The sequence below is a fragment of the Crocuta crocuta genome, unplaced genomic scaffold (assembly GCF_008692635.1).
Source record: "Crocuta crocuta isolate KB4526 unplaced genomic scaffold, BGI_CrCroc_1.0 scaffold131, whole genome shotgun sequence".
In the NCBI taxonomy this organism is placed as follows: Eukaryota; Metazoa; Chordata; class Mammalia; order Carnivora; family Hyaenidae; genus Crocuta; species Crocuta crocuta.
The window spans coordinates 12,966,284-13,036,347 of record NW_027528977.1 but is presented as its reverse complement, the minus strand read 5'-3'; the positions used below and the strand labels follow the sequence as shown (position 1 = coordinate 13,036,347).

The 70,064-nt window shown below is 45.6% G+C and overlaps 3 protein-coding genes across 8 annotated transcripts in view; all 3 read left to right on the top strand.

Moving 5' to 3' along the window:
- ERGIC1 (endoplasmic reticulum-golgi intermediate compartment 1) overlaps positions 1-12,081 on the top strand; it is a 101,280-nt gene extending 89,199 nt beyond the window's left edge. For all 3 annotated transcript variants that reach the window (XM_077757312.1, XM_077757311.1, XM_077757310.1), the window contains one exon: positions 10,165-12,081. In XM_077757312.1, coding sequence (XP_077613438.1) covers positions 10,165-10,272 — 108 coding nt within the window. In that variant the 3' untranslated portion in view covers positions 10,273-12,081. The remainder of the gene's footprint in view (positions 1-10,164) is intronic.
- Positions 12,082-17,552: 5,471 nt separating this feature from the next.
- RPL26L1 (ribosomal protein L26 like 1) lies at positions 17,553-26,894 on the top strand. 4 transcript variants are annotated; one of them, XM_077757307.1, is made up of 4 exons: positions 17,553-17,595; positions 17,966-18,142; positions 25,697-25,837; positions 26,530-26,894. In XM_077757307.1, the coding sequence occupies exons 2-4, from the start codon at positions 17,975-17,977 to the stop codon at positions 26,656-26,658; spliced, it is 438 nt and encodes a 145-aa protein (XP_077613433.1). In that variant the 5' UTR covers positions 17,553-17,595; positions 17,966-17,974; the 3' UTR covers positions 26,659-26,894. The 4 variants fall into 4 exon arrangements, with proteins under 4 accessions (XP_077613433.1, XP_077613432.1, XP_077613434.1 ...); XM_077757306.1 differs by lacking the exon at positions 17,553-17,595 and adding an exon at positions 17,602-17,685; XM_077757308.1 differs by lacking the exon at positions 17,553-17,595 and adding an exon at positions 17,602-17,689.
- Positions 26,895-35,079: 8,185 nt separating this feature from the next.
- ATP6V0E1 (ATPase H+ transporting V0 subunit e1) lies at positions 35,080-65,865 on the top strand. The gene is made up of 4 exons (XM_077757305.1): positions 35,080-35,256; positions 41,207-41,254; positions 57,522-57,652; positions 65,369-65,865. The coding sequence occupies exons 1-3, from the start codon at positions 35,153-35,155 to the stop codon at positions 57,613-57,615; spliced, it is 246 nt and encodes an 81-aa protein (XP_077613431.1). The 5' UTR covers positions 35,080-35,152; the 3' UTR covers positions 57,616-57,652; positions 65,369-65,865.
- Positions 65,866-70,064: the final 4,199 nt, after the last annotated feature.

Genomic DNA, 70,064 nt, shown 5'->3' with positions numbered 1-70,064 from the left:
GTGAGTTTCTCCAGTGTTTTTTTTTTTTTTTAATAGGTTTAGCAGGGTTTATCCTTTTCTGTGGAAATTCTACAGTGACGGTTCGACTCATTTTTTTCCCATGCCTGTTTTCCAACTATAGCTGCTAATATTGTCAGGTTTTTTCTTTTCTTTCCTGCTTGTGTTCTCTTTATTTTCTCTCTTTCATTCTCCCTTTATCTCTCTCTATTTCTTTTCTTTCTTGCCATTGTCTCTGTCAAGTCCAGTTTTCTGTAAAGCAGCTTCAAGTCGATGTCATTGTTCTTTGATACTGAGTATTTCTGTGTGCTCTTTTCTGGCCTTCCATTCAGAGTGTCCTTGGGGACAGAAAAGCAGGCTCATAGCACCCTGCTTCAGCCAGGTGGCCCAGAGATGTTTGGTAAGACAGAGCCGGCTGAGGTGGAAGAGATGGTGTGATTATTCCTACCTCACAGATTTGGAAACTGAGACTTAGAGGCCCTTCTGTTTTTTACCTCTTGGTACTTTTAGTAATGAGTCAAGAGCAGGGGTCTTACTCCTGGGTCTTTCATCTCTGGCTCTCACTAGATTTGTATTAGTCAGGCCTCAATTACAGAAAAGACAGCCCCACCTCCAGCTGGCTTGAGGGCTCAGTAAGCCTCAGGCATGGCTAGATCCAGGCACAAATAGTGTCTAGAATAGGCCTTTTTTAAAATCCTGCTTCCCTCTGTCCTGGCTTCATTTTCAAATAGAATTCACTCGTGGAAAATGCCTCTTTCCCAGTAATTCGACCTGAGCCCTGGATAAAATAGTGCTGTCACTGGCCCCAGCCAGATGAACATTATGAAGGGGTGGGCATCCCCAAATCAGGGGTCAGTTGCTAGAAAATAGAGGGGTGGATGCTAAGAGGACAAAAGGTCAGACGTCCACAACAATGTCTCCATCTTAGGATCCCCTAAATAGGAGCCTCCCAGACCTCACGGGGCTCAAACGAGGTCATCAAAGGGAAGTTCTTTGCCTTCTAGAAAGCCATGTGGGTACCAGGGGTGGCAGAACCTAGTGCTTTTAGGAGCCTCCCAACATTCTCTGACTTCATAAAATGCAAACTTTCCAGTCAGCAGAGGGCACCCATCAGAAAGCTAAGACCCCCGTCTGACACAGATTGGGAAAAGGTATTTGTCACACGTATGAGACAGGAGTAATCTTCAGAACGTATATATAAAGAATTCCTGCCAAGCAGAAAGAAAAAGCTAAGCGACCATGAAGAAAAATGGGTGAGGACTTGACCGTTTGTAGAAGAGGCCTTACTGGCTGTGAAAAGATGCCCGAGTTCCCTGGAAACTGGAGGAATTTGATTAAAAATACGAGACCCAATTTGGTCCTATCAGATGAGCAGAAATTAAAGACCCCCCACAATAGCGATCGGGGGTGGGGGGGGCACACCAAGGGGACCCGCATACACTGTCTGGTACACAGGTAGATTGGGCCAGCTGCTGGGAGGGCGATGCACAGACCCTTTGGCCCAAAAGCCAGGGAGCTTCTGAGCAAGTGGTTTTACCCACGGTCCCACGGGCTAGCACCCCAAGTTGTTTTCTTTACCCCAGTGCACTTACTGCATACCCAGAGTAAGAAACTAAGACACAGGTAGGTACGTTTGTGCAGGTGTGGTCTGCTTCTCAGAGGCCCTGGGTCTACGGTATGGACAGTGGCAGAGAAACCCTGTGCCCGTGTGTCATTGTAGGGTTTAGAAGGATCTCCGTGTCCCCTTCTCATTTGCTCCTATGCGCCAGATGGCCGAGGCCTGGAGTGTGAACACCCCTTGGCAAGGGGCTGAGAAATGAAGCAACTTCATGTATTTGCTAAACTTTCGCTAGACTTCACCACCCGCCAGGCCCTGTGCCGGGCAACGGGGATAGCTGAATTTGACTTTACCCCTGCCCTCAAGCCGCTCCCCGCTGGTGGGGAAGAGAGGCTCCCACTCAAGAATGGAAGCCCATCCAGCAGGGGCGGCTACACGGGAGCTATGCACTGCAGCTATGCACTGCGGTAGCAGAAACTCTCGTCTGTTTGAAAGTTTGGAGGAGTAGCCCCAGGGCGAAGAATGCAGAGGCGTTCTCCAGACTAGTGAGGGAGGGAGAGAGGGTGTTAGCACAGGGAGTAGTCTGTGCAGAGGTGCCCAGCGTAGCATGTTTTGTGAAGGCCGTGTGGCCTTTTTTGATGGGGGTGGGCTTCTGAGAGCTGGAGGTCCCAAGAAGTGACAGGGGAAAAGCCTGTCCATCCGGACCTAGAGGCCAGATACTGCCACGACCCTGTTTCCTTCTCCTTCTGCCTTTGGCCATCAGCGTCTCCTCTGCCCAAGCATGGACCGTGCTGTGGAGGGATCCTGACACCGTTAGCCCGGTGGTTTCTCTGGAAGCCCCACGCCGCCACCATCGTGGTCGCCCTGGCAACCATGGGGTCAGCCCACAGTGAGCCAACCGGCTGTCCCTGGCAGATGGCGTCATTGTGGAGCTTCAAAGCCCCTTGTCACGAGGCGGCAGATGTGGGGATGACGCCCACAGCACAAAGACCCCCGGGAGCCCTAGTAGGGTGGGGTGGGGCCGGGATGGAAGTGGAAACACCTGCTGTGACTTCTCTTTCTCTCTTTTGAAAATCAAACACTTGTGTGCAAAGCCCCCCAAGCCCCAAATGGGGGCCTCTGCAAATAGCTCCTCACGGGGTCTGCTTAAGAGAGGGCTTAGGCCAGGGTGTCGTCATGTGGCGGCTGCGGGACCGCAGGGGCAGCTGTGGGTGGGCTGGAATGAGGTGGGGTGTGGGTGTGGAGGGGAGAGGCGGGCGGGGCCTCCCTGATGCATTGCCAGTACCTGGCTCATTCGAGGTTGCTCCTCCAGGGTCTCGTGGTCTGTAAAGGACCCGGACATCCTGAGCCTGAACGGAGGAGGGTGCCCTCTCCTGGGAGTCGCCATCGGGCTGCCTGGGGCCCCTCTATCTGGGCACCCAGGGCACCTCGCCCAAACTCCTGCTTGGTGCCATTCCAAAAACCGTCACCACTAAGGGAAGAAACAGATGTTTTTTAACAACACGCAAGTGATCCCCTCCAGAGTGCCCCCTCCCACACATGCACATTTGTCCCCTGACACTGCCACTTGCCGAAGCCCGTTTTTTGGGAGTGCCTTCAAGTGGGTTGTGGTGACAGACTGGATGACTTCAGAAGTGTCACGTCGCTTTCCCTGCGTGTTTTATTCTATCAGGGAGGAACAGCCACAAATCAAAAAGTATCCGATTGGGCCCAAACTTTAGATGGTACTTTGTAATCGCCGGGCCTGATTATGATGAGCCGCAAGTCTGTTTCCCCTCAGCGTCCCCTGCATCCGGCACTGGGGTTCATAGCCTGGATGTCCATACTCAGAAATACACAAGGGACGGCTACTTGAGGAAGCGATTATATAGCTACACTTACTAAGCTTCTACTGTTACTGGGTGCTTTTATAATTGTCTTCTTTAACGTTCCCAGGAGCCTTCCAAGGTAGAGCTCATTCTTGTTTTACGTATGAATTCACTGAGGCCCAGAGAGTTAAGGAAACTCATCTGAGATCACACTGCCATTTGAGATCACACTGCCAGTAAATGGCGAGGCTGGGACCTGACTCCATAGCCTGCTTCCACCACATCGCCCGCCCCACCCCCACCACCGCCGTCCAGCTTGGGAGCCTCCGTCTCCCAAAACAAAGGCTCCTAAGGATGTCCCCACTACAGAAGCCCCAGAAACCATGAAGCCCTTGGTAGGACACCAGGACCTTTTGATATGGTGGCTCCATCCATACTGGGAATCAGGAAGACACGTTATAGCAGGAAACAAGTTGACATCATGAGCATGAGTGATAGAATCACAGTCATATGCACAAACCATCACCACAACGCGTAAACCGTCCCTCCCAGACTGGTTGGCTGGTGGTTTGCAAATTTTCCTGCCCAGTTCTGATTACCTTTCACTCATCTGTTTGGGCACCCGTGAGGATTTGCCGTAGACAGAAGGCATTAGATACTCGGGTGTGGGGCGAGGGAGGCAGTAAAAATAATTGAGAAGAGACCAACTTAAAGCCGCAGAGGTTTTACCCACCAAGGCAATAGGAGTTGGGAAGAGACCAGCTTTGTAGCTGGATCTGAATCTCACCTCCTCAGACTTCCCTTGAAGTGTCTCTCTGACCTGGACCATGAGCCCCAGGAAGGCAGGGCAGGGCCTTAGCCTTGTCTGGTGTCCAGACCTGGGACAGTGCAGGCAGGTGATAATAGGTGTCAAACCATGAGCAAACCAATGGAGGGGCTGCACACCTTGGTCCGTGCCCACAGCACAAGGTTCCATTATTTGAGGAATGGAACAGAATCTACATTAGCAGCTCTGTTACTCAGGGCTGGAAATGTGTAAAACAAAAACAAAAACAAAAAAACTTTGGTTCAAATCCTTCCAGACGTTTTGAGCAGAGCTAGATCTTCCAGAAGGTTATGTACCAGGGACAGATTGCTCCAACTGGGTCTGAACGCAGATAATCTCCATTGCAACGGAAGTTCCTGGTGCTTGGCTTTTTGAAGGCAGATTCTGAGACATAAAAGGAATATAGGAATGGAGCGAGCTCCCTCTTTTAGAAACTGTACTTGCTCTTACAGCTTCCTTCATGCACTTTATTGATGGGGTCCCCTTACTTCGGGACATTTGATTAAACTTTGCAAGATTGAGAGAGTAAATACACAGAAGCCATTAGGGACTGAGGAACCTTCAGGTTGAGGGGTCAAGTACGGTAGTCTATCAGAAAAAAGCAGACCCTTTGCAGCCTTCCTGACCTGGATTCTCCTCACCCTCGCCCTAGTTTGGTAGTTGTGTGACCTTGAACAAGCCAGTCCCTCTCTGAGCCTTCTCTTCCCCATCTGGGAAATGGGGGTCTCCCTGTTTCCCCGAGTAGTTACAAAGATGGAATGAGAAGGCAAAAGAAAATGTCATCTCAGGCCTGACACATAGTAGGTGCTCAACCAACGTGGGTGGGTTTCTTCGGGGGGGTAGGTGGGCATTTTTGCAGCTGCAGCCACTGTAAGAACGGTAGGGGGGAGGGCTCTGTTCCCCCACCAGGCGCCTGTACTGGAGGGTGGGAGTGGAGGGTCTGGCAGGCGTGACCCCACAAGATGGAGCCCACCACGCCCTGTCCTCCCCCACTCGTCCAGCGCCCAGTCATCAGCTTCCCTCCCGCGACAGCCCCCGCCCCTGCGTAGCCCCAGCCTCGGTGTTCTCATCCGCGGCTCCAGCCTGTCTGCCGCCACCGGCATCTGATGGGACTCCAATTCATTATTTATTTCCTTATACCGTGCCTTTTCCACAGGCTTTTCAAGCAGTGCTGGCTGCATGGGGGAAGTGAATGAGCAGTTCGCAAGGCACTTGTGGTACAGGCTGGCCAGCCAGCCAGAGGCCATCCTGGTCCTCACTGGGGGACCCCATTTTACAGATGAGAGAAACTGAGGCTCGTGGCGCGGTGGGGAGGGCGTAATCTGGCTTCCCCGGCCAGAGTGGCAGAGCCGGCATCTGACCGCAGGAATGTTTCCTCCAGAGCCCACAGTCTCCACCGCCACCCCCGCGTTGCCATGTGTGTTGTGTTCCTCCATTGCCCACTGTGGAAAAGTCAATGCGGGGGAGGGGCGAGGGATCCGGGAAAGCATTCGTGCTTGTGGAACAAGTCTCCGATTCAGCTCTCCAGCCAGTGCGGTTAGAACGCGTCCTCTCCGTATTACAAGGAATTAAGAGCCATAATTAAAATGTAAGGGAAACACACACACACACACACACGCACCCTTCTTTTCAAGGTAGAAACGCTGACTTCATTCTAGCCAGAGCAGGAGGTTGGGAAGCCGGGGGAAACCACAGGAAGCCTCTGCTGAAGAACAAAGGGGCATATTATTGAGGACTTCTGATGAAAACAAAGTTAACGTGCTCCTCTCAGACTCACTGGGGCCTGGGTATCGAATTGTCCTTGTTTCCAAGTCTGGAGCCAGGGCTGCTGACCAGCGTGGGGTCCCATGTGGTGGCTTGGGTGGCCCTTCCGGGCTCAGTGGCCCTGCTCCTTCACCACCGTCCCCTGAGGTGGTCCCCCCTGCCTCACGGCCTGGTCAGGAAGTACAGGAACATGGTGAGGGACCAAGGGAACATTCACGGCTGTGTGTGTTACACACTCATTCAGTCTGACAGCTGACCCAAGGGGCGAGGATTAGCCTTCCCGTTTTTTTTTTTTTTTTAAAGTAAGGAAACTGAAGTACGGGAAGTAAGGATGATGCAAGGGCACAGGACAGGAGGGGTCCCAACCAGAAGTACCTCTGTATCAGGTACCTCTGATACCTTCTTGGTGCTTGGGGCTGAGGTAGAGTCCTGCGCAGATGTGAAGAGCTCCCTGACTGACCAGAGAATGGAAATAACCTCCAGCTTAGGTAGGTACTCTGCCCCTAGGGATATGCTTCATCACAGACTCTTCTGGGCATGCACTTGAGGGAATATCCTGTCAAGGTCTCAGCTACCCCATCTGTAGAATGGGCCCTTGGAGTGCTTAGGACCTGGGCAACTGCCAGAGAATGCATGTGGTGCCTGGGACACCTTTGCTGTCCTGTCTTCCCACAAATTTGCTTGTTCTTTTACTAAAAGAGGCAGTTAGAAAAAAAGGAAATTGAGACCCAGTTTTGAGCGTGTCAGAGTCTTGCTCTGGGGAGTAAGTGGTATTTTACCCATCGCTGTTCTTAGAGTGGGTCTCAGGTTTAGAAAATCTCAGATCTTAGCAACAAGGTTGGAGTCTTCCAGTCAGTTGAATGATGAAGTGTTGTTTACTGAGCAACTACTAAGTGGCACTTCCCGCAGTATGACAAGTGGCGGGGTAGGGGTGGTTTTCCCTTGTCGTAAATGAAGAAAACAGGCCCGGAAAGGCTCTCCCGTGGCTAGACTGGGTGACGGCCACAGCTCAGCTTCCTGAGACTGAGCCCTTTCACGGCAGGAGAGGCCGCGGACACTCCCCGGGACCCACGTCACCCCACCCCAGTCTGCTCAGGGCCCCCTGCACCATGTACAGTGGGGACGCATGTGACTGGCTTTATCTTCACCCTCTCTCACGTGTGTTCATCACGGCACATGTCCCGTCATGGGTCGGCGAGATGCTGGGCCACCGTCCACCCTTTCAACAGCCCTCTCCTGGGTCTGTCCTTGAGATATTGCGCCGCCCATACAGAGAAGCCTGTCATCCTGTCTCCACCAATGCACGGCCCGCGTCCTAAGGCAGACACACTATCTGCTGCAGCCTCATGGCTTTGTTTATTTCCATGTGGCAGACGGAGGACCTGGGGCCTTCTCGGAGTGCAGGATGGCTACGATTGGTCACCTCCTGGTGTTGAGTGTTTCCGTGGCCACCCACACGTCAGAATCCAGGGAGCACCACAGCCCGAGAGCACCCCAGGACCCCTCCCCGCATGACCCCTGCTTCACTGCATACGGGGCACCCCCTATGAATAGGAGCGTGTCAGGAAGGCCGGAGCGGGCTCATGGCAAAATCATGGAGGCAGGGGCCGTACCAGCGTCAACCAGGCTGCTGGATTTTTCCTTCTGCTTTTGAGGTGCTTCCCCCTTGCCCAGAATGTACTAGACCTCCCCCTCGTCACTTGGCCAGTGGATAAAGGCAGGTGTGCTGCTGTGCTGGGAAGTATTAGGGGATACACAGGGGCCCCCCCACAGCTGTGATGGGCCGGTTGCCTAGTAGTTTGCATGCCCCAGGACCTCAGCTTCCCCACAGCTGTGTGTTTTCTCATACCTCGATGCCTGTGCCATCTCCTGCTCCCGGAGACTTCAGACCGGGTGCCAGGTGTATGTGAATCATAGGCATGCTCGGGTCCCAAAGTGTGTGTGCAGATGTAAGGGGTGTGTGTGTGTGTGTGTGTGTGTGTGTTTTGTTTTTATTATTTGCTCCATTGCACTTAGGTCACATTTTCCTCTTCTCTAATCCAAGCTCTAAAAGCATTTTGTGGTGTAAAATCTGCATCATCTGATCCAGCCGACCGAAATAAACCAGCCCCTCTGCCGTCATCTTCCTTGAAAAGTGGCCCTGCGTCATGCTCTGAGGCTGGCGGGGAGAGGTCTCGCCTGCCCCAAACACTTCATAATAATCCCCCCAGCGCCCCCCATCCCCTTCACTCCCTGGGGGGCTGTTATTACTGGAACGCCAGCTGCTCCACTTACAGCCCATCCGTACAGACCCGCTCTGTCCGCCTTGGGCCTCACAGGCTCCTGCTTAGCTCATCTTGTGGAAATGTCGTTTTAAAAATAAACACCGGTTCGATCCGCACTTCCCCATCACCTCTGCTGTGTCTCCTGGCCCCCTCTACTTGGCACCAGAGGGCCCATTAAGGCACCGCCGTCTCTCAGAGCCCCCCAGCAGTGGAGTGTCAGCGGCCAGCCGCACACCCGGCCCTGCCTCCAGGGCAGTCTCAGGGGTCCTCCAGGACTGTTCCACTGGGCTTCTGGGTCCCATGGTCATCTGAGTGCTTCTTGAGTGTGGCGTGGGGGAAAGAGAGCGAGCTCCAGAGGCCGGCAGCCCTCGCTCCACCACACGCTCGCTGTGTGACCTTGGAAAAAACTACTCCCTTGTCTGGGCGCCTGGGTCTGCGACCGAACAGCGGCACGCTGGGTGATGGGTGGCAGTGGTTCTCATGAACGACATAAAGTGTGTGCTCAAGAGGAAAACTACGGTTAAAGTCACCCTGCGAATCTCCTCTGAACTTCTTTTCTCTTCCATCATCCGTACTTTCGTTCTTTTATGGAACCAGCAAACACCCGGTAGGCAGGCCAGGACGTTTTGAGCAAAACATAGCATTGTTCTGTTATGTCCCCAGTGCTTTGACGGCTTCAAAGCAAAGTTAGTAATTCAGTTAGGTGTGAAGTTTCGTGCCTGAGAAGCCGCAGAGTGTCCTGGTAAGGGCGCAGACTCCAGAGTTCGACCCACTAATTACTGTGGTATTGACAAGTGATTCACTGTCTCGGTGCCTCAGTTTCCTTGGCGGCAATGTTTGTGTAAGAGTAGTACTTCCTAGGGTTGGCCTGGGGATTCAAGGAGGAAAGGGAGGCACGAAGTACTCAAGCCACGCCTGGCACAGAGAAAGTGCTACATAAGCTGTTTTGTCCTGGTTATTGTATGTGATTGTGCGGCAGGAAGTTAGGAAGTACAGACATCCAGGTGGCATTCATTAGCATCCCCTGTACTACAGCGGTTCTTAACTGGGGGCCGTTTTACCCCCCAGAGACACTTGACAGTGTTTGGGGACATTTTGGTTGTCACGACAGGAAGGAAAGGGCACTACTGGCATCTCATGAGGCTGTGAATAAACATCCTTCATTGCACAGGACGGCCCTCCCATAACAAAGAATTTTCTGGTCCCCAAAGTTAATAGTACCATAAGAAACTTGGCCTTAATACGAGCTTTCCGGTAGTGCCAGAGGCTCCTCTCCGCTGTAGCACTTGCCTTGCTTGTTATTTTGCATTTGTTGGTATGACTATTTGATTACTACCCACCCCACTGACATACTACAAGCTTCAGAGAGAGAGAGATTTCTTTCTCATTCCAGTGCATCCAGGCCAATGCTGCCTACTCAGCCCACCCCAGATCTCAGTCACAGGCAGCACTGGGCCCGGACCTGCCAGAGCTGGATTCAAGTCCCAGGATTTCCACTTCCTGGCTGTGTGACCTTGGACCAGTGGCACTGCTTTTCTGAACCTCCATTCCTTCATCTGCAAATGGGATTGTAAAAATCTGATACATTTCAAGTGGAAGTTAAAGACCACAAGCTCCAGGGTCAAGACATATCTGAGTTCAAGTCACAGCTGTGCTACTTCCTGTGTGAATTTAGTTACCTCACTGAACCTTGGTTTTCTCACTGATGAAATGAGTCTACTAATCCCCTTCCTCGTTCAGAAGGTTAATATGGGATTTAAAGGAGCTGCTGCTGCTTACTTTTATTATTATTACTAAATTCGTCGTCTAGTAAGTGGGTTTTGTCAAACCTTGCATATGTGCCAGACCCCATTAGTTACGGGACAGAGCTCATCATCTCGCGATTTGGGAGGGGTGTGGCCTGGCGCTCCATCCCGCGTTGACCTCTGACCTCCCCCCCACTTTCAGATCTGTGCCATTATCGGTGGGACCTTCACTGTTGCCGGCATTCTGGACTCCTGTATCTTCACGGCCTCGGAGGCGTGGAAAAAGATCCAGCTGGGCAAGATGCATTGACACCCCGCCGGCCCCGTGGCTGAGGACCCAGGGAGGCCGCCAGTCCTGCTCCCAGCGCCCCATCTCCTCCTGCCCTCTTACCTGGCCCAGGATCTGGCTGCATCCCAAAGTGGGGGTGGGGGGAGGTGGAGGGTGGCTCACCGTTTAGCAGCTACCTCTTTTCCCCATCTTTAATTTTACACGAATTACACTGCCTGAAGTTGTGGTGCCCCTTTTCCTGGGGAACCCCAAAACCACAGTCAGGCAAGGGGGGGGATTCGGGGATATTAGGGACCACTCCTGGGAGGGCTGCAGTTCCTTCCCTCTCAGGGGAACAGCTCAGAATCCACCGTCGACCAGCTCACAGCCAGGCTTTGACAATCTCGGAGCTCCCACCATTTGGACGCACGAATCACTTGGTTTCTCCCCTGGGGAACCAGCCTGCAGACTGGGGCTCTCGGCTTTGGACCACGCTGCCCCCAGGTACCTCCACTCTGCGCCTTCAATAAGGGTGGTACTTCCCAGGCGAGTCCCTGGGATGTGGCGCTACAGGTGGAAGCCTCGCTTTTGCCCCATCCCTTCTTGCCCGTCTCAGAGCTCAGGCTCAAGTCCCTTACCCCCACCCACTTCTTTTTGTCCTGAGAAGCAGATGCCCCCTTGTTGGGTAGCAGCGGTGGAAACTCAGGTCCGCCCACTGGAAACCGGGCGGGTGGCAAGTTCTCCTTCCTCTCTTCACCTTGTTTCTCTGCACCCCCCCCCCCCCCACCAACGTGCCTCGGCCCCTGTGCTGTGTGGCAACAGCATCTCTTGGTGGAGGGGCTGGTTGTAACTGGGGAATCATCCTTCGAAAACCAGACACGATTTGTGCACTTAATGTCCAGTTGGAAGGCATCCTTCTCTGCAGCCCTGACATAATCATGTCTCACCCTCTCCTGGACAGGTGCCATCGGTCCCAGGGACTTAGGTGGGGGAAGCAAAGTAGATCGGCCCTTCTCCTGTCTTTGGACATCTATCTTTCAGGCTCCCAACAGGTGCACAGCGCTCACACTTCTCTGCATCCCCGTTGTGGCCCTCTTGCCACTGAGTTCCCCCCCATCAGGGGCCATATAGGTTCTCGGTCCCTGGGGCAGCCCCATCGTCTCTCCGTTTGCTCCTGAGGTGGGTCCCTACCCTGCTGCTCACCCACATCCTTCCCCTTCAGTCCTGAAAGGGAGCGGCAACAATCCAGGGGTGAATTCCAAATTCTGCCCGGGGAATTTTAGGTATGCCGTTGTGTCCCAGGGAGAGAGCCTGGCCTGCCTGTTTTCCATTTATATCAAGATTGTTTGCATACTTTTGTAATTAAGAGGAGTGTCTGGTGGAAGTTTTTGAATGATCTCTATGGATAGCTCAAGTCTCTGCCATTTGTAATTTTGGGCTCCGGATTCCAATTAGAAAAGTGTCTCCTTTTGCGTATGAGTTGACTGATGTTGTGAGTGTAAACTGCATTTGGTTCTCTCTGGTATCTGTGGCCAACTTGGATGGATTTTTTTTTTTCACCTTCTGTTCCCCAGTTACAGAAAGGAGCCTCTTTGGTGTGTGGGTACCTGCACCTTTAGAGGGTGGGCAGGGTGGGGCAGGGAAATGTGTGGCATGCACATGAGTTGAAATTCCACTTTTATGCTTTTTTTAAGAAAAAAAAATAACTCTTGAGGACATGGGGGATGTCAGTTTCCTATGGAAGAGACACCTCTGACCTGTTATTCTTATAAACATTCTCAAGGGCAAAAAATGGTTTAGTTCTTTCCCCACTCGTTGGGTTCAAATAGATTAAAAGGCTGATTTTCAGAACTGTTGTTGTGTGTTTCTTTCTACTGGATGGTGGCTGGGCTCACAGTCAAAATAGGACTTACTTCTAGAGGGGAAACACTGGGAAATGTGGAAAGGGTCCGTGAGGATGATCGGAAAGTCAAGATCCCTTGAAACCAGCCCTTCCCTTATTGAATCCCTACAGAATATTCCTGGAACTGCCGTTTTCTAGCTGTGTAATCTCAGGTCGGGTTCTTAACCACTCAGCATCTCAGTTTCCTCGGGTGAAAACGGGGAGAGTAATAAAACAGTCTCATAGGGCTGTTATGGAAATTAGATCTACAGTATGCACAAGGAAGTCCCACTGGATGAGAAGGAGCTCATGTACGCGGCAAAGGGGTGTGTGGTAAATTTTCAAAAACGGGAGCTGTTTCGTAGAGGTATTCCAAAATAGAATATAATCTCTTTGAGAACAGGGCTAACTAACGTGTTTATCCTCAGCTTTGAACCAAGGGCTGCAATAAATTAAAGCTGCTTCATAAATTCTCCTTGATTTCCAAGGAAGGACCTGGCAGTCCTTGGTCAGCCTTAAGCTCAGCAAAGGGGGACCAGCCCAGCTCCAAGAAGATTTTTTTCCATGGCTGTTTACCATCCCGCTGTCCCCTTCTTCAAGGCCCTCACCTGGAATGGCACGAACGTGGATCACTCATCAGGGATGAATATGGCAGAGAACCACGCTGCAAGAAACTTCACAGATTCTCTCTTTAACATCCGGATACTAGAGTTATTGTGACACTCAAAGCTGAAGGTCCAGAGTAATCTGCCCGCTGGTGGTCAATTACGTGTGCCCAAACCTTTGTATGCCAGCTGTCATGATTTATGCTGTCATGATGTGATTAACCAGTGAAAGAGGATTAACAAATGAAAGAGTCAGGGCGCCTGGGTGGCTCAGTCCCTTACACATCCGACTTTGGCTCAGGTTATGATCTCGCAGTTCATGAGTTTGGGGCCACGTGGGGCTCTGTGCTGACAGCTCAGAGGCTGGAACCTGCTTTGGATTCTGTGTCTCCCTCTCTTTCTGCCCCTCCTCTGCTTGTGCTCTGTCTCCCTCCCTCTAAAATAAACATTTAGAAAAAATGAATCTTGTACAACTAACTTGTACACTTTGCAGAGACCTGCTAAAGGTGAGTAGCCACCCCTTCCTCAAAATACTCCGGAATTAAATATGAGCCACACCTCTTACTGAAAAGACTTGGGGGAAGGGGTTGGGGTGGTGGTGGTGAGGTGTCTTTGAGGATTCTGCATTCGCATGGAAAGGGTCTAAGTTCTCCACATGAACCCAAAATTGGAACTCTCTCAAGTGGGTTTATGTAAGAACACAGTTTATGTGAAGAAAGTGACCTCAGACGGGAGGTTTCTCAATGAAAAAACCTCGCTTCAGGGTCCAAAGATTGGCAAATGTTTTTTCAGCAGACATAAAACATTTAAGGTATGTGTCATTTTTATGATTTCTCTCCTAAACCAATTCTCTCAACTATGTTTTCACATAAGAGGATTTCTCAGTCAGGGATTACAGTGCAGCCTCCTAGAGGGGAGGTGAGAGGTTGGGGGCTGTGGTGGCTCAGGTAGGAATGGCTTCTTGTGGGGCGAGGCGGGGGGGGGGCTTGCAGTTGCATGAGGGGCGAGGTTACAGAGGTGCATCAGGCAAGAGAGAAGCTCAAGTCCCGCAGCCCGTGTGCCTGGGGTGGGCAGGTATCAGAGGGGGTGTGAAGCTTGGGGAGAAGTGTCGTGTAGCAGTGGGGCTTGGAAGTGGCAGCTCCAATGGATTCTTACTACTGTATGTCACAAATTCATTTTCGATTGTTGCCAGGGACAAAGATACACGTTTTCTCAAGTCCTAATCCCTTCCTAAGAAATTGGTTCATTAAGGACCTTTTTCCCTCCCCAGCAGTTGTCTTTGGTCAGTCATGTAGTGATGAAGCTATGCACTTTATTCTGACCGAAATAAGTTATTTTTATCTTAACTCATGTAGAAATAGCTACCCGTGGGTGGGCATTCTCCGCGTGCCAGCAAGGAGTGATTGTTCAGGCCTTGTCTTTCTCTATCCTCACAGCAGTCCTGCATGGTGGATGTTACCTCCTTTCTACAAAGGAGAAGACAAATTTAGTAACTTTCCTCTGTCCCATAGCTGGCAGGTGGCAAAGTTGGAATTCAAACCCCTGTCCGCTTGACGCAGGGGTATGGGTTGCCTCAGTCCCCAAGATCATCTTGTCCATGTCAAAAGAGAAAAATGACCCCTGACCCCCCCCCCCCACCAAAAGGGAGGGAATTGAAAGTAGTGAAGGTACTTTGTTTTTTGTTTTCTTTTCTGAACAGCCTGCAAAGGAAGCTAAATTGAATGTTGGAAATCTTAAAAATTTAAGGCCCTGAAAACATGGTTTTAATTACACAAATAAGACATGCTCATGGCCCCAGTGGAGGAAAATCAGAAGAGCAAAAAGGAAAAAAGGAAAAATTAAAGGGAGTCCTGATTGCACTAACCAAGATAATCATTGTTAACATTTTAGTGATATCCTCCCACAAACAAAAGGGGATCATGCTGTTAATATTATTTTGTAGTTTACTCTTTTCCACAATAGACCTCTTCCTATGTTACTGACTGTGGACCTCGTCATGCACTGGCTACAAGATAACAATAAGCATGTTGAGGATGTCATGGTGAATCACATTCACTTTCTGTTCCCATCTCATTCAGGACCTGTTTTCTCACCTGTAAAAAGGACCAATTCAGAGGACTGTTTATCAGATTAAGTCAGGTAGTATTTGTAAAACTTAGCACAATGCCTGACATTGAATGCTCAGCCAAATAAGATTAGCCTGCTATCCATTCATTAAATAAACAGTAATTTCTACCATTTATTAAGTGCTTTTTTGTAAAGCCAAGGTTTGTGCTAAGGGTTCATTTAATCCTGACACCAAACCAATGATGTAACTAGTATCATTATTCTCATTTCTCAGATGAGGAAAGTGAATGACCTCTAAGGGGCTAAGTATCTTACCCAGACCTACACAGCCAGGAAGTGATGGAGATCCCAACCCAGGCAGTCAGAATCAGGGCTCAGATATTTCCCCAGCATACCCCCTTCTGCCTCTGAGACATAAAAATATTTCCCAGGCGTTTCCTCTGCGCTGTCACTGTACTAGGTCCTGGGGCAGTTCCCGTGCAGTTTCCAAGAGTCGATGTGAGGCAAGAAGTCCTCATTAGAGTGACAAAGCCTCAGGCTCTCGTGATCTTAACTGGTGATGTCATTGCACCTGTCTTAATTTTACTGAGCCATGGGAGAAGCGGTGTAAAGTATTGCCTCCCACTCTGGTTGATCATGAATATCCCTCGATTATCCAGGGCTGTGAGGGTCTGTCCTCATGGTTGTCCGGCACCAGTGAGGTTCTGGGCTCCTTGTAATCAGGGACTAGATAGAACTTCCTCCTCCCCAGAGCTCCTTGATGGAGGCCTGTGCTATGGGCTAAATTACTAGCACCTACCGATAAGTTAATGAACAAGTGGATGAATGTTGGAATAAATGAGTAGGCAAATAAGCTATGCCAGTGAGAGACTGAATGAACTTATGGGTGGGTGCGGGGCTAGGGGACCTTGGGTCTGATGAACACTGTAAGGGCTGCTTGAGGAGAACCCTCTGACTTTCTATGAGCAGTCAGTCATAACAGCTTTTATTCCTGCCTTGCCCGTGGGGAGTGACATCCTTTTTTCTTTTTTGGTCCCACCTTTGAGCTATAACGGACCTACAGCTTTACGAGTTTGAGCTGGTATCGCAAAATGATGACCATGATAGCTTAGCTGACACTTCATCACCTCACGTAAAAGTCTTCCTTTCTTGTGCTTCTCCCTCCAACCTCCTGACTCTTGGAGTCTGGGGCACACACAATGGGTAGCTTTTCAATTGCTATTGCCTCAAGTTTGGCACCGCTCACCCTGCTGCCCTGGCTTCTAAAAACAGGCCAGATGTTGGCCATCAAGGCCAGAAGTCTCCAACACGCACTGCAACGGTTCTGGAATGAAACCTAAAATAGGACCCATCAGGTTCAGGGATCAAGGCAGATGTCCTGGTTGATCGTGAGTAAGAGTAAATGCTGGTGTTTAACAATTGCATCACCATATACCCGGGGACACTAAAACGGAGAAAGCAGGGGACCTGCCCGAATCTGGCAAGACATCCCTCTCTCTGAATTTCGGGCCGCCTGTTAATTGAGCACCACAAAGGCTTCTGCTATGTGCCATAAAGTAGGTGCTTAATACATATGAACTATGCAAAATCTAGGAACAGAAAAACCTTTCATTCCCAGCTGCCAAGCGTGCGCGGTGTCTGAGCCTGACTAGCCGCAGGGTGGCGCCCGCGGCTCCGGGCGGCCTTCCAGGGAGGGGAGGCGGGGCTAGGACACTACTGGGCGGGGCGAGGTGGGAACGNGGGGGGTGAGCCAGGCAGAGCAGCTGCCCTCAACCTCCAGAGGAGCTGGAACGGCAGAGGCCCAGCTGGCTTTTCCCCAGGGTGCATTGAATGTGTTTCCTTCAAACACAGAAAACTTTACAGTCTGCGTCATCGAGTAGTTAATGGTGAAAGTCTGAATGTGAGGACTCAAGGATGTGAGGCCGGCTTCTGGGCTGCCTGGAGGAAGCCCACACGTAGGCCTCTGCTTTCATTAGGAGTAACAGCCTACTGTAACTGAGAGCCATGCGCCAGACATAAACATTCCCAATGGATTAGCTCATTTGGTCCTCATAACTTTTCTGGGAGGCACATATAAGATTATCCCCATTTCACAGATGAGAAAACAGACTCAGAAACAAGAAGCCATCTCCCCGAGGTCCAGCCACATGAAAAGGCACTTGGGTCCAGGTCTGCCTCTACAACCCCAGCTCTCCGCAACAGGGCTAAGACACTGGGGTAAAGTTTTTGCAAGACCAAGTGGTTGGTTCTCAACGCCCCTGAAATACTGTCGCACCTTAAAATCTTTGGGTGGGCGGGAGGAGGGGAGTGCTTGCTTTAAAACCCCGACTTACCACTGCGTGGTTTCGTACGACTGTGATGGAGCACAAAAATCTTCAATTTGAACAAGCTTCTCGCTGATTCTAAAGAAGCAAGTCAGCCGACTGCATTTGGATCATCATGAAGCCTCAACATGCCTAGATCCCCTCGGCAGAGGGTAACACAGGCAAAGAAAGTTTGGAAGGAGAAAGAGACTACTGGTGTACCGATTTTTAAAACACCAGTAGGCCTCTATGGCAGGCCCTACAGAAGTATGCCCCTTCTCCCCGGCGGTGCCAACTCTTCCTGGTTTCAGGCTTGACCCCCGAAAGCGGCACAGCCCTGGGATGGCTCCCTTAGAAGGAGGCATTGCGATCCCACCCCAAGTCGTAGGGGGCGCCATTCAGTCTCGTTCTCACGGGACAGGGGCTCCGCTTCCTCTCTACGCTTGCGCGGCAAGGAAGCCTCACTTCCGGTCTTGCGCGCGCACCGTCTGAGCCTAACTGGTGCAAGGTGAGTAGAGAGGCAGGTGTTCTGTCCGAGCGAGAAGCGCTCCGCCCCACTGGGATCTACGCCCAGCGTGCCGCGGGGCCGCCCATCTCCGTAGGTATCTCTGCGTGACCTCCGACCGTGCATTCTTCCCCAGCCGCCCACACCTTGCTCTGGCGGTGAGCCTCGAGGCCCCGCTGCCGCCTTGTTCCCACGACCCCTCTGGTCAGGCAAGCGCTCCCAACTCATACCTGTGTCACAGCCAGACCCCTCCTTCGCCCCATTCTCTTCCCGCAGGGCACTTGCACGGGGATGAGAGGAGTGTCCTGGATGGAGAGCGGGCCGTGGTTCCCGACTGAGCATCCATCACTCTTTCCCCCGCCTCTTTTTGCAGACGGCCAGCATGAAGTTCAACCCCTTCGTGACCTCGGACCGCAGCAAAAACCGCAAACGCCACTTCAACGCCCCCTCGCACGTGCGCAGGAAGATCATGTCTTCCCCGCTCTCCAAGGAGCTGCGGCAGAAGTACAACGTCCGCTCCATGCCCATCCGCAAGGACGACGAGGTCCAGGTTCGCCTCCCGCGGGCTCTAGGCGTCCGGACGCGTGTCACTCTGGTGCCGGCTTTGCCTAAGAAGGCCATGTGTGTTTGGTCGTGGGGGAGCCGTGCCCTCAGGACTGGCAGGTCACCTTGCAGCTGGGTCCACCGCCACCAGAGTGTGCCCACCCAGCTTAATGGAGAGCACTCAGACACAGTTCTTTAGTAGTCATGGTTGTTTAGGGTAACAGTACACCAGCCAAGCAAACCTTGCCTTTTCGACTTAGTCCGTTGGCTTCATGTTTGCCAAGCATTGCTCAGGGTGGCTCTTTGAACCAGATTCTCCAGGGGAAAGTGCTACCAGTATCACTGGGTTTCGTGGAGGCGGGGCGTTTGGTGGTACTGGGTTTGGCAGAGAGAATAGAGAAGCAGCGAGTCAGAAGCGTGAAATTCTGCAAGAGAATGACCCGTGTGAGAACGTAGAAGCCTTCTCTTCTTCCTAGAGCTTAGGATGTGTGGTTAAGAAAAGGAGAGTGAGAGATGAATGAAATAAAAATATTTCCAGATGTTATCAAATGTCCCTGGGAGGAGGGGGAGGCAAAATCCACTCCCTTCCCTCCCCTAATTGAGAACAGTTGTTTTAGAGAATCTAACGGGATAGCTAAGGAATTTGGTGTAACTTCTAAGGCACTGGGACTCCCTGAAGGTTTGAGGAACATTTTGCGGAGAGGATTGAAACCAGAGGATAGGTTAGCCCGAGCAAATGACAGGAATAGAGTGGGAAGAAAAGTCAGTTTGATCAGAGGTTCTAGATCCTTCCCGTCACCCATGTTCTAGAACAGGGGGATTGCAAATGTGTATAGGGGCTGGACAGGCAGATTTAAAAATAGAACTTGGGTGATGGCAAGAAGATGATAACTAGAAAGCTCATGATTCATTTGAAGGAGACAGTGGTGTCCCTTCAGCCCATTGCTGCCACAGGGAATGCAGGCTCCTTGCTGTCAGTCTTGATTTTGCAAGAGAACTGGAAAATTTAGGTTTTCTCCCAGCACCACATTTCCTTCCAGTTTCTACTCTCTGTTCCACATGTATGGCCAGCCTCCTCAAAAGAGTTGCCTATGCTTCCTCACCTCGTGTTTACGTGTAGAGCCTCTCGCATCTGATCTCTTTGTCACTACTATACAGAAACTGCTTTTGGCTGAGGTCAGTAATGTGTTTATGACTCAATCCAGTGGACGCTTCTTGGCCTCATCATCCTTAACTTTGTCAGCAGCATTTCGCATAGGTAGCACTGCCTCACTTCTCGAAATAGTCTGTCTTTTTGGCTTCTGCAACCATTCGGGCTCAGTTTACTTCTGACTTCTCAGACTCCCTTGCTGGCTGTTTTTCCTCTGATCTCTAAATGCTGGAGTTAGTCAGGGCTTGCACCTGGTCTGACACCTCATCTACCTAGGTGATCATACCTGCTCTGAGAGCTTTAAATGTCTGTCTTGTGCTAACAATGCCCTCTTTTATATCCCAGCCCAACCACTTTCCTGAGCTTAGTCTTGTAGATCTGACTATCTGCTGAGCATCTTTATTTAAAAATCTCATAGTCATCCCAGGGGCGCCTGGGTGGCTCAGTCGGTTAGTATCCAACCTCACGGTTCATGAGTTCAAGCCCTGCATGGGGCTCTCTGCTGTCAGTGCAGAGCCCACTTTGGATCCTCTCCTCCTCTGTTGCTGCACATACACACACACAACACACACCCCGCACGCCTGTGTGCGCTCTCAAAAATAAACATTTTAAAAAGCTCATAGTCTCAAGCTTCTAACTTGCGAGTACTCTTGATCAAAAAACTGCTACTGCCTTTATAATCTGATTCTTCCATCTTTCACACTTCAGTAAACAATGCTTCTTTTTTTCACTTGCCTATGCCATAAACCTTTAAATTCTAACATCTCTCTCTTCCTAACCCGTTTCTAATCTGTTATTTAATCTTACTGATTCTGTCTCTGTAATATGTCTTGAATCTGACCCCTTCTTTTCCATTTCAGATCAATATCTCTCCAGCTTCTGCTCTTAACCCTGGTCAGGCATTCTTCACAGAGTGGTACTTTTTGCAAATCAGGTTTTACTTAAACCCTATCAGTGGTGCTTGCTTGCTTGCTTACTATAAACCTAAAATCATTGACAAGGCCAGTCCTGGTTTTCTCCGACCTCATCTTACCCTATTATGCCCACCTGCCCTGTACTTCAAACACACTGGCCTTTTACATCCTTAAGTGCATCTTGGTCTTTCCTCCCTCATTGTCTTTGCCTGGAATATTCTCCGTGCCTGGAATGTTCTTCCTTCTCCCCTTTACCTGACTAACCCCTCATTTGTCAATAGTATCTTAAATGTGAGTTCCTCAGAAAAGCCTTTCCAGATACTTTAATCAATATTCTACCATAACATCCTTTATTTACATTTCTTTCGTAGCAGTGAACAAAATTTGATTTTATTTCTCTTTAAACTGAGGCATGCCAGGCCCATCTGCAGCCCCCAAAGGCATGGCTGCCCCGTCGGCATCCCATCCCAGGGCTGCGAGCACGCGTCCTTCAGCCTGGAGCAGCTGGCGCTCATCTTCCTCGGGACCTCATTCCTCCACAGCCGCCTGTGCCAATGCCTGTGTGCGCTCGTCCCTGAGCCCAGGGTCCAGGTGTGGTTCTAGAAGAGGCGGCCGAGTCACGCTGTCACAGCGGGGATCCTTTCCGCCTTCAGCCAGGCTGGACCTTTTGCTGTACCACTCTGCTCATGGAGCCGGAATGAAATGACTGAAGCCTGGGCTGCCTCCTGAGATGGATGTGAACTGCCGGCCACATGCCAGCAGGGTTGGAGAGGGCAGTCTCTGGCCCTAACTCTCAAGGTCAGAATTTTGAAACCTATTCTCTCCCTGAAGACACTGATTCAAAGCCGGACTCATGGGAGGAACCCATCTTTTCTGCCTTTGATAACTCTTGAGGACTCGAGGCAAGTTCAGGTTAAGCTCAGAGGAGCCATGACTGACAGCCAAGGAGACACTCATCAGAATACTGTCCTTCCTGGCTTCAGGGCCACAACCGTGTTCTCCTCATGAGGGTTTGGCCAGTTCTCTCTTCCCTGCAAAGCCCCCTCCCCTCTCGCCTGTAAACATTTACCCTTGCCCAGTTCTTCTCTCTCTGCAGCACATGCCCCGGACCCCCCTGGAGTTGTGGTGTTCACTTTGACACATGCATCTCCAAATCTGCATGTTCAGTTTGGTGGATATCCCTGCTCCTTCTTGACGGTCCTCTTATTTTTTGGACTGGTTTTTCAGAACTCATTATCTGCACAAAAACACTTGCTACCACAAGTAACTGGCATATCTGGCCAACAGGGCAGTTTTCCAGATCTTCTGAAGGTCACCCTTCACAATGTCTGTCTGAGAGCTCCCCGTGTCCATTTGCAACCAAATGAATACCTCTTTTAAAACGTGTGAGATCTCTCCCCCCAACAGACCCCCTTCTGAAGTCTGGAACTTTCTGTAGTCCTGATTTTTTGTGCCTATTCAATCATTCCAACGTTCCTCTTAGCACTGGTTACTGTACCTGTGTGCAATGTTAGTGAATTATTCAATGTTTCAGCAAATGAAAGAAAAATAAGACTGAAGCGAATTTACATGCAGTAAAATGCACAGGCGAGCTTGAGCACACATAAAGCCATGTAGCTGTCACCGTAGTTAATGATCCTAGTAACTTCCCCGATGGCCTGTTCCAGTTAGTGATCATATGTTTGCATATTTATTAGTTAACTGCTTACTCACCATTACATTTAGATGAGGCCAAAGAACTTCCTTTTTTTGTTGCCTGACCTCAGTGCAGAGCCTGGCACCCACGGGGGCACAGCCACTATTTGTTTGATGAATGAAAAAATTACTGAGTGGATGGAATTAAGATGTGAAAGAAAGAAAAGGAGGGCAGGGGAGAAGATGTGGCCAGTTTTTCAGAGTCTGTGAGGTAGAATTTGTTTCACTGTAGAGAGGAGGAACCTGAAAGTCCGGCTCCATGATAGATAAGGCAAGTCAGTGTGTAGGCCAGGAATCCAGGTCTGAGTCCACTGGAAGAGTAGAGCAGTCCCAAGTGGGTTTGTTGAAACTGCCTCTTCTCCTTTGGGATCTTCCGAATTTCACATGCTTTTTTGTCTGCTCAGGACCATCTGTCCAGCTTTACAGAGGAAAGTACAGCTGTCAGCCTTTCAGAGCTCCTGGCTCCATACCCTCTGGCTCACCTCCGCTTCCACCCTTGCCGCCTTTGCACTCTCGTGTTGTATTGAAAGAAATGTTCCTGGGGCGCCTGGGTGGCTCAGTCAGTTGAGCGTCCGACTTCAGCTCAGGTCATGATCTCATGGTTCATGGGTTTGAGCCCCGCGTCAGGCTCTGTGCTGACAGCTAGCTCAGAGCCTGGAGCCTGCTTCACATTCTGTGTCTCCCTGTCTCTCTGACCCTCCCCTGCTCACGCTGTCTCTCTCGCTCGCTCAGAAATAAAAAAAATAAAATTAAAAAAAAAAGAAAGAAAGAAATGTTCCTGTTTCTGTCTGGAGCTGATGCACTGTGTACACTGGTCTTCCGTTCTCTTCCCTTGAGATTCTTCTATCCATTGTCCCCTTTCTGTATAGTTACCTTTAACGTTTCCTCCATACCTATTCCTTCTCAAAAGCATTTCGACACATTCATGTTTTTCTCTTTTTAAAAATAAAAAATTTATCACTTACCTTCACATCTCCCTTTAGTATATATTCTCTGTCATCCTCTTCATAGCCAGGTTCCTTGGGACTGTTGCCCACCTTCTCCTTCACCTGTGTGGGAAGATGATGGGACAATGATGTCTTACTGTAAACGCCTTCAGTCTCTGCTCCACTGAAAGCACTGCAGCCATGATCACCAGTGGCCAGCTTGTTGTCACACTGTCCCTTTATCCTTCCTGCAGTTGACCATTCCATGGCATTTGACGTTTTTTTGGCTACTGTAACCCCACACTCCCCTGGTTTCCCATTCTCTGGCCACTTCCAAGCTCCCTTATAAGCTCTTCCAAAATGTTGGCTTTTCCTCGGATTTCTGCATTCTGCCCTCATACCACCAGCTCCCTGAGCCACATCAGGCTCCAAATCGCCGTCTCTGCATGACTCCCAGGCCTTTATTGCTGACCCACTTGGTCTTCCAGCTATGTATGGAATTCTCTAGTAGAGTATCATGAGATGCCTCAAATTCAACATGTTCCCAAACTAAATTTTTTTCCCCTGAAATACATTTCTTCCCCCATGTTCCATGCGCCTGGGAAAGGCATATCTATCCATCGAGTTGCCCAGCCAGATTCTGGATACCATCCTTGCCTCTTCTCTCTTCCCTTTCCAGGCCAGTTAGTTTAGTCTTATCCTCCCCTCTCCTCACTGCATCTAGTGTTTGTCCAGTTTCCTTTAGCCGGGTGTTTTGTTAACATCTTCCTTGACTCTTGATGATAGTTAAGAGAGGCTATTTCGTAGACTTTTCCATGTAAGAGTCTCTGGTCATAGAGGGTATGGTGGAGGTACAGTGAGGCATGATCTTCAGCCTGAAAATCACCTTGATAAGTAGGTTGAACAAGCTAAATAGACATTTTAGGAGTATTGAGATTCTGTAGTTTATTTATATGTGGTATTTTCTCTATGTTTATTACCAGCATCAACTATATCGTGTTTAATAGGCTTATGCCTTCAGGGAAACCATAATCTTATTAGTTTTGAATTGCATTGGAGTGGAAGTAGTATATATATTTTTTTAATGTTTTATATTTGAGAGAGAGAGAGACAGAGTATGAGTGGGGGAGGGGCAGAGAGAGAGAGGGAGACACAGAATCCGAAACAGTTTCCAGGCTCAGCACAGAGCCCAAAGCAGGGCTCAAACTTGTGAGTCACAAGATCATGAACTGACCTGACCTGAAGTCGGACACTTAACTGACTGAGCCATTCAGGCATCCCGAGTAGTAGATTTTTAGTACATAGAAATAGCCCAAGAGATTTTAACATTTTAGTTTTTTGTGACTATAAAATATTTGTGTTAATTATAGAAATCTTGAAATTTGAAAGAATGTAAATTTTTTCTTTTTTAAATGTTTATTTTGAGAGAGAACTCCCGTGCAGACAAGCAAGGGAAGGGCAGAGAGAGAGAGGGAGAGAGAATCCCAAGCAGGCTCTATACCATCAGAGTAGAGCCTGATGGGAAGCTCAGTCCCATGAATTGTGAGCTCATCACCCTAGCCAAAATTAAGGGTCAGACAGTTAACTTCCTGAGCCACTGAGGCACCCCTGGAAGAATATACATTTTTAAAAAAATTTTTTTACGTTTATTTATTTTTGAGAGAGAGATCGCAAGTAGGAGAAGGGCAGAGAGAGAGACACAGAATTGGAAGGAGGCTCCAGGCTCTGAGCTGTCAACACAGAGCCCGACGTGGGGCTCGAACCCAAGAGCTGTGAGATCATGACCTGAGCCAAAAGTCGGACACTTAACCTACTGAGCCACCCAGGCACCCTGAATATGCATTTTTTAAAAAGCCATCTGTAATTGGGGTGTCTGGGTGGCTCAGTCAGTTGAGTGATTTCATCTCCGGTCATGATCCCAGTGTCATGGGATCAAGCCCTTCTGAGCATGGAGCCTGTTTAGGACTGACTCTCTCTCTCTCTCTCTCTCTCACTCACTCTCACTTGAAGGGAACAGAGAAAAGAAAAGATGTCTGTAATCCTATGTCCTGCCTAATGGCAACAGTTATTGACATTTGAATATATTCCATTCCATTGTGTCATATGCCATATATATGAAACACACACAAGATTCAGACTGTATTTCATATAAAGCTTTGATTTTTTTCTAACGATCATATCTTGAGCATTTTCCTAGGTCATAAATTATTCTTTGAAAACATGGGTTTTAGGGGCTCCTGATGGCTCAGTCAGTCAAGCATGTGACTTCAGCTCAAGTCATGATCTCACAGTTCATGAGTTTGAGCCCACATCCGGCCCTGTGCTGTCAGCATTCAGCCTGCTTTGGATCCTTTGTCTCTGCCTAGCGTGACCCCCCTCCCCCACCCTTGCTCGTATACACACACTCTCTCTCTCAAAAATAAATAGAACATTGGGAAAAAAAGAGCATGGGTTTTAAATGGTTGTGTGAGAATCTCAGGATAACATCTTTAACCATTCTTCTCCATTTAGATCTTGAGAGTGATTCTGTTTTTTCTTTCTTAAATTTTATTTATTTTTATTTAACTGAGATACATAGTTTTTTTTAACTGATATATAAGATTGTGTAGTTTTGAGTGTGTAGTGATTATACCTTGTTACTCTCAGAACTAGTTCTGTGATAGCCATCCTAGTTCAAGAAATTTTTTTTTGTTTTCAAATAAAAAAATTCAAACGAAGAATTTTCGCTTGACTTAGAACACTACAGAGCAGGAATATACCCAAAAAAAAGCTGACTCTTGACTGCCAGGGTTAATTTGCTTTGTTACAAAACGTTGTATGTTAGTCTGTGTGTTCCTGATAATTAGTTTCGTTGCAGTTTCTTGTCTGTGTTTTAGGTGGTTCGAGGACACTACAAAGGTCAGCAAATAGGCAAGGTGGTCCAGGTGTACAGAAAAAAGTATGTCATCTACATCGAGCGGGTGCAGCGGGAGAAGGCCAATGGTACCACTGTTCACGTGGGCATTCACCCCAGCAAGGTATGGTGGGACCGGGCGGGCGGCAGCTGTGGAGCAGGGCGCTGCCGTAAGTTTTCAGTGTGTTGCCAGCATCTGCTCAGGTGACCCAGGCAAGGACTTCTAGAGGGACTGGGGGCAGGCCTGACTGAGTCACTGGCTTGGTGATGTCAGAAGGATCCTGATTCTCCTCTTGTCCGTTTTGTCATCCTTGGTGAAGGTTCTGCCTTCAAGCCAGTTGCAGGAGGGTTCCAGACCTCCCTTTTCTACTAGATAGGGTCCAGAGGGAGGAGAGAGAGCATCGCTTCCTGGGGAATGTGCTGTTCCTCATTTGCACTCCATTCCATGCACTATATTCTAGGGTCTTCCTCCTCCGGAGTTTCAGATAAGGGCAGGATGGTTGGGGTCTTACTTATCCTTATGATCGCTGTTGCCCACTTAGCTGATGGGAATGCTGATGTTTTTTAAACAGTGCATTTTGCCGGCCAAGGGATGATAGACAAACCAGAAACATGTTGGTGGTATCATTTTTCCCAGCCCAAATGGTAATTGTTATCACCGAACTAATGGGTCTCCTAGGTCCTTGGAATTTGGGTAACAGAAGGCATCCAAACTGCTACTGGTGGGAAAAGATCTGCTGTACAAAATAATGATATGGTTATAAGTCCTTTCCACTTAAAAAAATAAATAAAGATCTACTTTCTCACTCCTAACAGGTGGTTATCACCAGGCTAAAACTGGACAAAGATCGGAAGAAAATTCTTGAACGCAAAGCCAAATCTCGACAAGTTGGAAAAGAGAAAGGCAAATATAAGGAAGAACTTATTGAGAAAATGCAGGAGTGACTATAACCTGTTGTGCAACCGTGTTTTAACGGTAGATGGTTAGCCTGGTGTGTATTCCTTTGACATGTTTCAAGATGTCTGTCAGATACTTCCGTCCTGTCTTGTGTTTGATAATGTAGCTCTGTAAATCCGCTTTTGCTGTTTTGATTAAGAACTTTATGAATAATGGTTAAAAATGTTTCCTAATTCTGAAGGGAATTTGCATTGTTTTGTAGATAAAGTCCCTCCTACTGTCACTTCCTTGATGCCATTTTTTCATGTGTGTATAACATACGGAGCAGCAGAATGGCATTGGTGAAACGGCTCTGCTTCCCTGGGCCCTTGCGCTGACGGCATAGACGGGGCAGGGCTCTTGTTCCTAATTCTGGGGTGTGTCCCACTCAGCTTGGTCGTCATGTCACGTGAATCAGCACGTACAGGGCCTCACCCAGTGGCTGGCGCTGCTTTGCACGCCTGTGTCTCAGGTCTTGACGGAACAAAAAATCCAGCAATTGCTGGATTGCTGTCCGGCCAGCTTCCTCTCCCTCATGCTCCAACCAAACCAAACGTCATATGGTTCCCTGACCAGGCAAGGTCCCCTCGCAAGCTCTTGACTTTGCAAGTGTATTTCTGACTGACTGCAATGTCCTTCCTCTCCCCTGGGGCTAACTCAGGAAACTGACGACAGCCTGTAGGCAAGATGTGGCCCACAGATTATGTTCGTCCTTCTGTTGTTTTCATGATTTCTTAGAAGTCAGTTTCCAACACTTGAAACTTGAGAGGTTGCACAGAGAAATGCGGATCTTGCTTTGTCTGGTTGCACAGGGCCCTGATCCGGCATAGCCTCATCTGTGTGGAGCCTGGGGCTGGCTGCTGTACACAGCCTGCTCCACTTGCGTACCCAATCTTCCCGCCCCCACCGGCATCTTGGGTTTTACACTCCAGGTCTAACTGCAGCCAAACTAACGTGAGTTCACTCCCTGGGGAGTTACAGATAGAGACTGCACCAGGTGGAGTTGTGGTTTTTTTGTTTCGTTTTTGTTTTCTGTGTTGTTTTTGTTTTTGTTCTCTTATTTTGTTTTTGAGAGAGAGAAATTGACAATCTTAAGCAGGCTCCATGCTCAGCGCAGAGCCCAACGCAGGGCTTGACCCCACAGACCTGGGACCACGACCTGAGCCGAAATCAAGAGTTGGACGCTGAACTGACTGAGCCACCCAGGCGTCCCAAGGTGGACCTGCTGCACAACAGAAACTTTATTTGCAGCAAATAAGGGAATCACAGGGAATGACTTTGAAATCTGTGACTCCCTGAGTAGGGGTGGGTGGGTTTCTTTTATTTAGGGCTAGGACGGGTATTCGGAAAGGGGAGCTTCAGTCCTCATCACCGGTACGGGTGGGCACGAGGTTGCTCGCTTGTCTTAAGGGAGCCTGCCGGTTTGTGCATGGTATGCTGTGTTCATGAAGATCGTTTCTGCCCTGGTGGAGACTTTAACATTCTAATGAGGCAGAGGTAACTGTTGGACCTGGGGAAAGCTCTGGGCCTGCCCAAGAACCAGTATAAACTGGATTGGGGCTTAGGCTCCTTATCTTGGGGAAGGAATGAAGGGCCTTGCTTACCTTTGAAATGGCCCCGGGCGTTGTGTCACTGATTTGTTCTCTCTCATATGGTTAGGCTACCTCCTGGCCTAGTTCAGTGTTAGTTTTGGCATTCTCTTTCTTCCCTTAAAGTCCTTAGCTGTTGAGATTTTTGTGTTTCTTTGTAATTGTGACACCTTGGAAGTTCTGCAAGAAGTGTGCTAGAACAGGAAGAGCTAGGGGGGCCACCGCCTGGGCAGCGCAGTGGGGTAAGCGTCCAACTTCGGCTCAGGTCACGATCTCATGGTTTGTGAGTTCAAGCCTCGCATCCGGCTCTGCTGTCAGCACAGAGCCTGCTTTGGATCATCTGTCCCTTTCTCTCTCTGCCCCTCCCCTGCTCAGGCTTTCTCTCTCAAAAATAAATAAACACTAAAAAAAAAAAAAAGCTGGTTAAGCATATATCATAGAAAATAGCTGGGGCCTAATAGAACTTTTTTTTTTTTAGGTTTATTTATTTTGGGAGAGTGAAAGCAAGGGAGGGCAGAGAATCCCAAGCAGGCTCTGTGCTGACAGCACACAGCCCAACACAGGCTTGAACTCACGAACCATGAGATCATGACCTGAGCTGAAATCAAGAGTTGGACACTGAACTGACAGGCACCCCTAAAATGACCTCTCTCTTTTTCTGGGGACCGCTAACTCTTTCTCCTTACATAACTTCTAGTTACCCTTCAAGATTTAGCCCCAGATCCGTCTCTAAAATCCTCCCTTGCTTCTGTGAAAAATTATGATTAAAATGCACAAATGATAAAAATGCATAAAAAGAAAATGCCTCTAGTGACACATGGCTAGGCACATTGGAATTTCTTAGTAAATGTTGATTGAGTCTGCTATTCCCCATTTCGAACGATGAAGAAAGATGACCTTAGATTAATTGTCCAGATCCCAGAGAATATAAAGATGGAGTTAGTATTTAACCCATACCTCCCTGGCATCAAAGACCATTCCCATCCCGCTTCAGCCCCCCATCCCTGGTGTCCATTCTTTCACCCTGTCTGCCCTTTCCCGGAGTCAGCCAAGAGACTAGACATGTGTGTACGGGGGAGAAGAAACCATACATTTGTAGCAGTAGTGCTGCTTAGTGGGAAGAGCATTGTCACCATTTCTGCCACAGGACAGCTCCTAAGCCTTTGAACAAGTTACTTAGCTCTGCGCTTCCATTCTCTCAGTAGGAAAGCCCGTGGTTACTAACCTGTGCTGCCGTCCCGCCTCATGGGAAATGGCAGGATCACATAGGTTCTTTCTGAGGACTCTGAAAACTGTACAAATGCTAGTACTGTAATTGTTGTTTACTTGTATTTCCAACCTAAGATTTGCTTTGTACTGAACAAGGTAATGACGTTTTGCAAAAGAAGTCCATGGAATCGGAATCACAAACTACAAAATTGAGTATGCATTTTCTGACTCAGGCATTGACTTCAGAGTAGGCAGAATGGTACTTGTCTTGGCTCTGAAGCCAGAGGGATTTGGATTCAAATCCTGCTCAGGTTTTTGGGCAGTCATTTTTGTGAGCTTGTTTCGCTGTCTAGGTGAGAAGCTAAAAATGTTTCTCTTTGTGAAAATGCTTTGTGAAACGTGAACACTACAGTGGTCCACCAGACTCTTCTGACCTCAGGAGTCACTTGGCTGCTTGCTAACATTAGTTTCCACCCCTCGTTTGGAGATTCCGTGATGCAGTAAGAATGGAGAGAGACCTCTTCGGGTCTTGTGTGCATGTGTATTTCTGAGGTGGCTCTTGTTAAACTCCGGGGAATTGTGGATTAGGATGTATGTAAAGTATACATATACACACAGAACATAAAACGGAGTAGGTGCCCCATACATGGCAGCTATGTTATCGTTACTAGTAAGTGAGTAGGGCAAACAGTAAAATCTGTATTTTTTTTTCTAATTTGAATTTTGTCTTTATTCTCAAACAACACATGACTTAATACCCCAAAGATTGCATAAAAGTCAGATTCCATACCAGATTATGGTAAGAGTGACATATTCTGATACCTGGGCTGAGCCCAAGGCTCCAGCCGTAATTCTCATCAATAAATTATGATGTTTCCTATGAGTCAGCCTTCGCTGACTTGTTTTCAGCAACCTGTTCACTACAAATGTTAGACCAGAGCTTTGAGAGCTGTGATTCCCACCACCAGCCCCCGCAGGCAACCAAATCATACCAGAATGCTTGTACTGAGCCATGTGAGTAATAATGCAGGGTCCAGAACAGGAGCTCCGCATCACATGTGAGTCCTAATCGCAGCTCTGTCAGTTCCCAGCTGTGTCACCTTGGGCAAACTGCTTAACCTCTGGGCCTCAGTGTTGTCATTTATAAGATGGAAATAAAGAGTTGTCAGACTCAATGCCTGAGATACCACATGTAAAACAGAGAGTTTAGCAAACTTTCCCTTTCTTAAAGGAGATTGGCAGTGGTTTGTTTGCAGGAGCTGGGGGAAAAGTTTCTCAGGGGAATTCTTATAAATGCTGGGTTTTTCTTTTTTCTTTTTAAGTAATCTCTGTGACCAACGTGGGGCTCAAACTTAACAATCCTGAAATTGAGAGTCCCATGCTCTACTAACTGAGCCAGCCAAGTGCCCCAGATGCTGGGTCTTGAATGAAGGGGAGGATGTAAGGGAAGTTGTATTTGTTTTGGCTGCTGCAGGAAATGGGGACTGAAGAATGCCACGTAGGTGGGCGTCCCCTATCAAGGTTCAGGCCAGAGGATTTTAGCATGTTTCCTGGAATGACTTTGAATTAAGCAGTTTCCTACTGACCTTTTCATCAAATTTGCAGATGTCCATTCACTTGAGTGAGTCTCCTGCAAGCCTCCAAACTTTTTTTGCTTTTAAATGTTTTACTTATTTTGAGAGAAGGACAGAACGCAAGCAGGGAAAGGGCAGAGAAAACTCACGAACTGTGAGATGATGACCTGAGCCGAATTCGGACGCTTAACCAGTTGGGCCACCCGGGTGCCCCAGTGGAAGCCTCCAAACTTTTATTAAACTTTGGATAACTGCTTCTGAATGTCTGCTTTCATATTGCACTCTGGCGTCTTCCACTACAGAGCTCTCAACGTGAGTAGGGCTGGCAAGTAATTCAAAATTCTGGGAACCAGACAGAATTCTACTGACCAAGAGTCCACCATACTCTGCTGATACTACAGACTGGGCCATGCCCATCTGGTGTGTGTCTATTAGTTTTTTTTTTTTTTTTAAGAAGTAATTCTTACATATGGTGAACCATAAAAAGATACAAAAGGCATATGATGCAAAGTAAATTTCCTTGTCCCCTTGATTCTTGGTTACTCAGTTTTCTCCAGAAGCAGTCACTGTTTCCAATTGCTTTTGTATCCTTCCAGAAATATTCTGACTGGGTGCTTACTGAAAGTTTGTGGGGCACTTGGGTGGCTCAGTCGGTTAAGCGTCTGATTTCAGCTCAGGTCATGATTTCATGGTTGGTGAGTTACAGCCCGGCATTTGGCTATCTGTTCTCTGCTGTCAGCTCGGAACCCTTCCCTGCTCACGCACTCTCTTTCTCGCTCTCAAAAATAAATGGACATTCATAAACATGAATGTTAATGTGAATGAAGACCTTCTTTGGTCTTTGGAAATAACTAAGTCACGGCATCTGGTTGGCTTGGTCAGTGGAGCTTTCAACTGATCTCAGGGTTTGAGTTTGAGCCCCACGATGGGTGTAGAGATTACTTTAAAAAAAATTGGGAGGGCACTTAGGTGGCTCAGTCAGTTAGTGTCCAACTTCAGCTCAGGTCATGATCTCATGATTCATGAGTTCAAGACCCACATCTGGCTTGCTGCTGTCTGCGCAAAGCCTGCTTCGGATCCTCTGTCCCCCTCCTCCTCGACCCTTTCCCCCCATGTTCTCTCTCTCAAAAGTAAAGAAAAAATATTTAAATAAAATCTTTAAAAAGAAAAACAACTAAATCAACCACATCCTAGGCTACCCCTAACTGGAGAGCCTAAATTCTAAAACAGGCTTTTCACAGTTTTCATCTGATGAATTAGCTGTCTCTGTCTGGTAAAGCTGGTCAGATTCAGGGTTTTTGGCTGACTTACTATCTGAGACAGGAAAAGCAGTATGGCTTAGTGGGAAGAACAGAAGCTACGAAGACTTCTATTCAGATCCCTGTTCTGTTACTTAAAACAGACTTTGGACACCTTACAGAGCTAAGCCTGCCTTGCCTAATATATAAAGTGGATTTAATAAGGTCTCTATAAGATGCTATGAGTATTGAATGACACAGGTAATTCAAAGCACCTAGTTCAGGGGCATATGACTGCCACGCAAGAAATCTGGAATTGGTGGCTGTCCACCATGTGTGTCCACGCATACGTGCTGAGAAAATGAATTGTGAAGTGTGTTGGGGCTTTCAGCTCCTCCAGTAACCTTTCCAAGCTTCCAGATCAGGAAAGGAACTTTATGACTCCATGGCTTGGTGACTGTGCATGCCTGTTCTTATTTACAGGGTCGAGCTTAGGAAAGGGGGGGATCCTCAGGGTTGTACTAGAGCGTTTTAGTCCGCTCTTGTTTACTTTATCCTTCTGGGGTTGCCTTGGAGGCTTTTCCTCTAGGAGTTGATCTCAGACCTTTTGGTCTCAGTACCTGTTTACATATTTTTAAAATTTATTTTGAGGGATGGGGAGGGAGCGTGAGCAGGGTACGGGGCAGAAAGAGAAAGGGAGAGAGAATCCCAAGCATGCTCCGTGATGTCTGACATGAGGCTTGATCCCATGAACCATAAGATCATGACCAGAGCCGAAATCAGGAGTCGGACGCTTAACCCACTGAGTCACCCAGAGGCCCCTTAATACCTGTTTACACATTTAAAAATTAATGTGGGGGGCACCTGGGCAGCGCAGTTGGTCAAGCCTCTGACTTCGGCTCAAGTCACAATCTCACGATTTGTGGGTTCGAGCCCCACATTGGGCTCTCTGCTGTTAGCGCAGAGCCTGCTTCGGATCCTCTGTCTCCCTCTCTCCCACCCCTATCTAAAAAAAATTGCGTACCCCAAATCTTTCTTGTATATGAGTTATATTATTTACTATATTGTAAATTAGAACAAAAAGTTAATACTTTAGATTCATTTTAAAATAGTAATAAGCATATAAAATGTTGACAGAAATAACATTTTTATGGAAAATATCTTTTCCAAAGCAAAATTTGAAAATCTGGGAAGAGTGACATTGTGTTGCATTTTCGCAAAACTCTTCAATGTCTGGCTTAAGACAAATGGATTCTTACAATGCTTCTGCATTCAATCTGTTGCAACATGTTGTTTTCGGTAAAGCACAGGGAGAAAATTCCGCTTCACACACATTGGAGAATAGAGAGACCCTTGCAGACCTGCTGGGAGAGTCTCAGGGACTTCCCTGGGGTCCTTGAACCATACTGACTTATTTCCTGAAGTAGACCTTAAGTGTCTTGAAGGCAGAGAGTATTTCTTCATTTGGTAGGTCACTGAATCTTAGTTCCTGGCCTTCAACACCAGTTTTTATCTCAAGTGTGTGATAGAAATGTTTTTGACAAATTGACTGATAGAGGGAGCTATTGGCCAATGCTAGCCCACAACTATAATACCCAGATGAAGGAATTTTCTCATTTCACAAAGCGTGCAACAGATTTAGACAAAACTGGTGTCTGAAGAGCCACACCCCTGTGCTCCCCCCACCCCCAACGCCTGCTTTTTAAAGAAGTTGCCAAAAAGATGAGGCAAAGATTAGACCTAATGGGACCAACTTAAAAGAAAATATTTGCCTTTATATAAGAAAGAGGAAAAAATCCACAATAGCTAAAAAGTGGAAGCAACTCAAATGTCTATCTTCAAATGAATGGAGAAACAAAATGTGGCAAATACAGTAGAATGTTATTCATCCTTAAAAGGCAAGGAAATTCTGATACATGCTATAGCATGGCTCAAGCTTGAGGACATTATGCTCAGTGAACCAAGACAGTCACAAAAAGAAAAATACTATATGATTCCACTGATATCAGGTATCTAGAGTAGTCAAACTTAGAGAAACAAGGTAGAGTGGTGGTTGCCAATGGCTGGGGGAAGGGAGAATGGGGAGTTGTTAAATGGGAAAAAGTTCCGGAGGTTGAGTACACAACAATACGAATATACTTAGTACTACTGGACTTTACATTCCATGGTTAAGAGTGTGAATTTTATGTATATTTTACCACAATTAAAAATAAACTTTAAAAAATAGGAAGAAAGGGATAGACTTTTTTCTCTAATTTAGTTATGGCTGACCTCACCCTTAACTAATAAGTTCAGTTGTACCAGGTGTTTATTGAGCACATTCTATATATAAGTACTCCTGAGGAGCAACCACCAGTTAAACAGTGCCTGTCCTCAAGGAGTTTGCCCTCTACCAGAGGGTTGGTTAAGATACTCGGCCACAAAAGAAAACACTAACAGAATGAAATAGATCTTGGAGAGGGCAGTGCTTGGACTGGAACTTAAGGGCAACAGAGTTTCTGCCTACTATGTTTTGGGGGAGCACTATGAACATAACTATGACCTAGTTTCCTAGATGATTGGTCAGGTCAAAAGCTTGGAATCATGTTTGAAGAGTCGGTACATATGTTAAAGATTATTGGTGCAACTTCCTATTTAATCCAAGAATCTATTCTGCCTCACGAAGACAGAAATCAGGAGGTAATTCGAGGTAAGGAAATTCGGCTATTGCAGGGAAACTGGTTCACGATAAAGTACATTGGATTTAGGGAGAGGCGGAGTCCGGCGCGCGGGTCACGTGGAGGCGCGGGAGGCGGGTCTGTGCGCACGCTGGTCACGCGGCCCGGTGTTGACACTTCCGGGTGGGACCAAAGTGAGGCGGCTGGGCAGGGGCTGGCAGGTTCCGCGGCAACCATGGCGTATAGCGGCCTCACGGTGCCTCTCATCGTGATGAGCGTGTTCTGGGGCTTCGTCGGCTTCTTGGTTCCCTGGTTCATCCCTAAGGGTCCCAACCGGGGGTAAGTGCGCCGGACCCTCCTTGGGAGGGACGCGCGGTGAGGGCCAGGCCGGGCGGGAGAGGGGGCGACCTGCAAGGGTCAGAGACCTTAGGGCGGCCCGGGCCTCCAGAGGCAGGCCCCGACCGCCTGCAGCCCCCCGACTTCTTACCGCAGCAGCTTCAGTGTTCCCGGGTCCGAGCTTGAGGAGGGTGACTTCCGACAGACCCTCCTTGGCAAGGGGTTTTAGGAAAATTTTTTCTCACCACGGGCCTGTCTGGGGAGGGCGCGTCGGAAATAGGTTTATATCGACTGAAGGAGAAGTTGGGGTTTGCCCCTAGACTTTTCACCCCTTTAGCCCTACCCTCCACCCAAGTGAGGCCTCGTTTGCCTAAACTTGAAAGGAAAGGATCAAATAAAACAGACATTGCGCTTTGTGGCTCACAAGTTGTCGCAGTTGCCCAGGGCAAGCTTGTGCAGCAACGTTGAGCCCAGGCCTTGCATCTAGTGGGCGCCAGGTAGTTGGGGCCTGATCGAAAGCGAGATTAATTACCGAAGAGCAGGAGGTATTGTTTAGAAACCCCTGCGTCATACCTTTTGGAGGGCGCCCCTGCGCTTGTATTTGAGTGTACCAAGTTCTTAGAATGATGGACTCAGACGGTTCTCCTAGACTTCTTTGTTAAATAGAGCTTTTTAATCTACTTTGTAAGTATGAGATAGAGCCTTATCTTCGTAGGAGCTTTGGAACACCCTCTTTCTGGTTCCTCTTTTGCCTCTTAGTCATCTTTTCTCGGCACAAAATCACGTGGAGTGAAACAGGCTGAAGACCGAGCTTGTCAGAAACAACATCTCTTGCTTTATTCTTTGAAACAAATTGGTGGCTTTACGGTGCTTTGCATGCATAGTAGGCATTCAGTAACTAACCATTGAGTGGAGAATTCTATTGCCTTTAGTAAAGGAGAGAAAGTGCTATTACTTCCTTAATATTTTGTGACCCAGACCCCGTTTGCTGTCTGGAATAAGCTTCTATTAGATTTGGTACTGATGTCCTGCTTGAAAGTAAGCCAATTTGTTAAAGAGTTAAAATGGTAGATGAATTTCTGTCATTTGGTAGTATTTCCCCTTCCCCCCTGCCCCCATAACATCAGTTACAGAGGGTCATCTCTCTAGCCTATGATAAATGGTGCAGAATGTCAGAGTTTTGGGGTCATTAAAACAATTTGTTTTAACCAACTTTAATTTCTTAGACTTTTTTCTTCTACTGGAGTTAGAGAACAACAAAGTGCTTCTTTGTTGTGTTTCTTTCTTCAATTATTTCATTACCCTACTTGTCTGCCTTTCCAGCCTAAATGCTCAAAAAAGTATTTATTCATGTGCTGGTAATAGTGACCACTCCTATCTCAAAGACCCACATTTGGGACTCACCCTGCCCAGCCTTGGGACTTCATGCCAGTGCTGTTAATCTAAGATAATGAAATGCTTCTTGTAGTACATTGGACTACTCAGTTTCCAGCCCCAGTGTCATGATTCAGGTTTGACCTGCTAGTGATCTGTTAGCTCGGCCTAATTCACAATCTCTTCCCCAATCCTTGTATTTCCTGCTCTTGCAGGAAGGATTGAGCCTTCTTGGAACACCAAGAGTCTCCTAGGAGTTACTGTATTATACTTTGAGAAACCCTGCTCCTAGCTGGATGATCCCTGTGACCTTGGGCAATTTAGTTAACTTTTCAGGGTTCCCATTTCCTTACTGTAAGATGAAAATATTAGTACTGAATTCATACTAGTTCCCCTTTATCTCCTGAGAGGCTCCGAATGGGTTTGTTTTTAGCATGTGAAGTTTGATTGCTTCAGGGACTAGGTGAAGTTTTAATCAGGAGAGCATTTCAGGTTTGAAGCATTTGAAAACATCTTTGTTAAGGAGATAAGTAAAGGTGTGTGACCAGGGAAGAAGAGAGACTTTGATGTTAGATCCTTTCCCCCGTAAGTCCCAAGCACATCAGAGTGCAGAAAAATCTCTAAAACCTAAAGCAAACCCCTTGTTCTCATTTTTTTTCTACACTGACAAAGGTCCAGATGAAACCAAGTTTGTGTTTGGAATCAGCTTTCCTGACCATTCATGATTTCCCTCTCTTTAGGAATCCACAGACGCTCTAAAAGCTTCAGGTTTTCCGTTGGCTCCTTTAGCAGTAAGTGTGGGGGAGAGGTTGGAGCTAGATCACAGGGAGTTCATTCCTCTCCAGTTTTTTCTAACATACAGAACATTTTCAAACATACAGAAAGGTAGAAAGAATAGAGAGAGTGCTGTATGCCAGCCACCACTTAGATATAAATGGTAACATTCAAATTTGCTTTATGTCTGTGAATATGTGTGAGTATGTGTGTATATACACACATATATAATTCTGTGCACTGTTTGAAAGTAAATTGCATTCATCATGATACTTCACCCCTAAGCACTTCAGCAGGCAACAACTCAGTACATATCTGGAGAGGATATTTTATGTATGTATGAATGTAATCTCTACCACCAGCATGGGGCTCGAACTCATGACCCTGAGATCAAAAGCTCCATGTTCTTCTGATTGAACTGGCCAGGCATCCCTGAAGATTGGGGGTACTTTCGCTATGAAACTATTAAGCAGGTAACATAGAAGAGACTCAGCTGTTTTTAGCTCCCTGAGATGGTCTTTGGGGAAGACAGAAGATACAAGGATTCCAGCTTGAGGCAGAGGGATGGAGGAAAATGAGCAAAAGCCTGGAATGGACAATAGCAAACGTGAGGTGTGTTGGGGGACAGTGAGGTGCCCTGCGTTTGGGAGTAAAAGGTTGCTGTGTGAAAGTGGAGAGGATGGGTGGAGAGAACTGATTACTGGTGAGGAGCTGGACTTGACAGTGTAGCTCTTCATTCATTTTTTTTTTTAAGTTTGCTTATTTATTTTGAGAGAGAGCACACTCGAGTGCGAGCAAGGGAGGGACACAGAGAGACGGAGAGAGAGAATCCCAGGCAGGCTCCTCGCCGTCCGGAAGGAGACAGATGTGGGGGCCTGATCTTACAAACCGTGAGATGGTGACCTGAGCCGAAACCAAGAGTCAGATGCTTAACTGACTGAGCCCCCCAGGCGCCCCTTCAAGCATTCTTATTATTTATGCAGCTGTCAAAGTTTTGTAGCACAAACTCCTATGCATACTTATTTACGTATTATAAGCATCTTGTGTAAGTTATTTTGAAGAATGTGCCTTCAAAATATATTTGGAGTCTGACTGTTCCTCACTACCTGTGCTACCAGCCTGGTCCATGGGCCTCCTGCAGCTCCCTTCCTGACTGGCCTCTCAGCGTTTTCCCTTTGCCTCTTCCTCCCCCCACCCCCCCCCACCCCCAGTTTTTTCCACTCTGTGGAGAGAGTCTCTTGGAATCTGAATCAGATTTTGTCAGTCCTGTCCTCAGATCCCTCCAAATAGCTTCCCTTTTCCTTTAGAGGCCACCAAGACGCTGCTCTTTGCCCTCCTGAGTGTCAGAAATTGCAGGACTGCAGCTGATCTATTTTGAAGGTGTTTCCAATTCTTGTCTATATTCTCCCCTTCCCTGACTTCCCTTCCTGCTAGGCTCCCATGGCTCTGCTCAGCCGCTGGGGCCTCTGTCCTCTTCTAACCCCTGGTACCCTAGAGCCTCTGCGTTCGCTATTCCCTCTGTCGGGAACATTCCCCCACCTCCTTCAGGACCCACTTGCCAGTCCTTCCCTCTTTAAAATTGCAGCCGGAGCAGGCGCCTGGGTGGCTCAGTCATTAAACATCGAATTTCGCCTCAGGTCGTGATCTCATGGCTTGTGAGTTCCAGCCCTGAGTCAGGCTCTCGGCTGGCAGCTCAGAGCCTGGAACCTGCTTTGGATTCTGTGCCTCCCTCGCTCTCTGCCCCTCCTCCACTCACGCTTGTTCGCTCCCTTTCTCCTTCAAAAATAAATAAACATTAAAAAAATTTTTTTTTAATTGCAACCACAGCCTCCAACCTCTGTATACCCTTATTCTCCTTTCTTGCTTTATTTTTCTCCATTAGCATTTACTGACCATTTGGCATACTAATAGTACATAAGTAAATAGTTTTTGGAGCACCGGGGTGGCATAATTCAGCTCAGTCATGATCTCAGGGTTCTTGGGTTCAAGCCCCATGTCAGGTTCTGTGCTGACAGCTCAGAGCCTGGAGCGTGTTTCAGATTCTGTGTCTCCCTTTTTCTCTCTGCCCGTCCCCTACTCATGCTCTCTATTGCTCTCAAAAATAAATAAACACACACAAAAATGGTTCGTTTATTGTTTATCTTATTTGTTTCCCCCCACCCCTCTGTTATGTAAAGTTTACCAGGACAGGGATTGTCATCCATTTTGTTTATTCCTCTTTCCCCAGAGCCTAGTACATACTGGACTCTCACTGAAAATCTGCTGAATGAATGAATGGATGTGCCAGTATTAACCACAGAAAGTACACATGCGCGCACACACAGCTTCTAAAGGATGAGTTGAAAATAAATAGGAATTCTAATATTTCCTTCTTATATTCTAGAAGATAGTCTTCCTTATCCTGTGGGGTGTGGAAACCCCCTTTTTGGAAAATGACTCCTATGGATGATGGGGAGTATTGAAAGGTGTTCAGCTGCAGAGTGATATGATGGAAAGAATATTTTAGAAAGATGAATCTGAGGTGAATGTGATAGGATGATAGGGAAGGAAGAAAGTTTTGAATCTGCTAGCATTTGGTGACTGAGGGTGAAGAGGAGGTGTGAGCACAAAGATGACATTTGTGGAGTGGGTTGGATGGGTGGAAATGACAGAGCTTCTTCTGGGGAATAGGGAATTGGGAAGAGGAGCTTATAGAAAGAGAAATGGGAAGAGGATATCATTAATTCAGTTTTTTAAATGTTGAGATTCCGCTGATCAGAGGTGCAGATTTAACTGTTTTTCAGACAGGAATGGAGATGGGGAGAAGTGAGCATTAGAAAGTTATATATTTACTTATTTAAAAAAATTTTTTTGAAGAATGATTTCTTTTTCATTGTGAACCCATGCAGTTNTTTTGTTTTTTGTAATCTCTATCCCCAACGTGGGGCTGGAACCCACAACCCTGAAATTAAGAGTCCCGTGTTCTTTTGATTGAGCCAGCCAGATGCCCCTAGAAAGTCATATATATATATTTTTTTTAATGTTTTTGAGGGGGATAGGGAGAGACAGAGTGCAAGCCGGAGAGGGGCAGAGAGAGAGGGAGATAAAGAATCTGAATCTGGCTCCAGACTCCTAGCTGTCAGCACAACCTCCATATGGGGCTTGAACTCACGAACTGTGAGATCATGACCCGAACTGAAGTTGGACACTTAACTGACTGAGCCACCCAGGCACCCCTAGAAAGTCATATTTTTAAAAGTGTAGTGTCATGGGTGGCTGGATGGCTCAAATGGTTAAGCATCCAACTCTTGATTTCCACCCTGGGCATGATCTCATTGTTCATGAGATCAAGGTCCACAGCACAGAGGCTGCTTGGGATTCTCTGTCTCTGTGTCTCTCTGTCTCTCCCCTGCTCATTGAGTTCTCTCTTTCTCTCTCTCTGTGAAAATAAATAATAAATGAATATTTTTAAAACAAGCCTGTAAAATAAAATACAAGTATAGTGTCATTTCTTTGAAAATTACCATAAACGAAGTTTCTTGGATATCAAAACTAATTGTCACTGCAGCCTTTTTGTGTTCAGTTTTAGATGGGTTTGGGATTAGCCATCTAAGCTCTGGCCTCAATACACATCCCTTTAAATACATATGTTAATTACTTAAACTTGTACCGAGTACAGTCTGTTGATGTTTGAACAGATTCAGATTGCTTTTTTGGTGCACAGTCCTTGCCAGTGTGAGAACTTGGGAAGGAGGCTTACACCATCCTGCAGTGTCTGCTTAGTTTGCCAGTTATCTAATGCTGTTTTGTTTTATTTTGTTTTTAGAGTTATCATCACCATGCTGGTAACCTGTTCAGTTTGCTGCTATCTCTTGTAAGTATATTTCTCTTGTGAGTAGCTTTTTCCCCAAGATAATAGGAAATTATTCTTGGTATTTATAATGTGTGTGATTGAGAAATAGATTCGTGGGGGCGCCTGGGTGGCTCAGTCAGTTGAGTGTCCAGCTTTGGCTCAGGTCATGATCTCAGGTTCGTGATTTGAGCCCCTTGTTATCTCTGTGCTGACAGCTTAGAGCCTGGAGCCACTTCAGATTCTGTGTCTCCCTCCCTCTTGGCCCCTCCCCCGCTCAGTCTTTCTCTCTTCTCTCCTTCAGAAATAAATATACATTAAAAAAAAAAGAAAAAAATTTGTGGAACATGATTATTGTGAAACTTTTACAGTTTTGCGTCACTGGAGCTTGTTCCTTATGTAACATCTAGAAATAATACCCAAGATAGAAAAGAACAGGCTTTTCTGCTGTTCAATACATTTACATAAGAACTGTACAGATGCTTTGTTCTTCTGGCAATACAAGTGTAAATTATTTGGCACAAATTTAAATCTTACAATTAGCCAGAAGTTGCCCTTGTACTACTTTATATTTTACTGTTGTAAAGATTTTAGGCATACTCACTTCATTTAAGTATCTCACCGTGAAGCCAGTAGCCATTCTTTATCATGATTTATTTGATGAACAGAAGTTGAGCGAGAACTGCGATCAAGAGAATTTTTTAACAATCATATACTGTATCAAAGTGTGATCATAATTAACACCACCTATTTGAAAGTTTACACAGTCTGTATAAATTGTTGCTTGAAAGCTATTTTAAGAGATATAAGTTAATTCCTCAGCATATATTTTTGGAATACTAATGAGGATTCTTAACCCTCATGAGTGTCAGCAACAGCAGACCTGTAATTGAACTACTGTAAAGAGGTTTCCAATTCTTGTCCACATTCTCCCCTTCCCTGAAGTATGTAATGAGTCAAGCTCCAGAAGAAAACTGAGCATTAATCAGTTTGTGGAAAGAATGACCATTTCAAACGTATTCAAAGACCTTATGGTTTCTTTTTTTTTTCATTGAGATCCATCCCATGTACCATAAAATTCATCCTTTTATGGACTTCTTTTTAGAGTTTGGGACCAAAGGTTCTCTCTTAAAGAGCGCTGTGTAGCTTCCGGTAACCTCTTTATATGGAAAATGTTAGTGTTGGCGCAACTGTGGTTTAGTGCCCACGGGAGGGAGGAACCGGCAGTTCTGGTCATGTGATGAAAGGCCTGGCTCTTTGTGACTCTGAATCTGTGAATTTCTTACATCCTAGGGATTTTGCACTAAGGCTTTACAAAGAGGTGTGTGGGGATAACCCGGTTATAGTTGTTGGCATAGACCAGAATCTGCCCCCGATGAAAAGTTATTACAATGAATTCTCTCTATGTGGCCATTCAGTCCCTTGTTTGAGTGCAACTTGAAGTGTGTAAAAGCCGGATCATAACGCACATTAGAAGTTTTGCTAAATGACTATGGTGTTTGACTGCCTCAATGCTAGGGCTTAAATGATGAGACTTTCTACAGTTGTCTTGTTTAGTCTGTATTTTTCTTGTTAAAAAGGTAAATGGCTTTGGGGCGCCTGGGTAGCTTAGTTGGTTGAACATGCGACTTTTGATTTTGGCTCAGGTCATGGTCTCACCATTGTGAGCTGGAGCCACACATCAGGCTCTGTGCTGAGTGTGGGGCCTGCTCGAGATCCTCTCTCCCTCTTCCCCTCTCCCCTGCTGTGCTCGCTCGCTCTCAAATAAAAAAAAAACTTTAAAGGTAAAAGACTTTTTTAGGTGATATAGTTCAGCTTCCAGGATGGAAGAATGGAAAATTCTTAAACCAGCTGTGTTTAGCTTTAAAGAGTGAAGAAGTACACACGTCATCAAGAATTTCTCATTTTTGTAAGGGTGATTGAGCTTCAGTCTGTAGCACTGAATCCCCTATCGAAATCTCAACAAGGGAGCCGTTTTTCAGTCCAGGAGTCAACGAGTGGTCAGAAGGCCTTTGTTTTTATTCCTTTGAAGATCTCTGCGGCCTGAGCAGCAAGGTTGGTGGTAGGGTTTTAAAAATGAGAAAATTACTGTACAGGAGAATGACTGGGGAGTAAGAAGATGGGGCAGAAATGTTTTATGACTTTCTGGTCCTCCGTTGTGTGTGAAATTTGCTTAATTTTCATGTAATACTTTCTTTTTTTAATGTTTATTTTTAAGAGAGAGAGCGAGTATAAGTAGGAGAGGGGCCAAGGAAGGTGGGGGGCAGAGGATCTGAAGTGGACTCTGTGCTGATAGCAGAGAGCCCTCTGCGGGGCTCGAACTCTGAGCCAAAGTTGAACGCTTAACCAACTGAGCCACCCAGGCGCCTCTCATGTTTTCTTCAAAACAAACAATAAACCTTTCCAATCAGTTCCATGCCTCTTATTTTCATTTTCAGGTGTAAAATGAATGACTGGATTTGAAATTATACATCTTTTGAGTCTTAGTGACTCAGTTGAGAAATAGCTGTGAGCTTTTACCTCTTGCTGTCTAGATTTTTTTCCTTTGTCCCAAACATATGGGTGACTTCTCTGTTGACAGTGGATTAGTTCTGTCATCAGTGTATTAAATATAGCAGACAGCGTCCTGATGTTAAATGTTGCTGGAGGCCATTGTATGAGGTAATGAGGTGTGTAGTGTAGACTTTATGAAATTGGTTTTTTTCTTTTGTTTCTTTGAAACCTGATCATATATCCTATTTAGTTAAATATCTGCCTGGAACATGGGTGAATGACTTGAATTCAAATCCCAAATACTTGATTCCACAAAGGGACAAGATTCTGTAATAAATTTGAAATTTAAAGAAAACTTCACTGTTTGGCATCAGNCCTCTTGAAATAAAACCCCCCCCCCCGCCCCCCAAACTGCATCTCCTAAGAAGAGTCGCATTTTGAAATATGTCCAGGGACTTCTACATTGCTTTCGGTGTATGGCAGTTTTTTTCTCTTTCCAGTTTGTTCTGGTTTAAGGTTGGATTCATGGGGTGTGACTTGTTTGAGCTCTGAAAAATCAGGATCTCTGCCAGTACAACCAGTCTGTGTTAATAGTTCAGCAGAGGAATGTCTCAATGTTATACATCTGGTTCTCTCTTTGAGCCACAAGGTCACTTTTGTTCCTTAAGCACACAGTCCTGTTAATTACTGTTCCATACTTTGCTTTGGTCTTAGGTTAGTTTTTAATATTGAATTGTGGATGTAGCTTACCCAGAATTACAAAACTTAACGCCTTGAGGGTAAATTAGAAATTCAGGATCATATTATGAAGATACAGTTGCTTCTTGGAAAACATGCTGTATCTTTAGTGCTTGACTAATTGTGCCTCTACCTGCAGAGGGATACACAAAAAGAAATATTGACGAAGAGGCAGGAGTCCCTGGTTCTTCCAGGATGAATAGTATGTGACCTGATTATGTGGTAGTATGGTTAAGAGTTTTATTTTTTTATTATTTATTTTTAATGTTTGTTTATTTTTGAGAGAGAGAGAGACCGAGCATGAGCATGGGATGGGCAGAGAGAAAAGGAGACACCGACTCCAAGCAGGCTCCAGGCTCTGAGCTGTCAGCCCATGGGCTCAAACCCATGAGATGATGACCCGAGCTGAAGTCAGACACTTAACCAACAGAGCCACCCAGGTGCCCCTGGGATTTAGGTTTTATATTAAGGGACTAGGAGATCTCTTTTAGGTTTTTAATAAAGGAGTGGTTTGCTGGGATGATCTTTCTGGCCGCTCTGTGGTGAATAGATTGCTGGGAGGCCAGCACGGAAGTGGAGACACCAAGGTTTTTGTATTCATTTGAGTACAAGATCTTTGTGGTTTGGCCTGAGATGGCGGCAAAGATGAAGAGAGATGCACAGAGTCGAGAGGTGATTTGGGAGTAGAATTTATTCGTCCTAGCGATGGATTGGATGTGGGAGGAATCAGGGTTGTCTCCCAGGTTTCTGGGTTGGTGGAGACATGAGGTGCGATGAATGTCAGATCAAACCTTCAGTCAAGGACATGCTAAGATGGGGAAGCCTGTGAAGGTTCTGAGAGATGTCAAATGGGAAATGGTACAAAGAAAGGACTTTGAGGCAGTGAGGCTGCATGTAATTGCCTAAGGCAGTGGCCCTCTGTTGGGGCTACTGGCTTCCAGTAGGTAGAGGCCAGGGATGCTGCTCAGCCTCCTACACCACACAGGACAGACACTCCCTCCCCTTCTCCCCAACAATGACTTAATGTGACCCCAAATTATCCACATGTGCTGAGGTAGAAACACCCTGCTGTAAAAGAAGAGATGAGAGATACAGTCTAAGCTGAGGAATGCCAGCATTCAGACGTTGTGTCGATGAGGAGGGGCCGAAAAAGGGCCACCTTAAGCCTCTTCTGTTGGATAAGGGGAAGTGACAGGAATGTATGAAGGGATGAGAGTGTAGTAAAGCCGGCAGGCATGCATTCCAAAGGAGAAGTCAGGTTTTCACAAGAGCAGGACAGAATTGTCTGGAGGCAGCCCAGGGGAGCAAAGAACTTACCCCATTGCCAAAGCCTGGGTTATCTGGTATAAGAATAACTTCTGCTTGAGAGAGCCTCAGAGTGGAGCAATGGGAAGTGAAATGTGTGAATGATGGATCATTGACCAAGTTACAGAGAACACAGTGGAAGGGTTTTGAAGACAGGGAAGAGTAGATGTTGGGTCAAGTGGGGAGATGAGCAGAGCAGTCTGAGAATGGAATTGGGTCATAATAGGTGGTCCTGGGAGGTTTGGAGGGGGCACATTTTGGCAAAGATTGAGAAGCACAAAGATATGACACCTGTTAAACTGAAGTCTTATAGTTCCTGTTACTGGGTTAGGATTTGGACCTGAAGGATTCCATAATAGGTCGGTGCTTGGAGACGCTTTAGCAGTTAGGCATGACTGCTCCCAAAGGTCCTCGGCACTCCAACAGTGGAATCAGCCTTTTTTTTTTTTTTTTTTTTGAGAGAGAGAAAGACAGAGCGAGATCAGGGGGAGGGTAGAGAGTGACAGAGACACCAAATCTGAAGCAGGCTTCAGGCTCCGAGCTGTCAGCACAGAGCCCAAATCAGGGCTCGAACCCACAAATCGGGAGATTGTGACCTGAGCTGAAGTGGGATACTTAACTGACTGAGCCACCCAGGCGCCCCAGGCTTTTCTTTTTTTTTTTAAATTGTTGTTTTCATGGTATGGATACTCCATTGTTGCTGCATCATTGGAAGGTAAGATGTTCCTTTCTCCATTAAACTGCCTTGGCATCTTTGTTCAAAATGATTAGACCTTGTATGTGTGAGCCTACTTGCAGATGGTCTGTTGGTTGATTTTTTGTCTAGCCTTATCACAATATCACATTCTCTTGAATATTTAGTTTTATATTAAAATCAAAACATTGAAGCCCTTCATATTTTTAAAGATTATTTGGCTATTTTAAAATAGCCATATAGATTTGAGAATAATCTAGTCAGTTTCTACCCTAAAAAAGCCTGTTGATTTTAGTTGGCATTGTGTTTAATTTGTAGATCAATTTGGAGAGAACTGACATTTAAACAATACCAAGTCTTCTGATCTTTAACATGATATACTTTTTTATTTACTTAGATTTTCTTTTATTTATTTCCTTACTTCTCCTGAATTTGGGTTTAATTTGCTCTTTTTCTAACTTCTTAATTTACATCCAAGTTAGTTAGCATATAGTGCAACAGTGATTTCAGTGGATTCCAGTGATTCATCCCCTATGTATAACACCCAGTGCTCGTCCCAGCAAGGGTCCTCCTTAATGCCCCTCACCCATTTAGTCCATCCCACCACCCACAACCCCTCCTGCGACCCTCAGTTTGTACTCTGTATTTAAGAGTCTCTTATGTTTTGTCCCCCTCCCTGTCCTTATATTATCTTTGCTTCTCTTCCCTTATATTCATCTGTTTTGTATCTTAAATTCTACCTATGAGTAAAGTCATGATGTTTGTCTCTCTGACTAATTTCACTTAACATCATACCCTCTAGTTCCATCCACATTGTTGCAAATGGCAAGGTTTCAGTCTTTTGGATTGCCCAGTAATATTCCATCGTGTGTGTGTGTGTGTGTATACGTGTATACACGCACACATACATATACCACTTATCCATTCATCTGTCAATGGACTTTTGGGCTCTTTCCATACTTTGGCTATTGTTGATAGCGCTTAGTGGAAACGTAAATGATTTAAACCTTTGTTCTTTTTAAAATGTAAGCAATTAATTCAGCAGAATTCCCTCTAAGCATTACTTTAGCCACAGCCTACAAATTATGATGACACTGTATTTTCTATTAATTTTTAAATATTTGCCATTTTTCTAGATGTCTTATCAGGAGATACACTCTGGGGTTGCCTGGGTGGCTCAGTGCATTAAGCGTCTGACTTCGTCTCAGGTCATGATCTCACGGTTAGTGGGTACGAGCCCTGCATTGGGCTCTGTGCTGACAGCTTAGAGCTTGGAGCCTGCTTCAGATCTGTCTTCCTCTTTCTTTGCCCCTCCCCTACTCATTCATTTTTTTTCCTCTCTCAAAAATAAATAAACATTAAAAAAACAAAATAAAAAAAATCTCTATAAGAGTCCAATCTTTTGCAGTTGGGGTTTGTTTTATGACCTAGCATAATAGTTTATCATTATAATCATTTCCTGTACACTTCAAAAGTGTTTATCTTGAAGTTAGGTGTGGTGTGTTTTATTAACGTCAGGTCAGGGCAGTTCAAATCTTCTGCATCTTTATTGAGTTTTTTTGTCACTCTTATTACTGAAAGAGGGTGTAAAGTCATAAGCTATTGTGGATTTTTCTGTTTCTCTTTTTAATTCTTTCCACTTTTGTCTTACATATTTTGAAGCTTTGTTATTAGGAGCATACACATTTATGATTATGTCTTCCCAATGAATTGACATTTTTATCTTTATAAGGTACCTGTTTTTATCGTTGGTTATACTTCATGACTTGATTTTTGCTTTTACTGATATTGATAGTCAATCTGCCTTTCTTGTGCTTGTTGTATCTGTCTTTATATTTAGAAAGTGCCTTTTTCAGACAGCATATAATTCAGTCTTATTTTTTAATCCATTCTGACTGCCTTTGCCTTTTAAAGTTCCTTATTTTTGTAGACTTGAGTTTGTTTTTTTATTTTTTTAAACATTTTTAATGTTTATTTATTTTTGAGAGAGAGACAGTGTGAGCAAAGGAAGGACAGAGAGAGAAGGAGACACAAAATTCAAAGCAGGCTCCAAGATCTGAGCTGTCAGCACAGAGCCTGACATGGGGCTCGAACTCATCAGCTGCACAATCCCCATCTGAGCTGAAGTCAGATGTTTAACCAACTGAGCCACCCAGCCCCCCTTTGAGTTTCTTTTTTTAAAAAGTTTATTTTTAAAGAGAAAGCATGAGTTGGGGGAGGGGTAGAGAGAGGGTGAGAGAGAATCCCAAGCAGGCTCTGCACTGTCGATACAGAACCTGATACAGGGCTGGAACTCACAAACCACAAGATCATGACCCAAGCCAAAGTCAGACACTCAGTTGACTGAGCCACCCAGGCGCCCCTGTAGATTTGAGTTTTTATCTGATATCCCTTCACTCTGAGGAACTTGTAGTATTTGTTGTAGCACAGGTATGCTGATGACATATTTACTAATCTTTCATTTACCTGAAAATGTCTTTATTTCATGTTCATTTTTTTGAAGGATAGTTTTTCTAGATATAGAATTCTGAATTGACAGGATTTTTCTTTTCTCTTAGCTGACTTTAAAGATGCTTTTCTATGGTCTTCTGGCCTCCATTGCTTCTGCTGAGAACTCAGCTATAATTTAAATAATTATCCCTCTTTATACATTCTTTTTCCTTTGGATGTTATCAAGATTTTCTCTTTATCTTTGGTTTTCAGCAGGTTAAGTATGATGTATGTAGGTGTAGTTTTCTTTGAATTTATTCTGATTGGAGTTTGCTAAGCTCTATGAATCTGTAAGGTAATGTCTTCCATCAAATTTGAGAAATTTTCAGCCTATATTTCTTCTATTTTTTTCTGCTGTATTCTTTTTCTCCTGACACTCCAGTTGCACCTATGTTTGACCGTTTGATGTTTTTTTCCCCAATGTTTTGTCTCTTATATCTTTAGATTGGATAGTTTCCGTGGATCTGTCTTTAGGTTCACTGACTCTTTCTTCTGCTATCTCTAATCTTCTGGTAAGCCCATCCAAAGAGTTTTGGTTTGTATATTACATTTTTTAGTTCTAGAATTTCCATTTGGTTCTTTTTATGGTTCTAATTTATTTTCTTGCATTCCCAATCTGTTCATTCTTCATAGCCAGTTTTTCTTTTAAGTCCTTAAGTATATTTATAATAGGTGCTGTAAAGTCATTGTCTTTTAACTACAACATCTGTATCATTTTGGAATCAGCTTCTGTAGATCCCTTTGTTCTTGACTGTTGATTACATTTCTTGTGTTTTTGCATGACTGTTTTCTACTAAATACTGGATATTGTAGATGGCAGAGACTCTGGATTCTGCTTTGTTTCTCTGAGAAAGATTAAATTTTGTTGTAAAAAAACAGTTAAATTATTAATTGATCACCTTAAACTTGTGGAAGGTTGGTTTTATACTTTGTTGGGGCAGATCTATGTCAGTTTGGCCCTTAGATTAGAATGAATTCTCCATTAGAGTGTGGCCCTCCTCATTCTGGAATTTCAGTGGAAAATCTGAGTGTTTACCAAGCTCTTCTAACCTCAGACTCTGAACCCTCTCCCTCCTGTGATAGGCAGCAGCTGAAATTTCTCCCAACATCCTTTCAGACTTCCAGGTGTTTTCCACAGTACTTTTCCAGGAACATACACGGTTCGAGGATCAGCTAAGGGGTTAAGGGAAATTTACACACAGACTTTGGGACTCCCCTTTTTGGCCCCTCCTTTTTGAGATTTCCTTCTTTAATTTCCAGCTATCCTGTCAGCTCTGAACTTCATTTTCCAATACCCCACGCCAGTAAGACTGCAGTATTTCTTGAGCTTCAGTTGTCTTGCCCCACACGTGAACTGGACAATGTTCTCAGGAGGAATGCTCTATAAAGTTACTGGTGTGGCATCCTTCATAGGAGGATTAAATCCCCTTCAGGTTCTCCCTGTGTTTGGACATTCTCTAGTGCCATCCAATAGTTATTTTTCCAACTCTATTCAGGGTTTATAATCACTTTCTATAGGATTAGTATGATAGGAGCTACTCTGCTTTACCAGAGCAGAATTTCACCAGCCGACGTTTTTATTTTCAGGTATTCTATTTTTCTTTTATGTAGGTGTTTGTTTTGCTGCTTTTACAAGTTTTGCTTTTCGTTCCTCCCTCCCTCTCTTCCCCATTTCTCCCTGCGCATATTCAGGCTTCTTTCTTGAAACACAGTAGACTGTTGATAGTCCACATCTGATCATGCCTGTACATGATATCCTTCCAGGTCTGCATCAGCTCTTTGCTTTGGTCCCTCTCACTGATGGTGCCGTATGCATTTAATATAGTTGACTGCCATCTATCCGTTTCCCGTATAATTCCATGTGTGTGAAGTCTTTGAGGCACCTACTATGAGAGTGGGCTTCTGCAGAAAGGATTTACACTCTGCTGAGTGCCAAGGGCCATTATCACTGTGGGATCAAATTGAATAAAAGTCTTCGTGTGTGTGTGTGTGTGTGTGTGTGTGTGTGTGTGTGTTTGAACCATACGGTACGATTTTGAGTTACAAACCTTCATTATGGCTCATTTTCAGTGGCAGTTTTTCGCCTTCCTTCTTGATGGTTTTATTTGAGACCACTGATTTTCCTAGCATTCTTCTTCGGGAGTTCTGTCTGCTATATCCTTACCTTGAGACAGAGCCCTTTAGCACCTCAGCATTTTTGGGAGGTAGGTGTGTGAAACATGTATTAGATTCTCTACCTTAAGTGGGCCCTGGGCTTTGTCTACTGTTTCCCATGTCCTGGGAGGTGTGAAAATAAAAGCCCAAGTTCATCTGGTTTAGTCTGTGCCCTCAAGGTGTGGAAAGCAGCCTGTAATCACTTCATTTTCCTCTCTGGGTACTTGCCTTCACTCAGGTTTTTTGGTCTGAGAACTGCTTACATGTGTATCATGGATACATTATAAATAGTGGGATATAGGGGCACTTGGGTGGCCCAGTCAGTTGAGCGTCTGACTTCGGCTCAGGTCATCATCTCATGGTTCATGGTTTGAGCCCTGTGTCAGGCTCTGTGCTGACAGCGTGGAGCCTGGAGCCTGCTTCAGATTCTGTGTCTCATTCTCTCTCTGCCCTCCCCCCTCCGCTTGTGCTCTTGTCTCTTTCTGTCTCTCAAAAATAAATAAATGTAAAAAAAAAAAAACCATTAAAAAATAGTTGGATATCTTGACTGTTTATAGTGGGAGCAAAATCTAGGCACCTGGCCCAGCAAATTATCGTCTGCTATATGAAAAAGCATATTTATAATTACTCTGACTATATAATCTTTTCCTTTATAATTTGGAAGATAAAGAGATTGTTACAGACTTTGAACTGGATGTCCAGGTATAGAAAGTATGGAGAAAAGAAACAATGTTTCAGGTGTAGAGTTGGCACAAATAGGGCATATTCCTATGGTAGTGAAGAGACCCTAGTAGAGAGAGCTTTGGGATAAGGTTAGTGGAAATAAGGTTATGCCTTCTCATCTGGAGCTTGGGCCCTTTTCCAAGCTCCTATGGCCGCGGCAGAATTCACTTTGAATTGGTTTTCGGATTGAGGTCCTTCTTCCTTGCTGGCTATTAGTTGGTGACTGCTCTCAGTCCCCAGAGGCCACATTCTTTGTCATGAGGCCCTTGCATCTTCAAAGCCAGCGAGACAGGATCTCCTTTGTGTCAAGTCCTTCTCCTCCTGTAATCATCTGGGTTCAACGAGCAGACGGAAGCCACACAGTAGGGTAAACAGGGGAAGTTTAACATAATTGCTGTTAATTACAACCAAAGAGTAAGTGTAAGATACAAGGAAACTCTGTGTGGTACCCTAGCGCTGGGGGACAGTACCGCAGGAAGGACAGACTTGGAAGGGAATCAGACCTCATTGGAGAAACTGTGGCTCAGAATAGTTCACTCGTTTGGCCGGGCTGGCGTTGGTGAGCAAGCCTAGGCCACGCTCTGGAGTACAGGCAGGACAGCCGGCAGTTCGTGGCGTTGGTAGGACTCCCTGCGTCAGTGTGAGCAGGACACCGTCATAGCCTGTAGGCCCTGCAAGGGCTCTGGTGTCTTTGTCAGGGGGACAGCAGACAGATTACATCCAGGCTGAGGTTACCAGATCAAAGTGACTGTGTTCCAGGCCTGAGTCAGTGCAGGGCTTCATGGAATATTCTCATACCCACTCCACCAACTTCCAGCCCATGCCCACAATGTCCCTCTGGCCCCCCTCCTGAGAAAGCTCAACATCTTGTTCCCTGTAAAGGAGAGAAAGGAATTCAGTTGCGTATGACAGAGGACACATTAAAGGGTGTGTTCGGAGATGATCGGCAGTAAATTCGTAAGTGATGCACACACTCGAAAGGCCTTTCATCAGGGAGAGTCCCGTCCCTTTTCAAACTCTCCTGATTAGGTCAGGTCCGCTCAGGATGATTTTCCTTAAAGCCAGGAGTACCATTTAACACAATCTCATCTCACGAGTGGCTGTCCCAGCATACCTACCATCCTGGGTTTAGTTTAGACAGGGTGTGAACACCAGCGGATGGGAATCTTGGGAGAATGTCTTCGAATTCTGCCTACCACAGAGGGCTGGGGGCAGAGAGGAGGTGAAGACGAGAATGACGCATTGTTGGGGCACCTGGGTGGCTCAGTCGGTTAAGTGTCCGACTTCAGCTCAGGTCATGATCTCACAGTTTGTGGGTTCGAGCCCCGCGTTGGGCTCTGTGCTGACAGCTAGCTCAGAGCCTAGAGCCTGTTCCAGATTCTGTGTCTTCCTCTCTCTATGACCCTCCCTTGCGCACGCTGTCTCTCTCTCTCAGAAATAAATTTTTAAAAATTAAAAAAAAAAGAGAGAATGACACATTGTTACATGAGAAACCCCTTCATAAAGTAAATAGGTTTTATTCTGTGGCTGTGTCATAGAGAAAACGAAGGAGTAACCAGTATTTATTGAACACTGAGTTGTCAGCTACTACACAGAGCACTTTCATATATTAATATCCTGATGTAGAGACTATCATCTTCATTTTACAAAAGGGAAAACAGGCTCAATTTGTAAGGTCACTTACCTGGACTTGACTCCACTAATATTTGGTGTCGCTGGAATTGAAAGCCGATCTTGCCTAATACTGAATCTCATATTTTCTTTTTTTTCTGTCTACAGTAATAATAAAAGCTTTCATTTTTTAATTTCAAATTATTTAAATAAAACACAGTTCATCCATCTCTCCCATCCCCTGCATCCCACCTCTGGCAACCACCAATCTGTTCCCTGTATCTATCTANCATATAAGAGAGGTCATACAGTATTTTTCTGTCTCTGACTTATTTTACTTAGTGTAATGCCCTCAGGTTCCATTCATGTTGTCACAACTGGCGAGATCTCATTCTTTTTTTTTTATGGCCGAATAATAATCCATTGTATACATATGCTATAATCTTTTTATCTCTTCATCCATTCATTCATCGATGAAGGCTGTATTTTCTAGTAGTGCCTAATAACATTGCCGCCCTTGAAAGAATTTGTGTCATTCGATTGGGATGAAGGGATATGACAGGGGTCGTCTCCATGGACATAAGTCAGGTCACTCTCCTGCATCTCTGCTGTTTCTTCAGGAACCCACTAATAGAGGTCACCCCTATCATCGCTCTCACTGGAGGGACAGTGGAACAGAAGAGAAGTCCTAGGGGGACTTATGCATTGCAGCAGGGAAGCCAAACAGTTATCTGCTTAATCTGTGCGTCACCGGGAAGTAACCATTCTTTTTTGTTCCCTGTTCTCATATCTGAGCATGGAACAAAAAAAACAAAACAAAACAAGATTTGAGAGAGCTGGCTATAGTCTTTTCTCTGCGGAGGGTTTATTTTGTGCTTGAAGAATTCTAATAACCGAGAGCTGAGCTCATGATAGGTGGGCAGGGAGTATTTGTAGAATGAAATTCTCTGCGTGTTATTTAAAGCACACTCTGCTGCTAACCTTGTTTTGTCTCTCACAAGCTCATGAGCCCCTAAGGGGTTGGCTCCTTAACCAATTCCTCTTTGGGTCCTCGGAGCCTGACATGGAGCCCGGTCTTGGTAAATGGCTGTGGAATTAATTAGGAGCACTGGGCTGCTCGATTCGTTTTGTCCTTAATACGCTATGGAAGCAGCCTGGTATCGTGGGGTTCACGAGGTGCGGGTTCCTCTTCCAGCGCCATCACTGCTTCACTATGGGAGACTAAGCTCCCGAGCATGGAGTTTCTTCATCATTAAAATGAGGAACGTGGACTTGACCTCTGGGCCATTCCAGCCCTGTGGTTCTCTGAAATATGTTACCACACCATAGCTGCCTCAGTAGTTTGAATAATTTCAGATGGCTAGTTATTAGGCTGGCCTTCAGGTTCTGGAGACATGTGGAACAGTTTGGGCACATATGAAGGGTACACTTAGTTCTCTTTCCTTGGACACATGAAGTAATAGATTCATTGGAATATGATCTCTTCTCCACCCACTTCCATCAATTCAGAGTGGATTTTTTTTTCTCTTTCCAGTTTTTCCAAAGTGTTTATCAGCTTTAAAGGGAAATTTTAAGTCAGGCGGTAGTCAGAAGGGCAGGCACAGAGCTCAGCTGGTTAGAGGGGGGAAAATTCCTCCATGAAACTTCAAGTGAACTGACCTGGGCTTTTTCCCAAGGAATTTTCTTGAACTGTGGTTTGTTGGGGATTTTTTTTTGTTTGGGGTGTGTGTGTGTGTGTGTGTGTGTGTGTGTGTGTGTGTGTGTGTTTAATGAGCTGTTTTGCTTGATTTAAAACATTAAGAATAGTATGTAAAATTAAATTTTAAAACGTTTCTGAGTCCTGATCTGAGCAAGCAAAGTGGGCTTTGTTTTTGATTTGAGGTACTTCTTCTTCACCTCAGGTAACAAAGTCTTGTGATGGACCTCATCAGTAATCAGCAGATGGATTCTTTGTTTTCTTAGCTCCAGACACATTAGATTTGGTTAAATAGATGCCCATCTGAAATGTTACCTGTTAAAAAATATTTCCAAAGATAACTTTTGTAGTTATGTACAAAACGTAGTTAGGAACATTAGTCTGACCTGATTTCTGGATTCAGGAGCTACTACCAGCTAATTGGATTTGTGACCATAGGCAAACCATATAGCCTCTCTGTGTCTCAGTTTCCTTTACCGTATTGTGGAAGAATTAAAAGAAAGATCATATGTGAAGTATAGCATCGTATCTTTTAAAGCTCCGTGGGTGATTATAACATGGGGCCAGGATTGAGAAGCACTGCGATACAACGTCATACAGAGTGCTGGGAGACGGTGTTTTTATTTCATTCTATACATTTTTGATGAAGGAGGGAGACAGACTAGTTTAGGTTCTAGCAAATTTTTTATCTACTACTTCTAAGCACTGGCCAGTTATTTCAGTCTCTTACGAAAGGATGAGCGACTGTTTTTACAGTCAGCCTCTCTTTGCCTGCTGGGATTGGGGAAGTCCTGGGTCTGTGTGGAATTTTCCATGACTCTTAGCTCTGCACCGTTAGTGTTCGCTGCAGGCACAGAGCTCTTCAGTATGTCTGCGTGTGCTATCTTCTTTTTTTCTTTCACAGCGTCAGATAGATGTGATCTCAGCTACAAGTCCTGGCATTTTGTGTGTGTGTGTTTAACACTCTCGTTTTAAGGGCAGATCAGAGAATCTCATCTGAATTAACTTTTTGTTTGTAAAGTGAATCAGCTTAGGGTATCTGTTTTGGCCCGATTTCCTCAGGTGTCATGTTTCCTGTCACAAAACCACCTTGTGTGGGATGGGGTGGGGCAGAGTGGGCTGGGAGAGCCAGCAGGTATGTTTATTTCCCCGGGTGCAAGCTTCTCTAGCAGTCTAGGCACTGGTGATCAGAATCGACTCTTTGAGTTTGGCGGGCAGAAATCTAAAAAATGACAGCAAATGGAAGAAAAAAGATGCAGCGAGATGACAGTCCGGTTGGGTTCGGCTGGTTCCCCTCTTATTATAGGGGAATTGAAAGTGCTAAAATTTTAGAAGGAGGCTCGTGTAGCATTTACTCTCCTTTTCCTTGCAAAGCAGTTCCCTCTATTCCATGCGAGGTGATAGCTGCTTCAGATGATGTTATTAGAATCCGCGCTCCCGGGTCAGTCGATGGAGGCCGGGCTTGTTTACCATGCCCTTGCCCCGTAAGATGAGAGAGATTCTCCAATCACTTCATATATATTAAATAGGAATGAAAGGCATTGTGTATTCTGCTCAAATGTTACCTCCTTGGAGAGATCATCCCTGGCTACCCCCATCATTCTCTATCCCTTCATCCCACTTTCTTTCCTTCCTGACATTATATTAGGTAAGCTTTGTGAAGGTAGTGACATTTCATTTTCTCCTTTGTATCCGTGGGGCCTGGAACCTAGTAGGTGCTCATTAAATATTTGTTTAATAAGGAAAAACATGGAATGGTTTGAATGGCCAGACATTTTTCTTTTCGTTTTTGCTTTAGTGTTAGCTCCGTGTTTCTCAAACTTCACTGGATACATGGATTCCTGTATCAGATGTAAAACCATTTATTCAGAATTTTGTGAGCAGTAGAACAAAATTTTAAAGACCATGTAGGTGCTATTTTTTCGCTTCTGACCCTGAGGTATCCTGTCACATCACTGTACTTCTTCCGTATTCAGTCCATACGGTACAGAGGAATGCCTTGTTGCTTAGATTCTCAAGTAAGCTGGGGGAATTAAATACCCACTTGGTTCAGCTCCACTGGGGCCCAAAAGATGTATTACATATTTTAGTGGTGACGGAGATTAGAGAAGGGGAGCTCAAGTGTTGCAGTCTAATTGGAAGATGGCGGGCTGAAATTTAACCTTGGCTGTGCCAGTTAAAATAGGTGTGTCATAGCAGTTGTGGGTCGTAGCATTCGGAGAATGGATAAAGTAACACCCATTCTCCTTGAGCCTGGAAGTTGTGAAGATGCTAAATTGAGATGAGGTAAAAATATAAAGCACTCGTTCCATCCTAATCGAAGATGGTCCTGTTCCCGCATGAGTTCACCACTTTCTGTTGTTTTCCCTCCCCCATTATTCTTTTAGTTGGCTGATCGCAATTCTGGCCCAGCTCAACCCCCTCTTCGGACCACAATTGAAAAATGAAACCATCTGGTACCTCAAGCATCATTGGCCGTGAGGAGGAAGACCCCCCTCTCCAGCACTCAGTCATTGAGGTGACTATGCCCTGAACCTTTCACATCAGTGTTGTCAGGCAGGCAGCTGGAAGGTGCCTTGACTTTTCCTCAGAAGACGACAGCCATTTTAACACTTGGCAAGGGCAGACTGCTGAAAGCAAACATCTGAAGAACAGAAGTAAATTTGGAACTTAGGCCATTCACCTTACCAAAGGATTTATTCATGAGATTCTTTTCAATTCTGCTGCTCCCCAGCCATTTAAATAAAGTTTGCGTGCAGTCTTTCAGACACAGGAGCGCTATTATTTACATTTGATATCGCAGGATTCTTAAAAGTTGCTGACAGATTTTAAATTAAGGGCATTCTGAATACTTTTGGATAGAGATAGGTGCTTTTTGAAAACTGGAGTTAAAATTATAGATTTTTTTTGGTTCACAGGCTCAGAGAGGTAAGCAGTGGTGTAGTGGAAAGATTTCTTCACTGGCCAAGAGTCAGGAAACCTGTCATTAAGTTTGTTCCTTGTCCTCTATTACTTTGATAAATGAAGTTAGCACTCAGCGCTTGCCTAGATTCTGGTTCAGCTTCTTTGGCAAGGGGACTGTTTATGTGGAACTGTGAAGTCATATCAAGAGACACACTATGTCTGACTGTCCCGTCTTTAGTGATGCTGTGATGATCAGTGGATTCAAGTAATGACAGCCTGGTCCCTCCATTGGGAAAGTTCTCTGCCAGCCTTTTATCTGGGAGTTTTACTCATTGATGATCGTGATCTTAGTGTGAAGTAAACATTACTGTAGAAAATGCAAAATGGTGATTTCTAGTTCCCTCATTACTTCTACATTTGGTTAGATAGAAGGTTTTGTCAGGATGAACTTGACCTCATTCTAAGGTTATTTAGTAACCTTGAAATATAGAACATACAGGAAAAGCAGTATCTGTATTTAATTCTTTAAATTTTCAGAGTGAGATATTGGTGTCCAAGTTACTTCCAGGGTATCCAGTGAGGCTTTCTTTTCTTCCCTTTTGAGTTTTAATCGGTTACATTCATTACCGTTTTTGTGATCAGTTGCTCTTTCTTTGGCCTACTAGAGCCTGTGTAGTAGACTGGCTTCTGTGTCCTTTTATTATTAGTCTTTGGTAGTTTCCTTACTCACTGGCAACATCAAGATGGCCCAGACCCCTCTTGTGTGCTTCCTGTCCCAGACTTGGAGTCAGCTGTTTCCCACTGAAAGGGGAAAGGATACCTGGGTCACTAGTCAGTCCTCAAGCCCAGCTGGCCTTCATTCCTTTCAGTGGGCATGGTATTTAAAACCAGGATATGAGGGGCACCTGGGTGGCTCGGTCAGTTAAGCGTCTGGCTCTTGGTTTCGGCCCGGGTCATGATCTCATGGTTTTGTAGGTTCAGCCCCATGTCGGGCTCTCTGCACTGACCACTTGGAGCCTGCTTGGGATTCTCCCTCTCTCTCTGCCCCTCCCCCGCTCACGCTCTCCTGGACTTTCTCTCTCAAAATAAAAAAAAAGATCTGATTGCTAAGTGCATCCATTTCTGCTGGGATGTTGTTGCTTCTATGCCTTTAAAGTGGACAGAGCCAGGAATTAAATTCTTCTAAGGAGAAAAAAAATTATGAGTTTATGTTAATATTTCTATTTAAAATTTAATGTGACATGGTTTTGACTTCTTTGGTTTTATACTTACCATTCACATATGCTGAAAATCTTGGCTCCTACAGACTTTACTTTCATTATCCTGCAATACATATCGTTTCAAAATAACACCAGTATAACTACTGACTGTAAGTTTATCGAATGCAGTTTAGGATTTCTTTGCTGCTTTATTTGTCCTTAGGACAAATAAAGAAAAGATCTCATTTTCTGAGGTCAGTTGAAATAATTATTTCCTCTCGTCGTCATCAGTTTGATATATAATCAGATTAAGTTGTTTTATTTTGTGTTCACTCATAGTAATTTTTTTTATTTGTTACTATGTTTTTAATATGTAAACATATTTTCACAGTCACAGTTGTAAACCAGATACATTTGGAAATGTCTGTTTTTCCAGTGTTTCATTTTGCCAAGATAAGTAAGTACATACATACAAATATAGATGTGTATATGCATACATGTATATAAGCAAATACATACACATAAATATATATGTATACATATATGCGTGTATATCCCCCCCACAGCTATTGCGGAAAAGATACCATATTACGTCTACTATTCTGTACCTTGTTTTTTTTTTTTTTTTTACTGAACAATATATTTTAGAGACTGCTGCTATCAGTATATAGAGATCTTCTTCAGTTCTTTTTACAGCCATTGGTGTACTTTTGGATTGTTTCTAGTCTTTTGCTATTATTGATAAAGGCACAGTATGATGCTATACGTATGACATTTTATTTTCTATTTTTGCTGGTAATCTTTGGGCTAGATTCCCTGAAAAGTGGATCTCTGGGTTAAAGGTATATGCCTTCTCTAGCTATTGCTACATCCCTTCTGTAGGGATTGTACCATTGTTACATTTCCACTAACAGTGTAGGAGAGAGCCTATTACCTCACAGCCTGGGTTTTTGCCAATCTAGATAGGTAAGTAGTCCGCTTTTTCTTTTTTTTTTTTTCTCATAGTTTTGTCTTTGCCCAAAGGGGTTTTGATTTATAATTTATTATGATTTTTTATAAGATTCTCATATATATATGATTTATAAGAGTTTTTTTACCTTTTTTTTATTTCATCAAGTTCTCCTGTTTATTATCCTTTCTTTTAACTACAGCGGATATTAGGTAAGGATGTTGATTAATTAGGGTTTTGGGCAGAGACCTTCAGTCCTGAGTTGGATCTCCTTTAGCATTGCCTTTCACTTAACATCTCTGAGCCTCATTTCCTTCCCGTGTCATGAAAGAGGGCCCTTGGACCCAAAAAACACTGGGTGTGGATCTGAGGTTTCATTTGTCCATTTTCTTTAAATTTTTTTTTTCTTTATTTATTTTGAGAGAGACAGAGACAGCTTCAGTGGGGGAGGGACAGAAAAGAGAGAGAGAGAGGGAGAGAGAGAATCCCAACCAAGCAGGCTCCATGCTGCCAGCTGCAGAGCCCGATGTGGGACTCGAACCCATGAACTGTGAGATCATGACCCAAGCCAAAACCAAGAGTCAGAAGCTCAACCAACTAAGACACCCAAGCACCCCTCATGGGTCCATTTTCAATCACAAGTTAACCTGATAGACAAATTCCTTCTGTTTGCACTCTGGTCCACAGCACAAACCAGGGCTGCTTAAAACTCATATTAAAGGTGGTTCCTTTATAAGAAAATACCAGGGAGCAGGAGGGCATAGCCAGACAAACCCTAATTAGGAAAGTCTTGTCACATTTCTTCTGCATTTGAGGTAGCGATTGTGGCAGTACAGTAACTGTAGGCCTTTGGATTTATCACGTGAAGAGATCTAATCTCTGCCTAACATGAGAGCAGATAGGACTCTTGTGACAAGACTTCATTTTTCTTTGTGGTAAATCAAAAGATTGAGCAAAATTCCCTTTTGAACTTTGTGCTTTTACACAACAGTGGGATGATAAAGGAGTGCAGAAACGAGATTTAGGCCTGTCTTCATCTGGTAAGGAAAAATGTTTGATTCTGTACATGAGTAGAGGCCAGATTTGGAAAGTAGGAGGTGTAAACCAGACATGCTATTTAGTAGAGAAAAATGTGGATCAGTCATGAAATCTTCAGAATAATTTTATATAGATGGAATTGACTAGATTTCAACGGCGCAGCTGAACACCTAGCTGATCTTTTGCTCCGTTAGTCATTTTGGTTTTGTCATGATTTTCTCTCCTGTGTTGATGCTCGGCTGAGTCACAGCACATTATGTTTATTGGCTGGAGCTCTTGCCCGGTACTTCGAAGAACAGTGCTCACTCCATCTCTTCCCCTGCCAACCTTGCCTGCCTTTCCTAGAGTCCTAAGATGCTTCTGGAACTGTCGCATCCAGATTGCTGTTTTGTCATGGCCCATTTTCGTGTTGCCTTGTGGGGGTGACGTTGGTATGGAATCTCCTTGGAGTGGGTTTGGCTGCGGCCCCCGGGTCCTATACATTAGTTTACCACAGCACTGTAACATTTTAGATGAACTTATGTGGCTTACTGCAGTCCTAAAGGGCAGACCTTGTATTTTTTTTTCCGGAGTAGGGACAGGAGAGGAATAAAGTATATCGGTAATTAGGCCTCTGCCCCCGGGGGAGCTGTTTTTCTATGCATTCCAAAAATATTTGAGTGCTCATGAGGTGCCTGGTACTGAGTGGGGATTTCAGGGAAGGCTATGGGCTCTGAAGAAGTTTGTGACTTGTTGAGAGGTGGAAAGTAAGCCTTATTTGTGAAAAGTTAAAAAGTGCGAGGTGTTTTGTGGTTAAAAAGTGTATCTTTTGGGGGCTCCTGGGTGGCTCAGTTGGTTAAGTGTCCAACATCAGCTCGGGTCATGATCTAATGGCTCGTGGATTCGAGCCCCACGTCGGGTTCTGTGCCTTCATCTCCAAGCCTGGACCCCACTTTGGATTCTGTGTCTCCCTCTCTCTCTGCCCCTCCCCCGATCGCTCTCTGTGTCTTTATCTCTCTCAAAAATAAACAAACATTTTAAAAAATGTTTTTTTGATAGTGTATCTTCTACTCAGCTCTCTCTGACCAGATTTGCTGCCGCTACTTCAGACTGTCATATCTCTGTTTCAGTTCCTGATGTCATAGATCTCCCTGTCGCGGAGAGTCAGAACCTCTTTGATCACTTCTTTCTCCTTTTCCTCAGATCCATTTGATCCTGTTAATGGCTCGTGTCTGTTCTTTCTTCCTGTCCCTGCTGTGGGCATCCTAATTTCTGACCCCGATCATTGTGGTTACAGTGGCTCTTTGGGAGGGCTCCCTGTTCTGCAGTGACTGTACCTACACAAGTCCACCCCGTTTGTCTTCCTGAAAGAGGTCACTGCTTGCCCCAGACACTTTCAGTCGTTTTCCAGAGGCGACTGCAGGCTTTTTTTATTAACTTGAAGTCCCCGAGCTTAGTGGGTACCTGCCCCTTGAAATGCTGTGTAACATGTCGTAAGGCAGCTTTTGTCAGGGTCGCCACAGGTCCTCTGAGCCACAAAACGTAAGAATGACTAACCTGCAGATCATGTCCAGCTTCCTAACTGGGCCGTCAAGGCCTTCCCAGTTGCCCTCAGACCACTTTTGCAGCCTGCTTACACCCGCTTTCCTCTGTGACCTGTTGGTTCCAGCCCTGCCACGTCCATGCTCTTGACCTAATTAACTTCACTTGGCTTTTCCTGCCTCTTACCACCCTGGGACCTTCGTTGATTTAGGAGGCAGATTAGCAAGCAAGCACGTAGTCTGCTGACATCCTTTCTGCCCTCTTGGCTCTGTTCCCCCATCCTCTCCATTCTTTCGGATGCTTTCTCTCCGAGGGTCCAGCTTGCAAATCCTTGTACTTCCTTTTCTGGCCACTTGGTCTCAAAGTGAGTTCATCTCTCCCTGAATGTGTTCAGCTCTCCAGTTTTTGCCATCCACTTGGTACATTGCCTTGACTTACTAAACACACGTACCTTTCATTTGCCTAAATGCTGCTTGTGTTACTCTGCAGTAAACATACATCTTACACATACTCATAAAGAAGGGGTCATTTTGTGAATTTATCTAAGATGGAAAAACAGATAAACAAAAACCTATTCTTTGATTTAAAAAAGAAATATATGTACACACACATACACATACATACATACATACATACGTATATAGAGACACACTCCTCCTCCCCTGAACAGATTTGCTGGTTCAGGCCTTAATTTTTTATGTTGTCTTCACTGTCAGTTTTATCTGAAAGTAGCCTTAATGATTCCCTTATTTTACAAAATGAGAACGTGGACCCTTTGCTTGAGTTCCGCCCCACCCACCCCCAGCGGCTGTTTCATGTCCAAGAGACAGAAAATGTGCTGCTTTAATTCGCCCCCAAATCAAACCACAAGTCCATGCCATTGAATATAATGCTCATTCACATTTATCTCAGACTAGGATCATTGAACCCGAGTGACAGTTATCTCGTTCCAATGTGGTTTTCCAAAGATGAAGCCTTCCTTTTTTATTTTTGTTATTGTTCCTTTGTCCCAAACGATGAGGAGGTCTAACCTGTATGCTTCATAAAAAATTAACACCCAAAACACGTGCATTCACTGCTTCAGGGTTCTCCAGTAAAACTTCTCGTCTGCGTGGAACACAGGTCTGTGCAGACAAGTTGTTCTGCTGGCCTCAGGAGGAGGAGGAAGTGATCATTAGATTAAAGGTTTTATGAGGCAGTGAGGCCTCGAGAAACCAGTAGCTCCGGTGGTTGCCCCTCCCTGGCCTGCTGTGGTTATTTTCCTGGTACATTATAAAAACAGGCCTCTGATAATATCTTGACTTGCATGTATTTTGTTTGCAGTGTCCTGCCTTAGTGGGTCGATCAGTCTGGTACTTTCCATGGTGAGGGTGGTTGGACTGCCCCAGCTTGCACCAGTAAGACTTAGCGGCCGTCTTGTACCTGCTCCTTGGCACTGTGAACCGCGGGCCTTGGGAAACCTCTCATTTTAACCACACTGCTGCTCTGTGCATTCCCCAGGTTGTGCCCGCTGATCTGGAAAAACTGAAGGACCCGTCAGATCCCTGACACCCTACTTGACCTTCAGTCTTGTCAGAGGGCCTGCCCCAAACCATGTCTCTTCCCAGTTTAACTAGCCCCTTGCCCACCTGCACACTTAACCCTCAACATTCCGGGAAATTGTGTGTCATGACCAGCTTGTTTTCTTATCTGCCAGCTCAGGCCTTGTGTGGAAATTTCCTTTGAAAGCCACTATTGACTTAATTTTTAAATTCTCCATATTGTCTTTTTTTTTTTTTTTTAATTTTGAAAGCAGCATATGTGGCTTTATCTTTATAGTCCTTTAAAATAAGCTTTATGGGGGCACCTGGGTGGCTCAGTTGATTAAGGCATCCAACTCTTGGATTTCAGCTCAGGTCGTGATCTCACGGTCGTGGGATTGAGCCCCATTTCGGGCTCCTCGCTTGGCATGGAGCCTGCTTGGGATTCTCTCCCTCCCTCTGCCCCTCCCCGCTCATGCACACTTTTTTTCCTCTCAAAAATAAATGAAATAAGCTATATTAAGGGAGTTTACGTGATCACTGTTACCAGTTTGATGTATGAAGATACTTATTTTAAAAGTTCACCAGCTCTGCAAAGGAGATGTTACAGCTTTAAGCTTCCAGAAAAAGAAATCTCATTTGTCACCTATACCTACAAGAATGAGGAGCAAACTAGGAGCAACGTCGGGTACCAAGGAGCCTGCCCTTTGGGCGTCTGACATGGAGAAGAGCTTGCCATGGCTGTGGGAACCTGACTTCCTTGCCTTAAGAGAGGAAAGGCAAATACAGGTTCTTGGCATGAACCCATTAGATTCCAGTAGGATTGGTCTGGTCTGAGTCAACTTCCTGCTCTCTGTGACACGGTCCAGCTGTTACTTACGACCCTCGGTTCAGCAGTGTCTTCAGTAATCGGACCTCTTGTCACAGCCCTGCAAAACCTGTCCAACCTGGGACATCACTTGAGCCCACTTTTCATTCAAGTGTTTATCGAGCACCTGTATGTTTTAAATTACTGGCCTGATTGACTTTTCTTGATGTTAATCGCCTTTTGCTCTCTTGAGGACGGGGTAAGGATTAGTTACTAGAGTGGCTTTGTTTTGCAGGTCACGGAGAGAATTCCTCTAGATGCAAAGTCAACTCCAAACCCAGAACACCTTCTCTGACTCGCCTCTGTTGGCCATCAGCTGCCTTAAACACTCACACCACGTTTGAGTATCTCCTTCTACAGTTCAGTATTTTCTCCTGTCACCTTTTTTACATTTTGATGAACTATGTGCCTATTTCACCTAAACCGTGCTGGCTCTGTAGAATGTCTGTGCCCTCTTCAGAGATAAGAGGCGCTGTTCTTCTGAGAAACGTGCTGCTCTCTCCTTGGAGCCTGTGCATTTGAAGACGACTCCTGCCTGGTCACAACATGGGAATCAGCGAAGTGTCTCAACACTGTTGCAAGACCAGTAGAGTCCAGTGGGGCAGTCCGTAGGAGAGCGTGTTCAGAGGGAATATCTGTGCTAAGAGAATTACACCAAAGCATATTTTCAGGACGACTTTCTTATTTCTGCCATCTCTTTGGAATAAATTATTTTTCTGCTTTCTGTGGAAATCTTGTTTCCGTGTTTATTAAGTTTGTTTTTGGAAGCTTTTCTCTCTCTAGATAGAATGCTTTTTTAAAAAAAACGATGTTGTAGTTCATACTAGGTGGGAGGCATAAACCTGGTCATGTGGCTTGACACCACCTGAAGAGACTGGTGAGTGCTTTGCTTAATCATCAGTAATCATCTCAGTGCTTACTGTGGCCAGGGCACTGGAGGAATCAGCGGTGGGTAGATTGAGGTCCCTGCAAGCTCAAGAGCTGATACACAGTTTGGATAGAGAAGATCAGTATACGTAGAACTGTAATACAAGGCCGTGTCTGACCGTGGTCCATACAAAAGTGGTCGTGATGGTGAGCACATTGAGGGTCTGTCTCCACCACAGGCACGGGGTGGAATGAGCAGCTCTTGTACCATCACACGCTCAGAAAGAGCACTGGAGAAATCAGGACAGATGAAGAAGCCTGGGATAGGGCAGTATTTCTGTGTTTTGGTAGCAGGCATCTGAATAATTCACCAATGTGGGGATGTTATTAGTTTTAAGAAATTAAAATTTTAAATGGATCTAAATTTTCACCAGTGCGTGGCTTTTTGACAACCGGCCAAGCCAAGAATGGATTTCCTGTTTTGCAGTTTGTGCTTTTCTATTCCTCCCAGACTATCTGAACTCATTGCTTTGCTTTTATTATGACAAAACAAAAGAGTCCCGGGTTGAAACTACTCACCTGCCTTTCATTTCTTTCTTTCCATCCTTTACTTTTTGAACTTTAGATTTTCCTGAGAGGCAACTTCATACTCTACATTTCCAGCAAAAGGGTCTTTTTGGCCAATTTCGTGGAATCCATAAAACCCTAAAGATCTGACATTGGAGGGGACCACGGTGACAAATGCCAGCTAGCCCCATCGTTTTGTAGATAAGCAAGCTGCACCCAGACAGAGAGACTTGTGTGCCTACTTAAGCGTAGCTGCTCAGAGGCACACCAGGGAGCGGGACCCTTGTGCTGTAATTTCCATCCAAGAGCCCTTTTCACTTGCTATCCTGCCTCTCCCAGAGATGGAGCCAACTGTGGGTTTCAAAAAGGGAAGACTTGTGCCAGGCTGTCTCCCATCAGAGCAGTTCACTTGACCCTTAATATTTGTCATTTAAGAAAGCAATGCTGGTGGTTACTGTGGGCACAGAAAAGGATGCTACAGTCTTTGAGCCCTGGCCAAGGGGGAAGTGTGACCATAGCTCTCCGCCTAGATTCTGCACGTCAGGCTCTGCATCCCATTATCCCTGGGAGTGGGGGGTTGGGGGTCAGTCTAAAACCTTCCCAACTGCCACCCTGCACTGCTTTCTTGCAAACCACCATGGTTTCGAAGCTGAGCCTTGTGACACCTCTAATGTCGAGGCACTTTCTTTGAGTGTTGGTCTCGCCTGGCTTGAGTTTACCATGTTGCATTAGCTGATAGCCTGTGTGGCTTCAGTACAGCCGACCTTAGCCATGACACGCAGCAGTGACAGAAGACAGCATTCGTGATCATGTTTTGGCACACTTCCAACCTAATGACCTAGTTGAAGGCAGAGGTCATGACCCTGGCTGATCCAAGCCCCTGATTTCTGCCTTGTTCTGTTACTTTGTACTCATCCATGTTTGTTTTTCTTACTTCCCATTTGCTCTCAATTAGACCTTGGGAAGCCAACTGGATTACATTGTTTTTTGCACGAGGGCTTGCTTGCCACTTGCCGGGATCTAATTCCTACAGACACGAGTCAGGAAGATTCGTGTGTTGGCTGCACTGATAACAGTGTGAAACACAAGGATGAGAGAACACCGAAGGGCCTGGTTCTGTGCCAGGATGGTTTTGATTGTCTCCCAGAAGGGAACACCCTGCTCAGGAAGCCTTCTAGGGAAGGAAAAGGCCCTAATGAGGGAGCAGCTCAGGCCTGAACCTGGAGGGTTCTCCAAGCCTTACTGGGACTTACTGCTAGTGAGGCCCTAGTAGCCTCAGCATAAAGCCTATGGAAGAAAGGAGCAGGGGCACCTGCTGGGGGGCTCAGTTGGTTAAGTGACTTCAGCTCAGGTCACGATCTCGCGGTTCGTGAGTTCTGTCCGTGAGTGGGCGGTCCATGAGGTCTGTCGGGCTCTGTGCTGACACCTCAGAGCCTGGAGCCTGCTTCAGATTCTGTGTCCCTCTCTCTCCCACTTGTGCTCTGTTTCTCTCTCTCTCTCTCTCTCTCTCTCAAAAATAAACATTAAAAATAAAAAAAGAAGAAGAAGAAGAAAGGACCTCATTCCTAGCCAAATTAGAGATCAAAAACTTCCCCGAAAGATTAATTCCAAGCCCCTAAGGGCCAAGTACTGTGACTCTGTCACCACACAGCTCTATTGGTATTGCTGAAATGAGGAAATCAACTCGGGTTCTTTGAGGGAGACTTGCCGAGCTCCCTTTGCCCAGGGAGTCGCTTAACTCTTGCGCTTAATAGTCTCAAAACCTTTGTTTATGAAATCTTGGAGACTGTGAAGTGCAACCAGTATATAAACTCAGATACATCTTTTCTCCTCACGTCATTCTTAATAACTGACCCATTTTGTTACAACATGGCCCATTGTCTGAGAGGGATGGGATCACATTCCACCCGGCAGTTCTCTTGCTCCGGTGATTGCCGCGACCCCAGCTTAGAAGGAGCTCCATCCAGCCCTTGAAGAGGATACTAGAAATGCCCTTCTCCTACAAAGCCTGTCCAGGGTGAACGCAGTGTGGACTCCCAAGTATATTTTCCAAAGAAATGACAAAACCGTTAGGACCCCCTGATGGCTTTGCTATAAAGATAAGTAAGCCCCAGAGGGGAAGCCAGCCCATGTTTTCTTCTCCATATGCTTCACCTTTTGGTTAGTCATTTGTACTTGGGATACAGAAAAATAAAAGGCACGCTCCAGGCTCCAGGCCTGAGCTCTTAGCAGGGAGAGGGATCTCTTAGAAACGACCATAGCATAAGTGTCTGGACCACATCCTTCCTGTCTTTCCAGGCTCTGCATGAGTTCTGTGAGCTCTTCTGCCAGAACAGGAGTATCTCCAGCATGACGTGAAGATGGAGTCTGAGGAGCAGTTTTTTTCTTTAAATGTTTCCCTTGTTTTCTCTAAACATATAATGACGTCGGTACCTCACCCCTGACGCAACAATATCTTATCCTACGTTACTTTGACATTGCTTCAGAGGGAGCACCGTTTTGCTCATTTATTCTGGCCAGTTTTTTTTTTAACAATAGTGTCAGAATTGAGAAATTATTTTAAATTGTTGCTTGGACTCATGGAAGATTTGGCCCTGGGTTTCCTCTTCCAAAAATTTGAAGAGTCAATTGCTCTTTTATTAACTATATTTAAATTATATCTGGGGTGCCTGGGTGGCTCAGTCGGTTAAGCATCTGACTTCGGCTCAGGTCATGATCTCACGGTTTGTGGGTTCGAGCCCCGCATTGGGCTCTGTGCTGACAGCTAGCTCAGAGCTTGGAGCCTGTCTTCAGATTCTGTGTCTCCCTCTCTCTCTGACCCTCACCCACTTGTGTTCTGTCTCTCTCGGTCTCAAAACTATTAAAAAATAATAAATTCTATCTTAAAATACATATTTAGGCATTTTAGAATGGTTTCACCACCCATCCTTGCTCTCTTCTGTTTAGAGAACAAATGTATTTTTTTAACGTTTTATTCATTTTTGACAGAGCACAAGCAGGGGAGGGGCAGAGAGAGGGAGACACAGAATCCGAAGCAGGCTTCTGTCAGCACAGAGCCTGATGTGGGGCTCGAACCCACGAACCGTGAGATCATGACCTGAGCTGAAGTCAGCCGCTTAACTGACAGCCACCCAGGCACCCCTAGAAAACAAATGTGTTTAAAATGAAGATGAGCTCTTACGCAAAAGTTATGTATTTGTTTTCCTTGCCTCTTTATTTCAACTTTCTCTCAAGAGTTGAATGGATGGAATTAATTGTAGAAAAATCCATAGTTTTCAAAGAAAAAAATCACAGTATAAAACACCATTGTAAAGGATATTTATCATAGCACAGAATGGAAAACACCTTAAAGCTCTTAAGGAGATGCTAAAATAAGTTATACTGCACCTAACTGAAGGAATGTCATGGTGCATTTATTTTTTTTTTTTTATGTTTATTTATTTCTAGGAGACAGAGAGAGAGAGACAGCATGAGCAGGGGAGGGTCAGAGAGAGAGG

Bases quoted from the DNA above. Each gene is read 5' to 3' on its own strand.
- RPL26L1 (XM_077757307.1), top strand. From the start codon at position 17,975: ATGAAGTTCAACCCCTTCGTGACCTCGGACCGCAGCAAAAACCGCAAA. The intron at 18,143-25,696 runs GTTCGCCTCCCG...TCTGTGTTTTAG, and splicing joins GCAAGGACGACGAGGTCCAG to GTGGTTCGAGGACACTACAA. The intron at 25,838-26,529 runs GTATGGTGGGAC...CACTCCTAACAG, and splicing joins TGGGCATTCACCCCAGCAAG to GTGGTTATCACCAGGCTAAA.
- ATP6V0E1 (XM_077757305.1), top strand. From the start codon at position 35,153: ATGGCGTATAGCGGCCTCACGGTGCCTCTCATCGTGATGAGCGTGTTC. The intron at 35,257-41,206 runs GTAAGTGCGCCG...TTTTGTTTTTAG, and splicing joins CCTAAGGGTCCCAACCGGGG to AGTTATCATCACCATGCTGG. The intron at 41,255-57,521 runs GTAAGTATATTT...TTATTCTTTTAG, and splicing joins TCAGTTTGCTGCTATCTCTT to TTGGCTGATCGCAATTCTGG.